The 70,591-nt window shown below is 53.6% G+C and overlaps 1 protein-coding gene across 3 annotated transcripts; it reads left to right on the top strand.

Moving 5' to 3' along the window:
- Positions 1-41,779: 41,779 nt before the first annotated feature.
- Positions 41,780-69,392, top strand: WNT4 (Wnt family member 4). 3 transcript variants are annotated; one of them, XM_088790451.1, is made up of 5 exons: positions 41,780-42,148; positions 56,555-56,790; positions 65,416-65,505; positions 65,594-65,736; positions 66,415-69,392. In XM_088790451.1, exons 1-5 carry the CDS (start codon positions 42,072-42,074, stop codon positions 66,880-66,882), a joined length of 1,014 nt encoding a protein of 337 aa, XP_088646577.1. In that variant the 5' UTR covers positions 41,780-42,071; the 3' UTR covers positions 66,883-69,392. The 3 variants fall into 3 exon arrangements, with proteins under 3 accessions (XP_088646577.1, XP_088646576.1, XP_088646578.1); XM_088790450.1 differs by having other exon boundaries at positions 41,798-42,148; positions 65,374-65,505; XM_088790452.1 differs by lacking the exon at positions 41,780-42,148 and adding an exon at positions 47,262-48,195 and having other exon boundaries at positions 65,374-65,505.
- The last annotated feature ends 1,199 nt before the right edge of the window (positions 69,393-70,591 follow it).

Genomic DNA, 70,591 nt, shown 5'->3' with positions numbered 1-70,591 from the left:
TGAGCACCCAGGCCCCTATGCCCTTGGCGTAGCTGGGGCCACCGGTCCAGCTGGGCCCGGCAGTGGAGGAAGCTGTGGTCTGATCTCATGTGCTTTTGGTGTTCCAATTACTCTCTCCAAGTACCCAGCTCTGCACCCTTGTGGGGCTCCAATTACTCTCTAACCAAGCTCAGCACCCTGGGGTCCAACTATCATATCCACCAGACAGCAAACCTCGACAGCACCCGCTCTGTGCCAAGCACTCGGGAAAGGCCAAGGTGCCACACGCGAGAAAATCCTCTGGCCTCCACATCTCCCCTGGCTTCTTCCCCAAAACAATAGAAGCTAGAAAATATATAAAAGTGCCAGGCCCAGCGCTTAGCCCTTTGTGAATACTCGTCTGTTTGTTGTGAGGAATACCTCACTGGACAAGTGCAAAGAACTGACTGCATCGCCCAGAGAAACAGGAGAATTCAGTGTGCCCAAGCACTGTTTTGTCAGTGGCTTCTCACCATCCTGGCCTTGTGCTCTGATGGGACAGACTCTGAAATGGGGTCCAGGCATTTGGGGCTAATTCCATGTGAGACTTTGGGCCTCCATGTCCTCGATAGTAGGAAAAGAGGTTTGGATTAGGCGTTTGTGAGCTCTTAACAGCCACTCAACCTCTATTCAAGGCACATTCACTGGTGGCTTACTCTGTGCCAGGCCCTGGGCTCAAGGATCCTGTGATGCAGGAAGGAAATCCTCTAGAATTGTGTGCTATGGGGACACAGAGCAGTCACTTGATCAATCCTGGAGGACTTCCTGGAGGAGGTGATAACTGGGCTGAGTCTCACAGGGTGAGGAGGAGTTAGGCAGGTAAAAGATTAAAGATTCCAACTGAGCAATCACAGTTGGACTAGTGTAATTTAGATAAAGCACCATGGCAACTCCATGGAGGGACTAAAAGGGATACCTGGAGTTCAGAGAACAGTTAAGGGCAGGTAGTGAGATCCAGGTGGCCTGTGGACATCCCGGGTGGAACTCATTACAGAATGCTCTGGACAGGGGGCTGGGGACTCCTCAGGCTGTGGCTGGGGGCTGAGGCCATGGGAGCACACAAGATTGTCAAGAACGCATGTGCAGAGAGGAGTAGCCAGGGGAGGAGTGAGGTGGGAGAACATCAGCATCCCCCAGCCAAGAGCAGGAGAGAAGGTGCAGCCAGGCACAGCCCAGGGTGTCCCCTGCTCAGGAGGACCAGGACCTAGAGGATCTGTTCCCCATGCAGCCCCCCACCCCACTCAGCAGAGCGGACACGAGTCTGGGTTTTAAAAAATCCTTTCAGTGAAGAGATTAAGGAACCCAGGAGAGGTGGGGGAAGTAAAGCCCAGAAGGAGGGTGCATGGCCAGGAGAAGGGAGCAACCTCCAGCTTCATCACTGCCCAGAGGTCAAGGCCATTGGGTTTTGCCCCAGGAAGGTCTTTGGTCAGCTTGGTGGGTCTGGGGGGTGGGGAAACAGACAGCAGGGGGTTCAGAGTGACGACATGGGAACAGCAAGTACAGAAAAGTCTCTCTAGACCTTTTGATGGGAAATAGATGAGGAAGAGGGTGAAGGGGGGAGTTTCAGGGGGGGTGAAAAAGGGGGCGGGGAGAAGGAGAACAGTAGCTGGAGGGGACGTGGAGCCAAGGGAGGGTTTAAATTCCACATTGGTTACTTGCTGAGTGACCTCGGATGCGTCAAGTCACCTCTCTGAGCCTCAGTTTCCTCACCTGTAAAATGGGGGGAAGTAGCTCCAGCTTAAAAGTTACTGCGAGCACTGAATGAGCTAACCATGCAAAGCATCTAGCACAGTGCCCCGCATGGCCACAGGTCCCCGGAGACTATGTCTTTGTCATCCTCTCACCTGAGCCCCACCCCAGCTCAGGAGGGGCAGGACATCCTTATTATCAAATCATTTTTATACGTGAAGAAACTGAGTCTCAGAGAGACAGTGGCTACTCAGTCTCTGCCTCCTCAGTCCTGCCCCCCCTCCCCTGCCCCCAAACACACAGAACACACGCCAGTTCTTCACTGGTGTGGAAAAGTAAATATCTGGCATCGGGTCTGGCACAAGAAACATCTGTTGATTGAATGAATGGGAGTGACTGAGATAGAAACCAGAGGAGGCTGCCCTGGCCTGGTGGCAACAGTGCTACAGCAGAAAAAGAGGGACCCCAGAAGGTAGCCCATCAGAGCCAGGCATTTGGGCCTTGGGGGCCCATCAGAGTTAGGCATAGGAACCATCTAGTCCAAGGAGTCTCACTTTGGGGTGTCCCTCAGGCTCACCTGGAGAGCCTGTTAAAACTCGGGTTCTTGGATCCCACCCCAGACCTATCAAATCAAAATATCAGAGGGAAGAGTCCAGGATATGCACTTTAAATCTGGTGCCCAGGTGATGCTTGCTGTTGCAGATGGCCTGAGGGCCACGCTTTGAGACGGGTAGGCCATCCCCTTATTTTATAGCAGAGAGGACCCAGGTCCAAGGAAGGTAAGACCTGAGAATGAGATCACATGGCAAAGCTGTACAGGGGCTAACTGATAACCTGGCTAGTCAGGCTTCAGGCCCTGTCACTCCTGGAGCCTGCAGGTACCCTAAGGGTGGAAAGCAGGGTCAAGGACAACAGAGGGGAGGAAAGAAGGTTCAAGATAATAGGTCCCATCTAAGGCAAGGAAGGTTAGAGAAGTAAAGCCGGTTGCCCGAGACCACACAGCTGCTCTGTCAGGACAGGAACACAGATCTGTCTGATGCTCGGTCGGTCAACTCCCTAACCAGCTGGGCACACCGCCTCCCAGGGAAGCAAGAAGAGGAAGGAGAGGTGAGAAGCAGGCAGCAGCAGAGGGTCTTGCAGATGCCCCAGGAGAGGGAGCAGTGGCCCTCTGTGCCCGCCCAGGTGGCTAAGCCAGGCTGGCTGCTGTGGGTGGGGAGCGCCTGCCCGTCCTGGTGCCCTGCGGTTGCCATGCCGACCCCCAGGCTGTGTTTGCGGATGTTGTATTTGATTTCACACGTTTGGAACTCCAATTACGTCATTTCGCAACACAGGGTTGCCATGACAGCCGGCCCCATGTTCCCTGGGTGGCTCACACCTTGGGGGAGGGGGAGGGGCCCGCTGGCACCCCCACCGAACCTCAACCCAGAAGCCCCTTGAGTGGGAAGGCCAGAAATGTGGGTTTGGGAAGCCTCTTAGAAATCAGTTAACATCTATATTTCATGATGGGGAAACCGAGGTCTGGAGGGTCAGCGTGCACCCCCTGACCCCCAGCCAGCCAGCATACTCCCCACTCTCCTTTGGATGGAGTCTTTGCACACCTGGCTGCCCAGGGACTGAGGGCCTGACAGCTGGCACCCAGCAACCAGCCTGGCCATCTGCCCTGACCCAGCTCTCTGGGGCTTCAAAGCCCCTGGTCAATATGCTACGTTTACAGACTCATGCACACATGGGCAAGCGAGGAGGTGGGACACAGTGGCTCAGAACACCAGCTTGGGTGTCAGACCTGCGTTCAAATATTGGCTTCCCACTAACTAAGCATGAGCTCTGGACAAGTGGGACCACCTTGCTGAGCTTCCATTACTACATCTGAAAATGATCATAGAGACACTTACCCCTTCAGGGTAAGGAAGGCTGGGAAGGCTAACTGCATTAGTACATACAGAGCTCCTATTACGGAGTAGATGCAATCAATAGTGTTAGGTGGAATTTCTTTTTTCTTTTTCTGCTTTTTTCTTTTTGGTCATTGCCCAGTAATTGTAGCTAAGTTCTAGACTCAGCTCTGCCACCAATCTGCTCTGTGATTGTGGGCAACTGACTTTCCCTCTCTGGTCCTCTAAACTAGTAATTCACTGATCTTTCCCCAGTGCTCACTTCCTCACCATTAAACTCCATCCCCTAGCCCGAAATTCCAGTTACTTAGCCTCTTATCTGCTGGCTTCCGTCTATTGGCTAAAATCAAATAGAAAGGCTGCTGGACTTGCTTTAAAACCTTAGAGGTCCCAGCTCCCTCTCTCACTATGTACCTAAGAGAAGACAACAAATTCATCCCTGGCCGGAGGCTCCGTCTTTCTTTTCTGTAAATTGGGACTAGTGTTCTTCCCCCACCTCTATGCCACAGGATCCTTGAGAAGATGCAACACCTCTCAAAAGGGCACAGGACTTTTTCATCAGCAAGGCACTGTCACAGCCATCCTTGCAAAGGATGACCTCAAAAATCTGAGAGAGAGATAACTATATAAATTCCGAGTTTTTTGTTTGTTTGTTTGGTTTTTTTGGGTGGGAAGGTGAGGAAAATGAGAGCCAAAAAGGTGACAGGAATTGCCCTAGCTCTTTAAAAACAAAAATCTCAAAATATGTGAGTTGTTACTGCAGAGGAAGGTCATGCCCTTGGGGCAGCTGGCACAGCCCTGGGCTTCCCAGGACGACCAGGGACATTCGCCCACTGCCCCAGTGCCGCCCAACTCTTCACCCAGCCTCCATAGGCCTGGATGCTTCCCCAGACCCAGAGCCAGGACCAACACAAGCTATTTCCCTACGTTGCCACCTCCAACTTGCGTGTACTCAAGCTTGCTGGAAAAATCAAACACTGCCACATGTAAGGGAGACATGCTCTGGGCGTGTGCCCATTCAGCCCAGTCCAACCCACCGAGTCTTTCTGGGGCCCAGCCTTGGGCCAGAAGCAAAGCACAAGCTTGGGTTTGACTGGCCTGGGTTCAAACCCTCACTCCCCCAGTGCTATACTGCATGCCCCCAGCCCCTTGACCTCTGAGCGGCAACCTCATCTACAGAATTGAAATGATAATGCACATTTCAGAGTTATCAGGAGGATGAAAGGACATGGCAAGTGTGAGGGGGGTGGACACAAAGTCGCTCACTAACTGTCCACTCCTGACTTTTTTCCAGGCAGCCAGCCCCATAGTGGAGGCTGGGGAACAGGAGAACTGAGGCCATGGTGTCTGCAACCAAGGAGCTTTTTTACCAGGTCACGGAGGAGGAAGGACTAATCCTCCTGAGCGGACTGAAGACAAGACAGGGTCCAATCAAATGCTGAAATAGTGCGTCCAAATTAGTTTCAAAAGACAGTGAGCTCAGAGAAGGTAGATGTCACTGCGGACTGGAGAAGTCAGGAAGGACTTCCTGGAGGAAGAGGAGGGAAGTTGAAGGATTGCCTGAAGACAGAAATGCAACTAAATAATCACAGTGCAACATGAAGTGCCTAGTAATAGACGTAGATGGCAAAGGAGTGGTATGGAGGCCAGAAGAGACATGTAGTGTCGGCGTCACACAGGAAGAGACTCTAGAGCAGCATTTTAAAGGATGGATGGGTTGTGGGAAGGAGAGAGGACAGAGATGTCATTGTGACGGGGTATGAAACAGCCCAGAGCACTTAAGGAATTACTGAACCAAAAAGAGGGAGGTGTGGGCTGGAAAGATAGATGGGACAGAGCAGGGAGGGCCTTAAAAGCCAGGCTTAGAATGTCACATAGGCAACTAGGAGCCTCGGCGGGTTCTGTGGGAAGAATTGACATGAACACATTTGAGGTTTATAAAAAACACTCTGATGAAGAGGGGGTTGGACTGTGGATGCTGAGAGCAAAACTGAAGGCAGAGACGTAAGAGAGAAGGTTCTGCAGTGGTCACACTGAGCATCAAAAGCAATGAAGGAAACAAGGAATGGATTTGAGATAATGTAGGAAGTCAAACTGTAGATCTTTTTTTTAAAATTGTGGTAAAATATATATAACAGGAAATTTACATTTTAACCATTTTAAGTGTACAGTTTTGCGGCATTAAGTACATTCATATTGTTGTACAACCATCACCACCATCCATCTCCAGAATTTTTCCATTTCCCACAACTGAAACTCTGTCCCCACGAAAGGCTAACTTCCTGTTCCCCTTCCCCAGCCCCTGGCAACCACCATTCTACTTGCCGTCTCTAGGATTCTGATTACTCCAGCTACAGCAGGTCCTTGAATAACATCCTTCTGTTCTACGTCATTCATTATATGGTTGATGAAAAAAAAAAAAATCGATTCCCAGCCAGGGCCACTGTCTGTGCGGAGTTTGCATGTTCTCCCCCTCTCTGCGTGGGTTTCCTCCGGGGACTCCGGTTTCCTCCCACATCCCAAAGATGTGCACGTGAGGTGAATTGTGTGTCTAAGTTGTCCCCGTCTGTGTGCTGTGTGTGAGCAGCCCAGCAATGACAGGGCGTCCTGTCCAGGGCTGGTTCCCACTATGTGCCCTGAGCTGCCAGATGGGCTCTGGCCACCCACAACCCTGACCTGGAGCAAGGCAGTTGGAAAAGAATGAACTTATTTGTTCTTATTGATCTGTCTGAAACATATTTTCACATTTATTTCAATGTTTAATACTAGAAGTGTTTGGGGTCTTCATTTAGAAGTTGGGTGATGGTTCTGTGACCAGAAATATGCTATCCAAACTTAACTCTTGTTTGTCTCCATTAGCCTATGGTAAATTGGTTTTGTTATACTCGATTTGCTTAACGTCATAGTTCCTGAGAAACTATCGATGATGTTCAGTGAGGACTTCACCCTAACCCTACTTCATTTAAGTGGAATCATAGAGTTCCACTTGTCTTTTGTGACTGGCTTACTACACTTAGCATAATGTCTTTAAGTCTCATCCACGTTGTAGCAGGTGTCAGAACTTCCTGCCTTCTTAAGGCTGAATAATCTTCCATTGCATGTACGTACCACATTTTGTTCACCCACTACACATCTGTCAATGGATGTTGGGGTGGCTTTGGCTATTGGGAAGAATGCTGCTGTGAACGTGGCTGTACAAATACCTTTGAGACTCTGCTTTCAATTCTCTGGGGTGTATAATTAGAAGGGGAAATTCTGGATCGTATGGTAATTCTGTGCTTAACTTGCTGAGGAATCACCATACTTTTTTCCACAGTGGCTGCACCATTTCACATCCCCACCAGCAGGGCACGAGGGTCCCAGTTTCTCCACATCCCTGCCAACACTTGTTATTTCTGGGTTTTGATAACCATCATCATCCTCCTAATGAGTGTGAAATGGTAAATTGCTAGATCTTAATGACTGGTTGCATATGAAGAGTTGAGGGGGGTCAAGAGGTGAGGAAAAAGAGGAGAATGACTCCTGGGTTTGCAATTTGGCCAATTAAGTGGATGAGGATTCACCGGCTGAGCTGGGAAACCTGGGGGTGGTTTTTCATGAGGCAAAACCATTGAGCCATTGAGATTGAGGGTTTTGTGGGACCTCCCGGTTCAATATTAGAGTCTGTGGATCTGGGAGAGTCTCTGCTGCAGATTGGAAGTCACCAGCATATGATATGAAGCCACAAGCAAGACCAGAATTTAGGAAGTACGGGATACAGCAAAAAAGAGGAAGCCCAGCACAGAAGCCTGGGGGTCCCTATAGTTTAGGAACATGAAAATGAAGACAAATGGAGACAGAGGAGCAGCCTGAGAGCTAGGAGGAAAGCCAGGAGACCATTCTGAAATGCATAGTCTAGAATTGGATTCTGCTGTAAGCAACAGAAAACCAAAGTCCGTGGCTTAACCAAATAGAGTGTCTGTTTCTCCTATATGAAAGAAGGAGAGAGGGAGGTAGCCCATATCATCAGAGACTTGGGTTTTTCATTCTCTTGCTCTGCTCTTCTTAACCCTGATTTCCATATTCCACTTCATGGTCACAAGATTGCTGCCGCAGCTCTAGCCATCACGTGCATGTTCCAACAGCAAGAAGAAAAAAGAAGCAAAAACAGAACTGCCTCCTAGCTGAGATTCCTTAGACTCTTTTAAAGAGCTTTATCTGGAAGCTCTTTCCTCCCCTTCCCCATAGCTTTCACTTAAACCTCACTGGCCACCCCCACGTGCAAGGAAAGTTGGGAAATGTGGCCTGAGCAGGGAACCCTGCTTTCCTGAAGACCTGGGTTCTCTTAATAACAAACCAGGGAGAATGGCTATAGGGGAGGCCACTAGAAAGTTAGAACACGGAAGGTACAATAACTTTCCAGGAGGAAGAAAGTTGTAGGAGGCATTAGCTAAGGCATAAAGGGTTAACCATTAAACTTGACCATCAGGTCGTTCAGGATGATGGGAAGGGGAGATGGCAGTGAAGTGGGGAAATAAAGGCATGTTAGCTGACCACACCTGGGAGGTCCCTGGCCAAGAAATGAGCTTGGTATCCTGAGAGAAGACATCAGTTCAAGGGAGGTTTGGGATCCTTTATTTGGAGATGTGAAGACAGACACATAGGCTGTGAGGGCTGAGCCAGAGAAGGGAGGCAAAGGGCTCAGAGGGAACCGGGATCATTGAAGGTGTGAGGCCCCAGGGAAGATGGGAGAGAACAGGGTCCAGGACAGAGCTGAGGGAGCATCCGGGCACCAGTCGGGAGGCCTCGACCTAGAGACCAGAGGACAGAAGGTGAAGGTGGTGTGGCAAGGGCAGATGGGTGGGGGTGGGAAACCAAGTGTGTTCCACCAAGGCCTGGGGATCTTGATGAGGTAACAGGCAAGGTTACCTTGTCTATGTGAGGAGGGGGGAAGCCGCTAGGGGCCCTGAGGAGGGTAGTAAAGGCCAGGCCAGGCGATGAGGGCCTGGAGAGGGGACCATTGCAACAAGAGAAGGATTTTGAGGGAGGTGCTGAGAGCCTGGCTGACACTGGAAACTGAGGGTCTGCGGACCCATGTCCCACTGAGCGACGATTTTCTTCCATGACACTCAAGTGACCAAGCAGCAGAGAGAAGGCGGGGGGATCAGGACTGGGGGCTTTGGGGGCAGACGGAGCCCAGGAGGAGAGAAAGGGAATGCTCAGGAAAACTACACGGGGCGAGGAGGGTCTCAGTGCAGATATGGAAGGTCCAGGAGAACACGAGGTAGTCACCACCAGGGAGGGCTAGGAGTTAGGATTTCAAAAGGGACAGTCCCAGGGGGTGACAAGGCCGAGGGTGGCTATGGTGGTGGGCCGTTGAAGGGCGTGGAGTCACTGGAGAAGTTCCAGGAATTGAATGACCAGGATGCTAGACACGTTGTCCACAGGTCATAAAAGTCACCGCGGGTGATGGTGGGAGCAAGTGGAGGCAAGGGTGTGAGCCAAGTCTTCAAGGAATGCAGAGAATGGCAGGGAAGTTGGTGGGGGACCGCGAGGAGGACCCCAGCCTGGTAGAACATGGCAGTGTTAGGAACGGGTGTTCCCAAGGGAAGCAGTGTCTTAGGAAGGTTGGGGAGTGGGTGTCAGGAAGAGGAGGTGGCAGAGCACCTGCGAGCTGTAAAGACCTCCAATACCTGTACATGTCACCAAAGCCCTGGGCAAGGATGGCATTTACAGTGAGGGGAAGGAAGGCCAGGAAGTGAGAGGATGGGAGAAAAATTAGTTTTTAGTGCAGACTTGGTTATCCCATTCTGCAGATGAGAAAACACAGGCCCAGAGAGAGGAGACTCACCCAGGGTCACCGAGAGTGACTGAACTTGAACTGAACCCAGGTCTTTGCGCCAGCCATTCAAGCCTGCACTGGTCCCTTCCCCTCTCTAGGCCTAGTTTCAGCTGGGCTGGTGGCTGGACCTTAGCTGTGACCCATGTAGATTTGGGGAACTACACAAAAGTTCTTGGTGTGAGAGATACCCGCCCCTGGCCCTGCCCTTGTAACTGAGTCACCTCTGAAATGACAGACTTTAAAAATTCCCCAACTCTGTGTGAAGTCCTCAAGAAGGGCTGAGTCACAGGAAAGGTGGAGACGTGGAGGGAGCTGGTGATTGACACAGGTGAAATCAGGCTGCCTCCAGGACCGTGACACAGGTGTCCTCTTTCACAAGAGGCTGCCTCACAGCCACCCTTAGTAACCTGCCTGTGTTGACCCGGCCACAACAAACCCTGGAGCGTGAATTGTCCTCAACACCAAACGCTCGTTCCCACCTCTGTCCTGTCTCCAACCCGCTCCAGTCCGGTCACTACAAGCCACTCTTTGTCTGCTTGTCCTTCTGCTGCTCTGAAGTCTTCCATGGCTCCCCACTGCTTGTAGACAACGTCAACTTCTTGCCTCGCATGCCAGGCCCGTTGTGACCTAAATCCATGACACTCTGCAGCAACATCCTCCCCGCCAATCTCAAGCTCCTCAGCTCCAGGCCTGGGTCACCCCATCCCCCCTCTCCACCCCCACCCGACGGGGAACGCCCTTTCCTCAATGCTGATCCACACAGTACAAATATAAAACCAGAACCCCAGTGTTTCCATGTCTTCTAGGTTCACTGTGCCCTTCATTTCAAAATAAAATCATTCATCACCCCCATGCCCCGTCCTGCGGGAAGCTCAATGCCCCTTTTGATATCTCTGCGACCTCCTATGGGGGCTTCCAGTTCCAAACTCTTTTCACTGCTCGTTCTGCTCTTGGCCTGAGCCAGGTCTCCATTGCATCCTGCTTTCTGCCTGCCCCTCTCTGCTCCTGTGTGAAGCCTCTACCCTGTCTGCCTCATCCCCAAAGCCCAAAAACACAAGGCTGTGTGTGCAATAGACCTCACTGAAAGACCTGGGGAAAGGAGAGAGATTTGGACCTAACCATCAGCAATATCAAAGGGAGCATTTCTCTTACTGTTCAAAAGGTTCCGGAGCCCTCTCTGCCAGCCGCTCCCTGGCTCAGGCTGTCCCCATGTTTCGATCCCTTCCCTACTGAGGAACCCCCTGCCCATCTCTATTCTGCTCGAAGTCCTGGGCCTTCCAAAGTCTCTCTCCAGCAGCCAAGAGATAACTCCCAAACTCCAGCTCCTCGTTACAGAGTCATGCTGTCATGCAGGGTGTCATGTGGGGTCTCTGCTCCCGCTCCCCACATAAGAATGCAGGACATGGTGAGGCCAAAAAGGAACACCCACGGAGCCATAGATGGGGAGTCATACCAGTATAGTCTCGCTGGCGGCTGGGTTGCAGACACAGGAAGCAGGATTCACACGATCTACAAACTGCCGTCCGCTTCTCTGCCAACCGACCTCACTTGCTAACTGTAATCCATGCTTGCTAGTTCAGCCCCCATCTGCTGCTAGCGTAGCCATGGCAGTTACATTAGTGGCAAATGGCTCACTGGTTACAGCTGATGGCCAAATAGCCACAGCTGATGGCCATCCGATCACAGTTGATGGCCATTTACTACCCGAGCCAGCACCTTTCCACGTGAGGCCGAGAGCCCTGGCTCTGTCCCCACTCTCCACTCCTCCAGGGTCTCGCCTCACAATCTACGCGACAAGTGTCTTCCGCGAGGGGCCCTGTGCGAGGAGCCTGGAGGTGAATGCAATAACCTGGACACAGCCAGTCTCCCCGGGCACAGTCAGGGCCTCTCAGGGCACTGCCACTCTCTCTGGGCACAGCCAGACTTCCTGGGCACAGCCAGGATTTCTCAGGGCACCACCAGTCCTTCTGGGCACAGCCAGACTTCCTGGGCTTCTTAGGGTACCACCAGTCTCCCTGGACACAGCCAGGGCCACTCAGGGCACTGCCACTCTTTCTGGGCACAGTCAGGGTTTCTCAGGGTACTGCCAGTCTTTCTGGGGACAGCTAGTCTTTCTGGGCACAGCCAGGGTTCTCAGGGCACCATGCTGGAATAATAATGGCTCACAGCCAAGGTGCTTACATATTCTCGATGGCGGCCGGTCGAGACACAGGAAGCAAACATCCGCCAGTTCCATTACATGGTGGTACATTCCCAAGCAAACAGTCAAGTGGTCCATCAAATCAGGGATGGAGCCCATTCCCCATAGTCCACAGTCATTCGCAAGGGCTGTGCACTGGCCCCACAACGTGTGCTCTCTCTGCGAGGGCTCCAAGTCCTCCCCAACCTGGGGCTGAGGGCCTCAGCAAGCACTTCCCAGCTCACAGGGCCGCAATGACCTTTGCTTTCTCTGGCCTATGTTGGTTAGGGAACCATCCACATCCTCCCACCCCTCCATGGGGGTCCAGGTCTCCGGCAGCTGCTCTTCCTGGTCTTCCTGAGACTGAGTGTTCATACGTACAAACTGCTCCACCGCCCTTTGGAGAGCTTTGGCCGGCACCGTACCCTGCTCGCTGCGCCATTTGTCGGGCGGGGCGGCCTGCGGGGTCTCTGGTCCCGCTCCTCGCATAAGGATGCAGGATGTGGTGAGGCCAAAAAGAAAGACCCACAGAGCCCTAGATAGGGGAGTCATACCACTATATTCTCGCTGGTGGCTGGGTTAGAGACACAGGAAATAGGATCCACACAATCTGCAACCTGCCGCCCGCTTCTCTGCCAACCAAGCCTCCCCACTTGCTAGCTGCAATCCATGCTTGCTAGCTCAGCCACCACCTGCTGCTAGCAGAGCCGTGGCAGTTACATTAGTGGCCAATGGCTCACTGGTTACAGCTGACGGCTATCCAATCACAGTTGATGGCCATTTGCTACCTGAGTCAGCACCTTTCCACGTGAGGCTGAGAGCCTGGAAACTGCACTCCTGGCTCTGCCCCCACACTCCACTCCTCAAGGCTCTCGCCTCACAATCTACGCGACAAGTATCTTCCGAGAGGGGCCCTGTGCGAGGAGCCTGGAGGTGAATGCAATATCCTGGACACAGCCAGGCTCTCTGGGCACAGCCAGGGTTTCTCAGGGCACCACCAGACCTTCTGGGCACAGCCAGGGTTTCTCAGGGCACCACCAGACCTTCTGGGCACAGCCAGACTTCCTGGGCACAGCCAGGGTTTCTCAGGGCACCACCAGACCTTCTGGGCACAGCCAGACTTCCTGGGCACAGCCAGGGTTTCTCAGGGCACCACCAGACCTTCTGGGCACAGCCAGTCTCTCTGGGCACAGCCAGGGCTCTCAAGGCACTGCCACTCTCTCTGGGCTCAGCCCGACTTCCTGGACTCAGCCAGGGATCTCAGTGTACTACCACTCTCTCTGGGCACAGCCCGACTTCCTGGGCACAGCCAGGGTTTCTCAGGGTACCACCAGTCTTTCTGGGCACAGCCAGACTTCCTGGACACAGCCAGGGCCTCTCACATATTCTCGACGGTGGCCATTCGAGACACAAAAGCAAACATCCGCCAGTTCCGCTACATGGTGGTACGTTCCCAAGCAAACAGTCAAGCGGTCCATCAAATCAGGGATGGAGCCCATTCCCCATAGTCCACAGTCATTCACGAGGGCTGTGCACTGGCCCCACAACGTGTGCTCTCTGCTGGGCGAGGGCACCAAGTCCTCCCAAACTGGGGCTGAGGGCCTCAGCAAGCACTTCCCAGCCCACAGGGCCACAATGACCTTTGCTTTCTCCAGCCTATGTTGGTTGGGGAACCGTCCACATCTTCCCACTCCTCCACTGGGGGTCCAGGTCTCCCTCCGGCAGCTGCTCCTCCTGGTCTTCCTGAGACAGTGTTCATATGCACAAACTGCTCCACCACCTTTCGGAGAGCTTTGGCCGGCACCGCACCCTGCTCGCTGCGCCATGTGTCATGCAGGGTGTCATGCGGGGTCTCTGGTCCTGCTCCCCGCATAAGAACGCAGGATATGGTGAGGTCAAACAGGAACTCCCATGGAGCCATAGATAGGAGAGTCATACCACTATAGTCTCACTGGCGGCTGGGTTGGAGACACAGGAAGCAGGAGCCACACATCCGCAACCTGCCGTCAGCTTCTCTCTGCCAACCCACCAACCCCACTTGCTAGCTGCAATCCGCCATGCTAACTGCAATCCGCGCTTGCTAGCTCAGCTGCCATCCGCTGCTAGTATAGCCACGGCAGTTATATTAGTGGCCAACGGCTCACTGGTTACAGCTGATGGCCAACTAGCCACAGCTGATGGCCATTTACTACCCGAGTGAGCACCTTTCCACGTGAGGCCGAGAGCCTGGAAACTGCACTCCTGGCTCTGTCCCCACTCATGCCCTTCACTTTGCGATGACCTTCTCCTTCCAATGAGTCCCAATGAGGATGGGGGGAGAACCTGCCCTTTCAAACCCAAAAGGGCCTTGCAAGGGGTTTTCCGAAGCAAACATACAGCCTCCTTCATTTACAGTCCCATCCCAAACAAGGAGCAGCTGCCTTCAGTCCTTTATTTAAACAGCCACGTTTTTCTTTTCACAGAATGGAATTTTAGAATCAGAAGTGAGACCCTCAAGTCCAAGGTCATCATTTAACAGACGAGAGATCGACTGAGACCCAGAGGTCAGGACCCCACCTGTGAAAGCCCAGCAATTTAGTGCCAAGCCTGGGGCAGAACTCTCTGACTCCAGGTCTGGGTTTCTCCACTCTCCACACCACCCGCTTTTCCACATCTAGTGCATAGATGGGAGGCGTAAGGATGGAACTGACATTAACCGAGCACCTGCTATGTGCCAGACTCCGTGTGAAGCACTTTCTGTGAATTATGTCATTTAATCCTCACGTCTGCTCTTGAAATAGGAGTTGCTATTATCCCCATTTTACAGATGAGCAAACTCAGACCCATCAGGGAAGCCCGTGGTCAGTTGCCCAAGTCCCATCAGCTCAGAACTGGAATTACAACCTAGGCCAATTCTTTAAGGAATTTACCCAGCTTGGTCTGCAGGGAGGCTCTTATTCTTCATAACAATAAAAGGAAGCACTGACGGACTCTTTGCTTGTGCCAGGCACCAGTACGAGCCTTTTACATGATTCACTCTTGTTTGATCTTCACAATAATCCAAGGAAGCATGCAGGATTATTCCTATTTTACAGGCAGGGAAACCGAGCTCAGAGAGGTGAGGTGATCTGCCTAAACTCTCACAGCTGATTCATGGCAGAAGTAGATTCAAACCTAGATCCATATGGCTCCAAGCCAACGTTCTCTCCACTCCCTTTCCCCCAAGGCTTCCCTCACCCCTTTCAGCTGCGGAAGGACAGGTACGGGCACCAAGGCCTGTGCCTGTCTGTCTCCTCTACCTCCTGCCACGATTTCCCCCCGACTCTTGGATTCACTTCCGAGCACCTGGACTGTGACTCCGGTAATGGGGTCAGCCCAGAAGGGCCAGTCCCTCCTTCCCCTCCCCTGCGCCCTGCCATCCCCACTCCCAGGTCTCAACAATAAAGGATTAGGTTTGGGGCTGGGAGGCCCCACTGGGCAAAGTTGTGGCTGCCCAGCCCAGGCAGCTCTTCCCTGGCATTCACTCAGGGACTGAACTAGCTGACTCCTGTGGTCCCATCCAGGGCCAAGAGGGGGCATTCCCCTCCTCCAGGCACCTTCACCACAACCCTCCCCTGGCTCTCAGCTCCATCCAGCTGCAGCTGAAGAGACATTGGGCTCCTCCATCCCAGGAGTTAGGGGTGGACATTTGTAGATTTCAGGGATGCCTTCCCTAGAGCTCTCTGATTGCCAGCAACAGAATCCAATTATGCTTGAGGGCCATTTATTGGGAGGCTATGGAGAACTCCCAGAGAGGAGGGCAGGCTGGAGAACCAAGTCCAGACTCAAGTCCAGGAGAAGGAGGGCTTGGGCCTGTCCAGAGCCCACTGGCTCTGACTCAAAGAATCCCTGTGGCTGAAGGAACACAATGACCGCCTGACTTAGGCAGGTCACATGATCCACTTCTAAGCGGGAGGAGCCTCAAGCAAAACAGTGGACTACGAGTGGGCAGGGGAGACTCCCCAGGGGTCCTGGGTGCTGGACAGTCAAAACCCAACCAACTGCTTCTACAATGGGCCTCAGACATTGTTTCTTCCATGCGTGCAGACTAGAGACTTTTCTGGCTTGGTACTGTGCCTCTTCCATCATCTAAGGATTCCCCCAGAGCAGGGAGGGCAAGGCTTCCACATACAGAGGGAGGGAGGAAGCAAGGAAGGAAGAAAGGTGTGCTTTTTAACCCAGCACTGGGCTCTTTCACACAGGTTATCCCTGCAAGTAAGGAAAGGTGATCCTAGGAGAGCAAATGGCCCGTGCAAAGGTATGAATGTGTGACACAGTGAGACTGCTGAGAGGCTCAATTCTGTAAGCAAGGGAAGCAAGGCAGAAGAGGAGGCTGAAGGGGTGTGGACCAGTCAGGGCCTGACTGAGAAGGGCCTGGAACACCAAGCCAAAAAGCTGACCTCTTGCTAATGACTGGGCAGCCACTTCCCACCTCCCAGCTTCCAGCCACCTACTATCCAGGCCACCCCACATGGGACCCTCCTGAGAAGCGCTCCTGCCTGGGCCCCGAGGGCTCTTACAGGGGACTCTCCAGCCCCCAAGTTCAGCCCCTCCACTTGGTGAGGCCTTCACCTGGATGCAGCCTATGCCCATCCCAGCAGAGCCAAACAGACAAGTAAAGAGAGCCAAGCAACAAAAACACAGGCCCATTTATTCTGTTCTTTAGAATAAATGAGCAAACTAATCAGAAACAGTCTCAGAGATATAGAGGAAAAACTGAGGGTTGCTAGATGGGAGGGAGGGTGGGGTAGGGGGGAAGGTGAGGGGACTAGAAAGCACAACTGGTAACCACAAGATGGCCACGGGGATACGAAAGTCAGTTTGGGGAATATAATCAATAATGTTGTAAAGATTTTGTAGGGTATCCGATGGACACGTGTCCCATTAGGGAGACCACCTCAGGGATGATGTAGATGCCTGATCACTGCACTGTACACCTGAAGCTGAAGCTGAATAATAATGAATGTCAGCTACAATTTAGTAGTATATAGTCACAGGATGTGGAGTACAGCATAGGGAATAGGGTCAGTGTGATTGTAATAGCTGTATATGACGTCAGAGGGGTAGTAGATTGGGGGTGGGGGGTTACCACTTTGGGAGGGGTGTAAATGTCTAACTAGTACATTGTCTTGTACACCTGCAACTAATATAAACAAACAAACAAACACAGGCTCAGATGCCACCTGGTCAGCCTGTCTGCCGAGGGCAGGAAGGGGCGTTCTCAGCAGATGAAAGACAACAATGTTGATTTTTAAACTACTTTTATGAAGCTAAAAATAAGCTGGGAAACAAAAATAATCACTGCTTTTGTAGCTATATGAAAAATATGTAACTGTTCTTATTTTTAGTTCAATTAAAATGATTCTTGTCCTAGTAGTCACTGATTCATTATATGATTTGATCGATGTGTTATCAACTGCCAAGTCTCTCTGTAATTGATCTGTACAAACGTCCACCTATCTCTGTAGACTTGTCACCTCTTGGTAGGGTTTGTTCGAAATGCCTGTGACACGTAAAGGTGCTACTGAGCCTGATACAGCCCTCACCTATTAGGGCAAGGCAGTAAGGTCTAGGTGTCCAGGGTCAGTGGGATTTGGGTGGGTTTTAAGGAGGGGGCCTTACGGCATATCTAGAGAAGATAAACGTCCAGAGAACAACCTGGACTCAAATCACAGTCCCATTTACAAGCCGTGAAACCTTGGCCACGTCACTTCGCTTCTCTAAGCCTCAACTTCCTCATCTATAGAATGGAGATAATACTAACTCCTCCGAATTGTGAAAATGACGAAATTGGATGCAAAGGCACCTAGCACAGAGAGGCATACACAGGAGGCAGATAAAACAGGACCACTTTCCTCTCCTTCATCAGTCCCACCCATTGATTGAATCCTTGTTTTTTTTGTGGGTTTTTTTTTGGCCTTACCCAGAAGGACCCTAGCCCCATCCTCAAAGCCTGCAGAAAGCTAACATTCCCTCACAGGTGACTGCAGAAGCAGCGCTAACTGGGTGGGTGCCAGCAGCCTCAGACAGAGATGCCTCTCAGGACCCAGCCTGGTGCCCACAGCATACAGTGTGATGGCTGCCGCCAGGTGATGACCGGCCTTGAGTCATGGCAACACATAAAGTTTGCAACATTCCCTAGCAACGGCCCTAGCACCAGGTGAGCACATTTATCTGTAGCGTCTTTGCCCAGCCAATGCCGTCTTGACAGAGACCCAAGTCTGAACCCGCTAGGCCTCGTAGGAAGCAGAGCCACTGGGCTCCCCTCCCTGGGCAGGGCCACATGGGGCTTTAGTGATGCTGGAGGCCATTACAGATGGCCAAGGGCTCCTTCTTCCATTCATTCAAAGAGTGTGATGGCAGCAGTTGTGTAGCTCACCCATCCTCTGCCTGTTCCTTCCTTCTTTCTCATCGGGGCCAGGACTCTGCCCCAGGCCCTCTTCTGCTGTTACCCACCTGCCAGAGGTCACAAACTGCGGGGCATGGGCCAGATCTAGGCTGCAGATGGGTTCTGTGGAGAAAAGCATGGGCTCCGGAGCCAGAATGCCTGGGTATGGATTTGATCTGACACTTTCTAGATGTGGGTCCTTGGATGAATTAAATAGCCTTGCCGTGCCTCTGTTTCCTCATCTGCAAAATAGGAATAAATTCCTCAGCATAGTCGTGAGGATAACAAGCTTAGTGCCCATAGTAAGTACTCTCCAATTTTGCCTTTTTTTTTTTTTAACTGAGCCAAAATTTTTAGAAGTTTTCACAGAAAAAAAAAAAATCCAGATCTCTGGCTTTCCTTGAAAAATTAAGATTTGGGAAGATATATTCCTACAAGGGACCAACCGGCATTCCTTTTGGACCAGTGGTTCTCAGCCTCAGCTGTACCTTAGAATCAAATTAGAATTACCTGGGCAGCTATTAAAATATGTTGCTGCCTGGGCCTCACCCTGGACCAATTAAGTCGGATTCCTCAGGGGTGTGGTCCAAGACTTCTATGTTGTAAAAGTCCCCCTTGGTGATTCTAGTGGGGACCCAGAGTCGAAGGCCTCTGCCTTAGAGAGACCGTGGACTTTCCAGCTGGACATGGTGACATTGGCTCCTCGTCATGTTATTGTGGTTTATTTTAATTAGAGGACAATTTTTAGATCCCTGCCCTTTCAAAAGTAGGAAATAGAAACCAGCTCCAGAAGGCCACAGGGTCTGTCTAATAACTGACTAACTTAGCTCATTCATGTACCCACCTGGCCCTCCAAAGCAGCAGTGGGTGACCCTGGTCTCTCCCCTCTTCTTGGCCAGTCTCAGCCACATGTCACCTCAAGACCGTCCGTTTCCACGTCCTCATCTCTAATCAAACCTCCTCTCTTCCTAAATACATCAAGAACTCTTGCTTATCAGTGCCTTCACCTCCAATTTCTTTCCTGCCTTCTTCCCCAGCAAATGTCTCCTCATCCTCCACGGCCCTGCTCAAGGGCAACTTCTTCCAGAAGCCCTTCTCCACCTACCAGGCAGAGGTGGTATTTTTCCTCCTCTGTGACCCGGGAGCATGTGTACATCTCCCAATCCTCACACCAAGACACAGTATTCATTCTTTAGGGGTCTGCTCCCCATGAGACTGAGAGCTTCTCAAGAGTGGGGTCATATCTAGAACCCCAAGACCTAGTTTAGTTTCTCGATCTCACAGCCTCTGCATCGACACAGCTTCCCTCCCCTTTGCACAGCCTCCCTCCATATCTGCATCGGGCTTCTGTCCCCACTGCCACCTGCCTTGGCCTCTCCTCATCTCTGAGCTCAGGCATGGGATCTGACCAGGCCACTTCAACTCTGAGTCACAGTGAAAGTCTGGCCCTGGTTTGGCTGCCCTTGTCCAGTCATCTATAGCTGGTGGGTCATTAAGTGCAAACATGGCCTCCTTGAGTGAAGATGAAAGATCTTCCCCTTCCAGGGGGTTGTGACCACTGCAGGCACAGTGATTGCCATGCAGAATATACTTCCCCTGCTTGGCTCAGGGTCCCCATTGGATGACAGCCTCAATGAGCCCACCCCCCTGTGCTCTCTTCCCTCTCCCGTTCTGTAGCTCCTCCCAGTTACCGCTCACACCTCCAGGCTCCCACTCCATCCAGTGGCAGCTCACGTGCACCGTTCCTGCCTCCTCCTCCTCATCTGGGAAACAAACCTGTCCAGGGTGACTTCTGAGGAGGCCTGGGGTAGACCTGCCGGGTAAACTACAGGATGCTCAATTAAATTTGAAGTTCGGATACACAATGGATAATTACTTAGTATAAGTACGTCCCAAATATTGAATGAGATATACTTATACTCAAATACTACTCATTGTTTATCTCAACTTCAGCTTTCACTAGATGTCCTGTATTTTTATTTGCTATCTGGCAACTCTCAAATGAGTGCCCTCAGGGAGGTGGGTCCCAGTGGAATTCACTCCCCACAAGGAACACAGGTCCCTTGATAGGTCTTGGTTGAATTATACTGCATGTGCCTTTCCCGATGCAGGTCTTTCTGGGGTGATGACAGCGGGATGGAGTATCCGAATTCCAGCATCACTTCTCCCATGTTCTATGAGGGCCTGTGAGTGGCTTAAGAAAAAGGGGATTCTTTGGCATCTGTCGCAGAGGAGTCCAGGGGTGGGATGGCTCTGTGAGGCCTGAGCAGAGGCCCAAACCCTCCTTATCAGAACCCATCTCCTCTCTCTCCAACTCAGCTCCCCTCCTCTGCACTGGCTCCCTTCACAGACAAGTTTTCCCTCAGGGTATGTCACCTTCCGCCGCTCCAGACCTTTAGGCCTCTTAAGGTTTAAATCCTCTATGCCTCCGTCGGTGGCTCCTTCCCAGCAACTCCAGCAAAATTCTCATTTCTTCTCATTGGCTCTGACTGGGTCATTTCCCCATCCCTGACCAATCACTGTGACCAGGGAAATCCAATGCTCTGATTGGCCAGATCTGAGTCACCTGCCACCTCTGGAGCTATGACAAGGTGGGAGAAGAGGCTGTCATTGATTGAGAGCCCGTCAACCACAGGCTGGGTGATTTTCCACTAGTTTCTGTCTATGTACTCAATGGGTCCATTCTTGGGAAGGTAGACTGGGTAATTGTGAAGGGTCCTCAAAGCGCATTGGGAGGAACCAGTCCCCAGATCTCTATTAGGATACAGTCCTGGAGGGAAAGTGTGTTCTGGGAGGAAAGAAGGACAGATGACCACAATACCCTCTGCTCATCACACCCCCACAGCTGTGATTCTTAACATTTTCAAGAGCAGCAGTCCATCTCCATGGGAACATATTCCCAGATTTTACATTTAGTGTTGGTTAGATGATAAACTATCTAATGATTTTTTAAAATATGAAATTGAGAATTCCTTAAAAAGGATTTACATTCCATTCATCACTTCAGCATCATTATATATGTATGTGTGTAGCCTCCAGACAATGGTTGGTGCCTGACAATACCCTGTGACTTTGAGGACCCTTCACAATTACCCAGTCTACCTTCCCAAGAATGGACCCACTGAGTGCATAGCCAGAACCTAGTGGAAAATCACCCAGCCTGTGGTTGAGCAGCTCTCAATCAATGACAGCCCTTTCTTCCACCTTGTCATAGCCTCTTCAGCAAGTTTATCCCTGAGGACTCTTCAGTTGCAAGCCACAGAAATGACCCTTGCTAGCTTCAGCTGCTGGGAGCTCACAGGATCCCTAAGGGGCTGGAGCACCAGGCTGGGGAACCAAGATCACTGCAGAGGTTAGATAGCAGAAGGTACAACATTGGATTCACAACCAGAATAAGATCGTAAGGATCCCAACTCAGGGATGGATGGATCAGCCTCTTCGGCTCCAGATTCAATTCCAGTAAAGGAGCTTCTGTTTGCCCACCTTTAGCTGAGGAAGGTGGGACCCCTGAGGTAATTTGAGGGAAGGAAATCAGAGTGCTGGCCTGCAGGGGAGCAGATGCTGGCAGCCAGGAACAACGAACATTTCCTGCAGAGATGATACACCCTTCAGGTGGTTTACATCGAGATACACCCTCCTCAATCAGGAGTGTGGTGGTCAGTTATGTAGCTGTTAGAGTCGCCACCACTTTTTTTTCTTTTTGGTTATTCTGGAAGCATTCACTTGGATTTTTCCCTTCTCTGGTTTTCTTTATGTTTCCATAATCTTTCGGCTCCTGGGTGGTCTGGTTTCCGACAGGCAGCAGCGTCAGCTGGTTCTCACAGAGTCCATGTGCTCATGGAGGAAATGTGGCCTGAGCCGATGTCACCCCACCCATGGAAAGGAAGTGACAGCTACACAAGGTGGAGAAATGTATGGGTTGTATCCGTAAGAATGATTTTTTGGTTACTAGGAACAGAAAACCTAATTCAAACAGCTATAAATAATAAAGTCAATGTATTGGCTCACGTGTTTTTTTTTTTTTAAATCCTTCAGGAAAGGCTTGATCCAGCAACTGAACAGTACCCGCAAGGACCCAGTTTCTTTCTCTCATTCAACTGGCCTTTTTCAAGACTGACCTGCCCTTATAGTCCCAAGACACCTGCCAGCAGGTCCTAAAACAAAGATCACCTCACTCGTGCTCAGTAAGGTATCAGGGAAGCATCTCTGTCCCAGAATTCCCAATAAAAGTCCTGAGGTTCACTCTGCCGTGACAAGTCTGGGTCACATACCCAACCCTGACCAATCACTGAGTCAGGGAGTTGAAATGCATTTACTGACGTAGCCCCGTTCCTGCCTGGCACAAGAAGTAGAGTCAGTCCCTGGAATTACATGGCTTCCCAAACCAAAACCAAGGCATTCTGGGAGGGCAGGGGGATACTGGGAAAGCCACTCACACAGGCCCACTGCGTTAGGCAGTCACATACTTGGGAGTTCATTGATTAATCATCATAGATACAGCTCCCATCACAAACTGCATTAAGCATTTCACATGCATGCGTTAATATGATTTAACAAATCATCACAGAACCCTGGGAGGTGGCCTTCTAATTTTATTTTGCAGAGAAGGATGCAGGTTAAGTGAAGCATTCTTCTTACTCACCTCTACCCCACCCTGCCTGTCAGTCATGTGCAAGGCACTGCTGGGGACACCAAGAAATGGGATTGATTCAACAGGCCTTAAATGAGCTCCCACTATGTGTCAGCCTCCTATCGGGCTCTGAGTATTCAGAGGTCACTAAGGTATAATTTCTACCTTCTGTGAAGCTCCTGGCCTAGAAAGAGAGATAGGCACCTACCTAGAGAGACAATACAATGGCAAGTACTTATTGCTGTGTTGGGCACTTCACATACAATATCTCGTTGAATTCTTAAATGAGCTCTGGGGAAAATGGTCTTATCTCTTCGGGATTCCTGAGACAGTGAGTTTAAGTCACTCCAGGTCACTCAGCTCTTTGGGCTACTCTACCTGGTCTCACCTTCTGGGAGCTGAGGGGTCATTCATGAAGGTCAGATCAGCAAGAAGACAGCGATGGAAGGTACAGGTCCACTAAGAATTCAAGGTCTGGAGGACAGAAGGTGCACTGTGGATTGGGGTGGGCTGAGAAGGCTTCCTGAGGAAGAACACATTTTGCTAAGCCATGGAGAATAAGGGTACAAATTTAAGGTGCCAGGGATCTGTCTTTGCAAGATTCCCACCTCTGGGAATTCTCATCCCAGAATATCAACCCGGGAAACCTGCGTGACTCTTTCGGTATTACTCAAGACCCCAGGTTGGCATAAGAGGATTTTAATCGCTACAATTTACAGGTCCCTTCTCAGTGTCAAAGCTTCATCTCAGCCTTGCTATCACCCTGCAAGCTAGGAACTGTAGACCTCATTTTACAAGCAATGACACTGAAGTCTTAGGGGCAGACCTCAGAGGTCCCGGCCAGGATTCAATCTGCAGGCCTGATTCCAGAGTCCTAGCCTGTTCAGAGACACTGAAATTCCCCAGGCTATTGGGCTCAGCCATTCACATTCTGTGTGACCTTGGGCAAGTCATCTCCTGTTTCTGAGCCTCAATTAAATGAGAGTCAGTAATTCCTATTCCACAGGTTGCTGTGTAAGCCAGAAACCTACAAGCTGTCTGTCAAGTGTTTATCTCTTCCTCCCACCCCCATCCAGTCAGGTACCAAATTCTATTAATTTTACCTCCAAAATGTATTTCAGATTCATCCATCTCCCTCTGTCCCCTATGTCACTTCCCTCATTCAAACCACCACCCTCTCCTGCCTGGACTAATACTGTAGCCAACCAGCTGATTTCTAGGTGCCTACTAGCCCCTTCAATCCATTCTCTGTAGTGCAGCCAGAAAGATCTTTACAGAACATATGTTTGAGAGTGCCACACCCCAGTTACAACATTCCAATGGCGTCCTATTGTTCTCAAGGAAACTCCAAAATTCCTTCTGTCACCTCCACAGAGGCCCATGTGGGCTGCCCCTGCTATCCTACCCCCTCATCTCTTGCCCTCTGCCTAGGGCTCTCTGCACCCACCCCCCTCATGGCTACTCTGTTCCCTCTGCCATCCATAACACTTTTTCCCATCCTAGGCCAGTTAAATCCTGCTTATGCATCAAATCCCTATGCAAAGCCCACTTCTTCAGGGAAGCCTTCCTTGATTTCTCAGACCAGATCAGATTCCCCCATTTATTGATCTCACCTTGTACATCTTTGTAGCACCGATGATCACAATTGCAATTACGTAAGTATTGGTTGAATTGATCCTTGGATATCGGTCTTAGTCGTGGACACATGCTTTTTGCCTCTTCCTCAGAATGATAACGCAGACACGCACACACACATGCACACGCACACACTCACACACCTAATGGTCCCAGAATTGGGTCCAAATTAAGATTGGATATCTGGATCTGGATAGAGGAGGGGGAGCTGTGGGGACATTGGTTGGGGCAGGCATCTTCAGTGCCCCATGGCGAACACCCAGATGAGAATGGAGTCCCCGGACGGAGAACGTAGAACTAAGAGAGACAGAGAGCAGCGGAGCCTGAAAATGTTCTTTTGTGCTGGACCCGCTGTGTCTAAAAGTCTTGCCCATTACATCATGCCCTCCACCCCATGTTTTCTTTTGTTTTGCTTTGCTTAAGCTGTTTTCACCTTGCAAACTACAGATAAGAGGAGGCCGATACAACCTTTCTGGACCAAAGCTCCACACAGATGCCTATGAAATTGTCCTCTTTGGACATACCCCCAGGCCTAGCCCACAGCCTGCTCCATTACTACCTGTTGGATGAACAAATGCAATGGAAGGTAGACAGCTCAGTATGGGATCAGAAAGGAGTCATGATTATTAAGAAACGTGATGCCCTCTTTCTTTCCTGTCACACTGCCAGCTTGACCAGAGCAGAAGCCTCCCTGATGTCCCGACTCCAGGACCCCCTCCCTAGGGAAGAGACGATCCCAGTTCCCCGGCTGGGGCCAGCTTCTGTGACAGCGGGCTCCTCCCGGGCCCTCCTCCAGCTCATGCCCTCCACCTCACACTCAGAAACTGAGGCCTCTGGTTCCCCTCCTTCACTTCCCAGAATGTTCCAGAGCTGACCCATCACCCCAGGTGCACACCCAAGTAGCCAAGGAGACTGTTTACCCTCTGCCCTTAGAAACCATCTCTGGTTTGTGGCAATGGGCACCCCACACAGCTGCCCTCTGCCCACAGCCTGGCCAAACAAGCAAAGGTGTTTCCTGCTAGGGGTTGGCAATGCCAGGCTGGGTTTCCTACTCCTTCATGCTACACCGCCCTCCCCCCACTGCTCCCGGTTCACCCCAGCTCCCCACAACCCCAGCATGCCACGTACTCACCTTCTGCTCTGTCTCGGGACCAAGGGCATCAGGAGTCAGAACTCACCTCTTCCTGCTCCTCTGGCCCCACTGCCCAAGTCTTCAGCAAACACCAGGCAGACGGTGGAAGAAGAGCCCTTGGGCTCCGGAGTCAGAGACCTGGGTCCAACTCCCATCTCCACTTGCAGCTCTGTGACCTCAAGCAAGGCACACTTCATCTCTCCGAGCCTCAGCCTCTTCATGTGGAACATGGGATAATAACTCTAACCACCCCAACAGGCTGTTATGACAATGAAATTAGCATGGTGCCTGGCACGTAATTAAATACGGACGGACATGACGGGCACTGGCCAGGGGCTCAGCTTTCCTGAGGGGACACTGGCCTGAGGGAGCTCTGCCTTACCCAGTGGTGCCCTGCTTTGAGGGGCTACCTGCTCTTAGTCACCTGGATGGAAGGGAGCCAGGGAGGGTTGATGCTGCTTTTGCATAGCCAGTACTCTGCATGAATTTGACTGCTGGTTATTTGGGGGAGGCAGAGATGTCCGACGATGCCTTTGGGGTCTGAAGAGCTCTCATGTTGTAACCTTGACACTGCTGACACTCTGATGGCCCCCATCCTCCTATGTGACTGGGACCTGTCCTTGACCTCTTCAGGACCCTTTGGAGCTATACCCACCCTTTTCCCCCATCACCCCATCACCACTATCGACAGGCTTCTGTCAGCATTTGCACCCCCCCAATGCCCCAGAGTTCTCCTAAAAACGGGTCCCCCCAGTCTGTGAGCTGTGGCTCTGGAGTCAGCGATCAAGGCTGTTCTCCTGGCTGTGTGGCCTTGGATGAGTCGCCTCACCTCTTGGAGCATCAGAGGACTGGGAAAACATTACCTAACCTCTGGACACCATGAGGATTAAACATGGAAACTTGAGGAAGCTCTGGCCACGCCAGCAGGCCCTAAATAAATGATGACCATACATGGCAAGGAAATGACACATTTACATTCTTCCCACCCCCTCCCTTGCTTGCTTTCTAAGGAGGGTGCAGGCTTAGAGCAGAGAGACTGGGGAAGAAGTGAGGAGAGGGTGAGCCAGGCCCAGACCCCAAGCGGCCCTGGGAATATGACTGGGACCAAGGCTAAGTTTTGCAGCTTCCCAGCAAGAGGGCATATGAAGACCCCAGCCATGCCCTGGGCTCAGTGTGTGGATACCCCAGCCCACACACGCCCAAACTCTCTCCCTGCCCCTCAAACATCTGCTCTGTGGCTACCTCAGCCTATCAGCTCATATCTACAGTGCAGTCCACCCTTGAGAGAATGGGCACAGGGAAGAGGCCCACGCAGACCCTGGAAGTGGGTTCAGGCCTGTGGGGCAGAGCGTCCCTCCGTCTGCAGGGGGTGGAGGAGGAGGTATGATATGGGCTGTGGGTGGGCACAGCCCTTTGGCCCCTCATCCTGTGAGATGGAGTGCAAGCAAACGAGGACCAGGGCAGGATCCAGGGTCAAGGTCAGAGCCTCCATTGCCTAGGTCCCAGGGCAGTTTGGAACTGGCTGAATCCTTGCCCTCGGAGCACTTATAGTCAAGCAGAGAGCATAGACATTCAACATAGAATTACAAGACAGTGAAATCCATGATACAAACACTTGTGTGGGGGAGAGCCTGGCTCCACCTAGGAAGGGGTTCTCCTTCTGGGCCCCCAACTGAGGCCCCTTCTACTGCACAGCCCCTTCCCAAGACCTCTAAGACAGGGTGTTCAGGGAGCCGCACCCACGGCCTAGCAGCTCTTCCATGTCCCTGGGCCAGTGTTTCCCAAGGGGTGGCCCCCAGACCAGCAGCAGATTCCTGCCCACCCCGGACCCACTGAATCAGATCCTCTGGGGTAAAGCCCCAAGTCAGCATAGTTAACAAGTGCCCTCGGACTCTGAGGCGCCTTGAACTTTGAACCACTCTTAGAGGGAACACTCCCCATTTGGGCTTTTCTTCAGCAACTTTTTATTGAGCACCTACTGTATGCCTGACACTGTCCTAGGCTGTGGATACATCTCTGAACAGACACAGTTCTGACCTCAGAGTTCACATCCTACAGGGGGGGCAGTAAGACAAGTAAATCCATGATAAGATGATTCAGACAGTGGGAAATACTGAGAGGAGAATAAAACAGGGCAGAGTGGTCAGGGAAGGCCTCTTGGAGGAGGTGACATTGAAGCTGAGACTTAAAGGACTCAAAGCCAGGTCTCCTGCATCCCCACCTTAACGAGTGCAGCAGTGCCTCCCTTTGTCCAGTCAGCCTCCCAGTTCTGAGGGGCCAGGAAAAGCAAAGGTGATGGTGGAAAGAAGGCCATGCTTCCTCCCTCTAGAGAAAAATCTTCACAAACTAAGCATGAAGGGAAGTGGTGATATAATGCCCACCACATATAAATAGGCCCGTCCTCTCCAGAGTCACCCTGGAAACCTGCGGTCAATTTGGACTTTGCTTAAGGCTGAGCTCCCTGCCACCAGGAGCCCAAAACGGCTGAACAAACTTCGAGCTTCACATGGGGCCGGCCCTCGATGAGTTCAAGGCCGGAGCATTTCTCCAAAGTCAAAACCGCAACAGGAAGGCAGAGAAACAGTTCTTCTGAGGAGGCCTGGCCTGGCGCAAGGGCTCTGGTCAGCCTTCCCAAAGACCGTCATGGAGTAGGAAGGAGGGAAGCCAGGAATGTCCTCTCGCTCCACAATCTCTCCATTGCCTGGATGCCACTGTACCTGAAATTTCACTGTGAGAATTGGGGACTTGGATTAAGCATCATCCTGCATCCTCACTCCTGGAAAAAGGAATGCATTTAGTCCCTAACACAGGGAGTGAAGGAGGAGGGGCTTTGTGTGGTTTAGTTGTGCTGACTGTGTGTCCCAAATTTTCCTTGACAGTTCTGAATTCAGATCATCTGTTCCCATTTCCCACGGAACCAAGTAGGGTCTTATTGGGAAATAGGATCATTCTCGTGGTTGTTCAGAGGAAGTGGCCCTGGGCAGGGAATCTGGAGCCCAGGTTCTTGGTTCTGGCTCTGCCACTTGGCAAGTCTCCCTTTCTGTCCCTGGGCCTTTCTTTACAGGGGGGACTGTGGCCTAAATTGAGGGCAGGGCTGATTCTCTCCCTGACAAGAGGGAGGGGGGTGAGCTCCAGAATTAAGGCATTGGTGGACCTGGTAAGGAGCTGGAGGGGAGGAAAGGGCCCTGGGAAGGAGGATGAGGTGTTGGTAAGCAACCTGCCGACTCCCCAGTGCCACTGTCACCTGCTGCCTGCCAGCCCACTCCCTGCCTCCTTCCTTGGGTCCCCAGGAAGCCTGACCCGGTCGCCCCAGAGCAGACCTGAGCCTACACTCCAGCAGAATGACTGCCAAAGCCAAGCTCCAGGGCAAAGCCAGCCTCCTGTGGGATTGAGAAGAGGCTTTGCCAAAGCTGCTCGGGCCGTCACACGACTTTAGCTGGCAGTGGAGAAAGTGAGCCGCACAGAAGCCTGAGCACTGTTTATGCACGAAAGAGCACAGGAGTTGGGGCGGACAGGGACCTGGGCTGGAATCTCCACTCTGTCTTTCATTCACTGTATGACCTTGACCAGTCCCTGGGCTTCTCTGAGCCTCAGTTGCACCATCTGTAGAATGGGGCTAAGGGTCCCTCTTAGAGCTCATGTGAGGCTCCCAAGAAATCATGGACCTGCTCTGTGCACCTCAGTGCCTGCCAGGAGTTTTAGAAAAGAATAATTCCCTTCCCCGAATAAATGTAAATTGAATTGTGCCCTTGATCCTGGTCCCAACATTTAACCCAGGGCCTAAGGCTCCTCTACAAGAGGAACTAGACTTACCCAGTTCAAAAATGCAGTCACCACCATCCCCCCACTCCTGCCACCAAATCTCTGCACATTTGTTATTGAATGAGGTCCTATCCAGTGCATGGCATGACCACCACTGATAGTACCTACAATTTATTGCACACCTACTATGTGCCAGACACGTCACACTTTTACTATCCCATTACATTCTCACAACAACCCTTTAAGTTGAGGAAACCCTCATTTTATAGATGTGAAAACTGAGGTTCATAGATGTGAAGTGCCTGTTCGGGGACTACTCAGAGGTGAAAAGAATTCAAGCCCAGGATTCACCACTAGACTACCCTGCCTCCTGAGGCTGAGGGAAGCCTCTGCTCTCTCAGTATTTCAGTGATGGCTTCTGCCGAGACCCCCAGAGGAAAGAGCAGAGGCCTGAGGGGTGCCCCTAGCCAACCAGCATTTGACAATTTCACTAAAACTCGGTTTCCCCTACCTACGGCTGCTCCTCCTTTTTTTCAAAATAAGACCTGAGTTTCAAGGTAGGTCCCATGGCTGCTCTGAACTCTGGAGGAGCCAAGAGTGGTGTTGGGATGCTGGGAGCACATTTCTAGGGTGATCACATTTGCCAACCCCAAAATAGACACTTGGGCCTGCCAAGGACAAGGGTCCCCAGCTATGTGAATTTGGGGCTGTTTGGGGCAACCAGGGTCCTGGCACCACTGCTGGCAAGTTGCCAGGATGTCTCCTCTCTCTCTCTCTCTCTCTCTCTCTCTCTCTCTCTCTCTCTTTCTCTCTCTCTCGTTCTGGAAAAATGCAGTTGTGCCACCAGGCTGTGACTCAGTCAACATATTTTTGGGCCAGCCATGGTGATCAGGGCTCTGTGGGCCTCTCTAGCGCTCCCGACGATACCCTGGCTGGGGCTGGGAGTTGATCAGGGAAGGCTTCCCGGAGGAGGGAATGTTGGGCAGACTCTATGGACAGAGAGGATTCAGGCAGGCAGAGAGAAGGGTGTGTCTTCTCAAAGAGGCATCCTGGCACAACAGAAGAGGTTGGTCTGCATGGTCAGGCTGACCTGGGTTTGTATCCTTGGATGGACAGATGGATGGATAGACGGATGGATGGATGGATATATGAAAAAATAAAAGGAAGGAAGGAAAAATCAATCAGTCAATCCCACAGCTGCAGTCCCTCTTGCTGTCCCATTGGCCCCGCCCCCAGAACCTATCAGTCACGATACACTGGGTTACATCACAGCAACAAACTACTCCAAAACCTCAATGGCTCTGAAGAGCAAAGGTTTAGTTCCTGTTCACACTACATGCTTGTGGTTTGGCGGGGGCCCTGCTCCATGCTGTCCTCACTCAGGACCCAAGCCACCACCACCCTGCTAGTTGCTGTTTGCTGTCACACTTCATTGGCCAAAGCCAGTCACATGGCCACCCCTAACTTCAAGGGAGTAGGCAGGGCATTCCTACCACAGATCTGGAACAGGGAGAACCTGGATATTTGTGAATAGCCCTAACTCTGCCACACAGGTTGTGCCCACTCCAGCTGCCTGGGGCCTCTGCCCCCAGATGCAGTGGGAGGGGGATTGGGTCGGGAGGGAAACAGAGAATAAAGGCCCTGGCCCCGTCTCTTCAATCCAGGGATCCCAGAGGCCAGAGGAGCCATGTTGACTCCTCTGCTGCCCGGCCCCAGGTGCGTGCTGTGGGTGGAGACTTCAACATGAGCCATGAGCCCAGGTCTCCCTGGGGGCTGGAGCATAAACTCTGTCCCGGTCCTGTCTCAGACAGATCCTGGCTCCCAACTGGGCCCTCCTCAGCCCAAGGGCAGGCCACGGGGTACCCTGGAGGAGAAATATGGAACATCCAAGGTGAAATGTTCCTTGGACATTATCATTTATAAAGAGAAACGGAGGCTCAGAGAGGATGAGCAATTCCCATGGCCCAGCTTGTAAAGGACAGAGCTAAGTCTCCAGAAACTCTGTCCAGAGCCCCTTCAACCTTCAAACTACAGGCAGCACCTTTGTAATGGGACATAAGGGGATAAGAGTACAATGCCTACCTTTCCCCTGGCCCGAGCTTCACTGCTGAGCTTGATTTGCAAGCACAGGCCTCAGAAGGCCTCTGGGGGCCCTTACAGCCTCTCCCACTAGCCAGGGGCCCCTTCCCATCCACAGAGGAAGCACTGGATTTGAAATCAGGCATGTTCCAGGCCCTGCCCCACCACGGCCCAGGTGAGTGTCCATGGGCAAATCATGTCACCTCACTGAACCTGTTTCCTAATCTATAAAATGGGGACCACTACAGCTGCCCTGCCTAATTCGCTGGGCTCTGGAAGGGTATGGGGATGTGTCTTCCATCGCAACATGGCCTACACATGTGTACAAAGAGGTGATCCCCCCCCCCCCCCCCGCCCACCAACCCCATCAGCCCTAGATCCCCAGAGGCCAGCACCAGTCCTGCACAGAGTAATGTTAGGGCGATGTTTTGATGAACTGAATGGATTTGTTCTTGATTCATCTCAGCAGGTACCTGCCAACTCCAGGGCCAGCACTGTGGGTGTCTGGATGACAAGATCCCTCAGTCGTAGGAGGAACCCAAATGTATCCAGTAAAAATGCCAGAGAAAGGGAGGTCCCAGGCCATGCTAGATGTTAGATGCCCGTCTGTGTCCCTCCTGCACTGATATGTAGCCTCTTTCCCCACCAGAACGTAAGTTCCACGAACACCGGGCCCCGCTAAATCCCCAACGCCTGGCACATGGCTGACCTTCACTGAATATTTATTGACTGGATGAAGGCTCGTCTCATCCCAGGTGCGTTCCATCAGGCAGTTCCTTCTCTCTGAGCCTCGGGTTCTTTATAAGATGGGGAGGTTGAGAAAATAATCTGAAATCACAATGAATTTAGATAACTTCATTTGAAAAGTCCTTGGATCGTCACAGGCCAGCAGTGGGCATGGCTGTTATCATCGCCACTATCATTATTACTAAAGTGCGATACTATTATAGAGACAAGGGGGATCCCTTGGGGATCCCTCGGGGATCTAGACGTCTCCCCCGATTTTGCACAAGGAAACTGAGCCTCAGAGAAACGAGAACTCACCCAGCTCACACTGAACCCAAGAAGTCTGCCTGTGGGAGACAGCATTTCCAGGGTGTCCACGGTATGCTCATCACTGTGCCACGAGTGACACTTGTCTTATTTTTTATCACCCCCACCTTACAGGTGAGGAAACTGAGGCTCCCAGGGGTCATGAAACCTCCCTGAGCTCCACAGCCAGTTAGTAGTAAAGGAGTACCTCCCAGCCCTGCCTGGGGCTTCAGCCTCAGACCTCAGGGCCCTCTCCACTCCCCAGGGGAAGTCAGGATCTGAGCAGTGCCCTGGTCACCCTGGGCTGCTCCCAGAAGTGCCCTGTGTCTGCACCTTGATCTCCACACCCACGATGCCAGGAAACCCCAGCAGGGCCTGCTGAGCTGCAGGGTATTTATAGCGGACATGCAGAAACGCTGCCACCCCCATCTGTTTACCCAACAACTCTCTCCTAGCTGGACACTTTCAACCCCGCCAGCCACAGACAGACCCTCACCGCCGCCTCATCTATTTTTTCCTCCCCACTTAATTTTGCATCATCCCAGCTTCCAAAATAAACTTCTCCAAACCAGCCAGGCTCATTCTGGCCCAGAATCCCTAACGGAGAGCCCCCTGCAGCCCCAGCCCCCACATCGGCCCATACGGCAGAGCCACCAAACCCAACCCGGCCCCTCGGCTGCCTTTGGCCTTGATTTAGAAGCAGCTGCTCCTGCCCCCGGCGGGTTTCTGACACTCCAGTGCCGGGGTGTCTGCATCTGTGGGGATGCCGGCTACGCATCTGTGTGCCTGGTTCCCGGCTGGAGGCCAAGGGTGTTGCCCTCTGCACACACACCCCAACGGCCCCACGCACGCACGCACGCACGCACACAGCATCCCACAAACTTCAGTCTCTTCCAGGGCATTCCTCACACATGGGGGGGGGGGATCCTCCTCTCTTCTTTTGCCCTGGACCCTGCTAACCTCTTCCGGCTTCATTTGAGGACCCATCTCTGCCCACCCACCACTCTCAACTTCTTTCCTTCCTCATATACACCCTGCCTCCAGGCCTTTGCACAGGCTGTTCTCTAAGCCTAGAATACTTACTTTTCCTCTCAAACCATTTGCCAAGCTAACCTTATTAACCCTTCAGGCCTGAACCTAGATGTCACCTCTGCCAGGAAGTCTCCCCTGACTCTCCAGGCAGTCTCTCCAGCATCTTCCACCCCAAAGGCCAAGGCAAGCCACTCCCAGGGCAGAATGGAGTCCCCACAATTCTCAGTGGATTCCTCAGCCAAGCCCTGACCCCTGCACGCACAACTCACCCGGCTCTCCCATACCCGGGAGAGAGTACTGCTTCACCTCAGGATCTGAGAGAATCGTTTAGTCCATCCCCCTGTGGCAGAAACCAGAGACATCTCAATCATTCCAGAATTACAATTCCAACTTTGTGTTTGCTTCCTTGAGTCGTGGGTTTTTCAGGCTAACAATTCAAAAGACCATTTACATCTTTTGAGCTTTTTGGAAAGAGTAAGGATAGGAAAGAAATGAAGGTTTGTCAGGTATATCTGTTCCCATTTAAAGGAAAGATATTCATAGGCCCACTTTTTTGATAAAGAAACTGAGGCTTAGAGAACTGCACTTCATTTATTCATCCAGCATTATGTGCCGGGCACACAGTGGCACCAGGAACACAGCAATGAGCAAGACCCCCACCCTCTTGGAGGTCATAGTCCACGATTAGGGACACATTACACAGGTAATTTTACAAATGACTATTTAACAACCATTTTAATTAGGTTGGTAGTACTTCAAAGGAAAAGTCCAGGGGGCTGGGAGGGAATACGTAATCAGGAGCCCAAGGAAGCCTTCTGGGACATGATATGTAGGCTGAGACCTGATGGGAAGTATCTCAGTCAAGGCAGGTTCAGGGGCATTCCAGCATGAAAACAGCAAAGGCCTGGAAGGGAGATGAAGAGGAGATGGAGGGGAGACGGAGGGGAGACGGAGGGGAGACGGAGGGGAGACGGAGGGGAGATGGAGGGGAGATGGAAGAGAAATGGAGGAAAGAGAAGGGAGATGGCGGGGCAATGGAGGGGAGATAGAGGGGAGATGGAAGGGAGATGGAGAGACACAATAGATGATTTGCTAAAAGCCACACAGCTAGTGAGGAACAGGCCTGGACTAGCTCACCCCAAAGCCTTTGCTTGTGCCTTTCCAACAGGAGGGCTGGATGCTGCTAATGGAAAACACCCGTGTGAGCTGTTTCTGTTACTGCCTCTTGTCCAGAAAGGTGGATTTCAGATGTAAGCATGACAAACAAATTAACACCACTCATTCAATGGGGAATGTTTTAAAAAATTAAGTCCTCTACTAAAACGTCTTAGCAATCCATTTGTTTAAAGGTTCTAATAAAAACAAGTCAAGAAAATAAACATTCAAGAGCAAAATGGCGCTTTATGCAGTAATCCTTAGCTTTCGATTAAATTCCCTCTTCCCATGAGCTTAACAGAATGCCTCCTCTAACTTACCTTGAATATTTCTTTACAAGTCAGACCTTTTTTCTGAGACTGCAGCATTACAGGTGTCTGAGGCCTTCTAGGTAATGTGAATTACTTTTGAGAAAAAGTCAAGTTCACCCTGACCACCCTCGAGTTCCCTTCAGGCCAATGAGCTGCTTTAGACTTCTGCCATGCGCAAGGGATGGGTCTCACAGGGCCTTCAGCACCTGAAGAATTTGTTACCTAGATTGGGACCTCAGAGCAGCTTCAACACAGGCTCGGATTCAAACTTCTGGCTCAAGGCGTAGCATTAACCAAGCTGTCACGCTCCCCGAAGGCACCAGCATCACCTCTAGCTCAAGCCATTTTCAAGATTCAAGCACACTGCTCAGCCACAAAAAGTGTTTTCACCACAGCTCCCTGTTTCTGGAAGAAAGAGCAAGCTCCCAGCTGACGCAGTGAGGTGGGGTCGGGGCCCAATGCGGCAGACAAGAGGAGGAAGGGGGAGAGGAATCAGTTTGCAGGATTCGATCCAGATGGGAAGAGAGGGCAAAGACAGGGGCCCTGGCAGGGACCAGAACCAAGACATGAGGTTGGGTGGGTGGACAAGACCCTAGACCTGCCAGCAGGGGCACCAGGGGATTCCAGGACAGTCAACAAAGGTGAATGCCCTCTGCCTGACCTGTGAGGAGCCCCATCCTTCAGGTGGGTGGAAAAAGTCAGCACAACTCCTCCTGGGGGCACGATGAGGTTAGAACCACTTCTGGGTGAAATAAGTGATTACCATTTCAGTTTCAGGACTTAGAGTCCTCGAATCACAGGATGTTTGGGGTTGCTTTCCTCCTCCGCGCGAGAAGAGACTTGAGAGAGGAAAAGTTAGATTCCAGGGTTCCAGGTAGAGAGAATGGACTGCAACTAAAGCAGGAAAGACTACAGCTAGACATAAGGTAGGACTATCTGACTATCCAAGTGACAGCATCCTGGAATGAACTCCCGAAGGCAGTCCTTCATCCCTGAGACCGGAATGTAGAAAGACCTGCCCAGACTGGTGAGGCCCAATCAGAGGGGCCCTGCTTTCCTGAGTCTGACGACCCCTCCTTTACAGCAAAAGAGTCAGAGTGGGTGTACTTGTAGTATACATGTTGGCGGGAAAATAACAAAACTCACCATAAATTTTTAAATGCTTTTCAATTACTTTGCATCTCATTCATCACAAATCCTCTACAAGCATTGAAAAATTAACCTAGCACCATCTATGAATTCTTCTGGCCCCCTCCAAAACATACCTAAAAAACGAGAACAAAAAAGTTGAGCTGAGTCTATTTAGACTTTAAAGACAGGAAATATAGGGACAGAGGAACACATTAACTGACAGCACAAATAGCTGACACACAACGGGAACCCTCTACAGATCAACCGACCTGATATCTGCAGTGATCAAGGGCATAAAAGAGCCACAGGTGACGGGCGGAGTAGGGCATGCCCTCGATTAAGAAAAATTAAGAGACACAACCAAACGAAATGAGGTGGACCTCATTTCAGTCCTGATTAGACAAACCCTCTGGAAACAGACCTTTTTGAAACTACTGGGGACATTTGATTAGAATGTTAGCATTAATTTCATTAGGTGAGATAATAGCATGGTGGTTATGTAAAAAAATGTCTGTGTGTTTCAGACAGTGGTGTAAACGTTTAACAACCGGCTCTCTGTGGTGGGGCTTAGAAGGGAGCCCTGGTGTGTTGCATTTGCTGAGTTTGTGGTATAAATACTCCCACCATGGTTGATTTCAGACTACCAACATGATATCATTGGCCTCTGAATTAACACATTGCGTACGGATCACGAGAATCTTCACGAGGGATTTAAACCCCACCGTACGCAACGTGTTAAGAAGAAATGAGCACAATCAGTTCTTAGCAGTCGTAACCAGCTGATTTCAGAAATCTGCACTGAAGTACGTATGGAGGACATCATGAGATATCTGGAATGTTTTTCAAAATGATTTAGTAACGAAAAAGAGAAACAAACGAAAAAGAGTAGATGAAGCAGATGGGACAAAATATTGATAATTGCTGAATCTAGGTGATATGCACATGGGGGTTTATCATACTATTACTTTCTTCGATTGTGTATATCTGAACATATTCATAATAAAGAAATTTACAACTACAATCAGCTTATATGTAGGCAGGAGGGTTTTATTCCAAGAATTTTAGGTGTGCACGTTGATTCCGGGACCCCTACCCTAGCTCGACCGCCTCCTGCGGATCTGAAGTTAAGGATGGGATACAGGCATTGATATCACATGCCTAAGTCTGTCTATTAACCCATTGACGGGTTGTAACCAGGGTTTCTTCATGGACCCTGCACTAGGCTGAGAGTGGAAAGAGAGCCCAAAAAGAGAAAAGTGACAGGGGTCCTGATTAGAAGCCCTGGCTGTACCACCTGCTAATACTGTGAGCTTGGGCAACTTACCACAGATCTCTGAGTTTCTATTTCCTCATTGGCAAAATAAGGGTATTAACCATTTATGGTGAGGGTTAAATGCAATATGTAGGCACAGCTTCTAATAGGGTCCCTGACACACAGTAAGATGCTCAGGAAATACTTGCTTCCTTCCTTCCCAGAGGGCTTTGTCAGGGTGGCAGGCCATGAATGAGCTGTTAAAAATGTGTGGGGGTCACTCCTCTTCACCTGAGAATGTAGGCGCCCTGGTGCCAAAACTTTTTCCATTTTTCAAGAGGAGCTGGGAATCTAGCTTCTTATGTGAATCTCCTAATCTTGAAATGTTGTCAATAAATTCATATATTTAAAACCACTGGGTGGGCCAAGCAAAACACACCTGCAGACCATCAGAGTGTGACTTCTGGTTTAATCCATAGACCAAGGGGAAGCGCTAACATCCGTAGAAGCTGGGGTGGTGCTTAGAAGGCTTTACACACATTATCGCATTGATTTCTCACAATATCGCTTATCATCCCCATTGCACAGATGAGGAAACTGAGGCTCAGAGAGGCAAAAAGATCTGACAGGGCTGGGAACAAACAGAGGTCTTCCCAAGAACTTGGCATTCCGCTTTACACCCTCTCTAGATTCCTAGAAGGGCCTTTAGAGAGCAAATGCCAGGCCCAGAGAGGGCAGGGAGCTGCCCGGGGCCACACAAATATGCATGGCTGGCTGAGACTTATCAGATTCCTACTCCTGTCTTGTCAGGGCCCCAAGGTGGACAGCCCTGGAGGAGAGGACTGTGTAGATCTGTCCAGACAAGCCTGAGACCATGGTAGCAGGAGAGGAACCCTGTACATTTATTTCCTTGAACAATGCACGTATAGGCTTAAACATGTTCTAGACCCCAAGACTGGGCCCTCATTTTCTCCACCTCCAAAATCTGGGATGTTGGACTAGGAATCCCAGTCACCAGCTTCCCAGACACTCCGTTACTGGGTGCTTCTAAGGTTGCTCTGGACCCATTCCCAGAGAGCTGGTGGTAATTTCGACCCACTGAATGGGATTCTTTCTGATTAAAACCCTGTCCAGGTTTCCCTTCCTTGGTGAATTTTCAAAGTTTACTAAGAAGAAAGGAGAACTCACTCCAAAAGTGGGCCACTTAGAAAGTTAAGGAATTGTTTCCCTCAACCAAGGAATAGGACATAACTAAGATATGTTCAGATTCATTGTGTGTGCGGCGCTCAGCGTTCTGGGCACAGACAGGGGGTACAGAGAGGAGAGGCCCCACCTCGGGCCTTGAGGATTTCCAGTAACTTCCAGGAGGAGCCTAGAGAAACCCCATGACCTTCCCCTTGTGGACTCCGTTAATCTTTACATGTGGAAAACTCTCTTTGAAGCGTGTAGTGGGTGATGGAGCACCCAGACCTCCTCCGTCCCAACCCTGGCTGTGCGGCTTACTAGCTGTGTGACTGTGGACAATCCCTCCGTGCCTCAGTTTCTGCAGATAACAGCAGTGGTGCCTGTGTCGTAGGGTTGTTGATCTATCCTAAAGCACGTTAGAGCAGCACCGGGCCTTCAGCATCTGTAAACGGGAACTGAAACAGAACCTGCCTCCTAGGGCTGTGGCCTGGATTAAATGAGTTAGTGTAAGCACAGCCTCTGGAACCGTGGCTGGCGTAGCAGAAGCACTAGATACCTGTTGGCTGTTATGATTTATGATTACATATGACAGAGCTATTGACAACTGGACTTTTTAATTCATTTGTGTGTATATCTTCACAATTGCACTGTTCTTGAAAGTTAGAAGAGCATTTCCTCAAAGAGACTTTCACATTAAGACTTTCCACTGACTCAGACCAAAGGACTCCTCCTCGTCCTTATCACGATCAGGGCGGGTCTTTCTGGCCGTGGGCCTCACTTCCCTCCCTCCTTCCCTCCCTCCCTGGCTCCGTTCCTTCCAGCTCACAGGACTCACACCCACTGCTTCATGTGTTTCTCCCAGCAGCCCATGGAGTAGGTGAGTCAGGTAATGTCCCCACCTGATGGATATGACACTGGCGAGCCAGCAGCTCCCCAAAGGTCAGGGGACACGTGCTGTGGGACAGGGGCTCAAGCCTGGACACCTGAGCCCCATGCACAGGGCAGCAAGGAGGCTGAGGACGTGGCTGTGGAGTGCCGGGTCCACCACTTGCCTTTGGCAAGTCACTCACTTCTCTAACCTTCATTGCCTCATCTTTAAAAGGTGGAAAATAATAGTACCTACTTCCAGGATTTGTTGTGAGGTCTGAATGAGTGACAGCATGTAAAGTGCTTAGAGCACCACCTGGCAGATGAGGGCTCAATATTGTAGCAGAAGAAAACATCCTCCTTTGCCTGGCACACTCCTACTTCATGCCTGATAGCCCAGCAAATCCTCCAGTTAGAGTCTCCAATCATTCTCAAAAATGTCCTGCTTTGGAAGAAAATTATATGGCTACCCTAAAATAATCACCTGTTGCTGTTTAAATTATTATTTATTATTATTCTTTTCTACCATACCACCCTGAGATTCCAGGAAGCGAATACATTGGCTCAAAATAGTTCAGTAATTCAGTACTCCACTTAGGTGAGAGTGGCCCCTGCCCTGGGTCGCTACATTCTGGTCTTCCTCCAGCTAAACTCTCATCACAGCGAGAGGAGACCATGGGGCCAAGGGGACGTGCCCATGGGGTGGGGCTGGGGGGGCTGGAGGGGGGAGCATGTGCCCTCTCTGCTACATCACACTCTGGGTACCCAGGATCTGGTGATTCCCTGCCCAGAGGACCCTAAGACCACTTCTGGATTCAAGTTGGTCTCTTCTGAGATCCATTCCCTGAGGACAGACCACACCACTGGGTGCCCAGCCCTGGGCAGCTCTCCAGGGGGAGGAGCAGTGTAGCCTAAGTTTGCGTGCGCAGGCTGAGACGTTCACTTGTGTGTGCACAAGGCCCCTTGCAGGGCGGGCCAGAGGCAGAGGTGGGAACGGAGGGGGCCTCCTCTCCCTGTGCTACCATGCACCAAGGCAGGGTCCAAGGAGTCTGAGAATTCTACATTCAAAGCTGGCTTTCCAGGTTGTTATGAAAGTGTGCTTGTCAAGGGAGGAGAATAGAACATATTTTATTTCACATTTTGTTAGCTTGATTTATAACTTGCAAATATTTAGACATATGGTATGTGAGCCTGCATCTGTACTCTTGCTGGGCCCCACAAATCCCTGCCACCTTCTGCCCACTCTCAACACCAAATGTTTACTGAGCCCCTCCTCTGTGCTGAGTCCAGGGCACTCCGGGAGTGAGGGCACCATCCCAGCACCCGGACATGACCATTTACAGGGGATCAAACCTCATGCTCCTAAAACAGTGAAGAGCACCGGGTCCGGAGTGAGTGCATAGGGCTTCTCTAAGGCTCTGTCCCCAAACCCTTGTGAGGTGGGGCACCTCCCTGCCCCTCTCTGGGCCTTAGTTTCTCCATTTAGACAAGAAATCCCTTCAGCTCTGAGTAGGTGTGGGACGCAGGCTGAGGCAGGGTGAGGAGAGACACAAAATCAGATCAGAGACCTGGTGAGGGCGTCACGTGGGGATGGGCAAATAACTTACCAATGACTTCGGTGTGGAATTGAGCTCGCTGCACCAGGGAGGCACAGGCTGCAGCCCATCCCATTTCATTCATTCATTCCACAAACATTGCAGCCACCTACTGTGTGCCAGGCACTGAGAGATTGAGCCTAAATCTGCCAGATGTAAGAGGGCAAATAAACAAGCACCCCGAAAACCAAACCGCAAAATAAGACTTGGTGAGTGTGCTAAAAAGAGTCCTTCCCTAAGCTCCTTCCATCCTCACAACCCCTGGGGCTTATGTCCATTTTTCGGATTAGAAAACGGAGGCCCAGAGAGGTAAGGGACTTGATCAAGAAGATCCTGCTGTTTAGGACGCGCACAGATCCTGGCTAGCCAGAAGCGAGGTTTCAGATTCCCGCAGTCTTGGGCCACTGTCCCAAGCTACCCGAAGCTGGGGAGGCCCCGTCCAGCTCCCGGAAGGCTGAGGGAGGTGAGCGCCAGGGAGGGGCTGGGCCAGAGGACGCGCTGGCCGGGAGGCAGGGAGGGGCCTGGCGGGGGACAGCCGGGTGGCCCCGAAATCCCGGGTGCGCAGCCCCGAGCGCCTAGAGCGCAAGCGGTTGGGTGCGCGCGAGTGGCAGAGGCGCTCGGGTCGGTCCGCCACGGTCCGGCCCGGGTCGAGCTCCGAGGCGCCGGCGGGGGGCGAGGCGGGGCAGCAAGGGCGGTGGTGCAGTGCCCACAGCGGCGGGCTGGGGGAGCTGTGCCCGCTTGTCCCCAAGGCCCGGGCGGGGACCCGGCAGCTGGGTCGCTGCGCCTCTAGCCCGGCCGGGCTAGGCGGCGCGCAGCCGGGCGTGCGTGGAGCGGGCTCGGGCCCCCAGTCCTCCCGGGCGCCCGGCCGGGGAGGCCCCCGGAGAAGCCCAGTCCCGCGGGCCAGCGCGTCTGCTACCGCCGCCGCTCCGGCCCGCCCCCGGGGGGTGTCCCGGGCCGCTGGGCCCGCCCAGGTAACCCCATCCTCGGCCCGCCCCCGACCCGCCCCCCCGGCCGCCCGCCCGCCTCCGCCGCCGCCGCTGCCGCCGCATCCCGGCTCTGGGGCGGCGCTGACAGTCTGGTCCGCGCCGGGCAGCGGGCGCAGCAGCGGGCAGGGCTGCTGGCAGGCACGGAGGCAGAGCCCCGCCGCGCGCGCCCCGGCCCGCGCCCGGCGCCGCGCCCCAGCCCGCCAGTGGGACGCCCACCTGCCGCCCCGACGGGAGGCCCCTCGCCGCCGCAGCCGCTGCCCGGGGCCGGGCGCCCGCGGCGGCACCATGAGTCCCCGCTCGTGCCTGCGTTCGCTGCGCCTCCTCGTCTTCGCCGTCTTCTCGGCCGCCGCGAGCAACTGGCTGTAAGTCAGGCCGGGACGGAGCTGAGTCGGGCGGGGGCCGAGCGGGGTGGGGCGGGGCAGGCCCCGGGGGCAGCGACCGGTGCCAGGCGGCGCGGGGCAGCGGGCGCGGGGGCGCCCGGCAGGTGTCTCCGCTGCGGGACGCGAGGCTCGCTCGCGCTCTCCGCTGCCTTGCCTGGGCCTCCTTCTGGACACCCCTCCTGTCCGGGTCCGGTTCCCAGCCCAGAGGCGGCAGGGGTGGCGGCGGCGTCCGCACCCACAGGCGGCGTGGGGCTCTCGAGAGCGCAAGGGGTGCGAGCGCGCGGCGGCCGCCAGGGGTGGGGTGCCGGACGCGGGGCGCAGCTCAGGCCGGGCTGACAGGTCACCGAGGAAGCCCGTTACAGGGACTCTGGGTCATAGTAGCAGGTTAATCCCGAGAAGTTCAGGCGTGAGCTCCCCGCGCCGAGGTGTGCGGAGCTGCGCCGCTCTGCGGGCTGGGCTGGAGGCGTGCAGGGACCTGTTTCTGCTGGGGGAGGCGGGAGCCAGGGATGGAAGGAGGGAAGGGACCAGGACGCGCGGGGGCCTCCAACAGCCCGTGGCTGGCGTTCGGCCTTGGTTCTCCCTGGGGCAGGAAGAAACTCTGTCTAGCCCTTAAAGAGGACAACAGCCCCCCCACTTCTGTGTGTCTCGCCTAAGGAGGGAGGGGTGGTGACCGCTGGTGACCTGTCTGTCTGTTTCTCCTTGAGGAGGGCCCGACTCAAGGTACTCCCTCTGAAGGGACAGAAGGTTCGCTAGGGGGTGTATGGGGGGGATTCTAAAAGGATGAGCTTGGCTGAGTGAGTCAACAAGGAAGCAAGAGGACCCTGCACTCCTCCATCCCCCCCCCCCCCAGTGACCACTCTCCAGGCCCCAGACTTAACCCTGGCCCAGAGAGCTGCCCCCGACCCGCTGTGGGCAGCCAGTGGGGAGCCAAGCTCCAATATTGATCTGAAAAGCATGAGGTGGGAAGGGGGATAGCCAACAGTGTAGCTGGGGTTTCCATGGAGACAGCGGGAGAGGAAAAAATTCTCTCTGCATCAAGACCAAAGAACAAATATCTCCCATGAAATTGCCCCGAGTGTCCAATGGCTGTTGCTATGAGGTCATTGCAGCCAGTCGGGGCCCTGCAAGATTGAAGGAGAGTGTTCTTTGGGGTCCCAGCCACCCAGGGCTTGGGGGACAGAGGTGATGTGGAATTCTCCCAGCTGTTCTGAGCGAGGACTCCCAGGCCTCCCGAAGTGGCTGCGGAGCTTTTGTTTTTCTTGGAGCCTTAATTTGATTAACACTTCAGGGGCAGTGGCACAGTGTACAGAAACCAGGGCACCACCACCTCCTCCCACTGCCCGCCTGCAGACCAGCCCCCTGAGTGGGGCGTGGGGTGCAAAGCTGAGGAAGGCCACTGATTTGGACTTGGAGGAATCAGGTCCCTGAAGCTGACTCTTGAAAGCACTGGTTCAGAGCCAGGGTCTCTGAGCTTGAGCTTCAGGAAGAGCAAGGACTGGGTCTGAACTGCCCAGCACCAAGGGCAAAGAGAGAAGTGGCAATTCAAGTGTCTGACCCAGGCCTTCAGGGAAGAGAACGACATCCGCAGTGGAAAGTCCTTCAAGAGCATCTCGTGTTTTGGATCAGTTTATAGATGAGGAAACTGAGCCCCCAGGAGGGGGGAGCTACTTGCCCAAACTCAGAGCTAAGAACTAAACCCAGATACTCTGACTGCCAGGCAGTGACATACCCCTTTCCCTGGAGCCATCCCAAAGTTGAGCCAGTGTGGCCCAGGTGGTGTCACCACCCACCCTCAGCCTCGTCCAAACCCAAAATCCCAGCCAGGGAGGCAGCCCCAGCTTTGGGTCACACAAACCATGGGGAATTCCAACAGCTCAGTTCTCCTGCTGGCGCCGTGGGGGGTGGGGTGAGGAGGGCGGCCTAGAGGAGAAGCAAGGTTGGCAAACCTGTTCTCTGCAACGGTGATGGTTCAGGTTGCCACGGAGCAGTCTCTGGATGACCCCACTCACTCCTGCTCCACCCCGGGCTTTGAGCCAAGGGTCTCTACGTAGCCCAAGGCAGAAGGCACAGGGTTCACAGGACCCTCCCCATCTAGAGAGGCCACGATGGAGAAGAGATCTCTGGGCACATCCAAGACTGTGTCATTTGTCTCATATTTATCATCCTCCATCCCCAGGCTAGGGACTGAGCCAGCTGTGGGGGACATCAGTGTCACAGCCTGGCCTTCAAGGAGCTTGGGGTCTAGAGAGAAAGACCAGATAAAAGCAAAACCACAAATGGGTGGGGCAATGTACATGCTGTTGCTGTCAGATGAAAGAGTGAAGTGTGAGCTAGAGCAGTCACGGAGGGGGGATTTGGCCTGGATGGTGTAAAATCATGACAATAAGAATAATAATGATAGTAGATCCCACTATACTATCTAAACCCTGACAACATCTGAATCCCATTTCACAGATGAGACGATTGGGGATCACAGAGGCCACTGCCCAAAGTCACCTAGCTAGTAAATGGCGGAAGGATCTGACCCAAAAGCTGCCTGTAGAAGGAAAAGCTTCGGGCAGGCAGGCATGGTGGCTGGCACCGTGCGTTTTCAAGTGTGAGCCACGCTGGAGGTCTGGCCCCACGAGGATGGCTGGCAGCGCTCTCAGAGGGTCAAGGCCTGGCTGTCCACTCCCCTTCTAGTACCTGGTGTCAGGCTTCAGTCCAGGGGTGGCTGGCTGGCCTGTTGCAAGAGCTGGTGCTGTCTGTTGTCTCAGAAGGGCGGGTGGCCTGGCAGGCAGGCCAGGTGTCCTGCTGCGTGCAGCTGTTGGACAGGACGGAGCCTGGAGCTGGGAGAGCTCCACAGCCTGAGGCCTGGGCAAGCCCAGAGAAGCTGGAAGCTGTTGATTAGACTTGTGTCTGGCACCCAGAGCGAGTTGACAGCTTGTGGCAGCTCCCACCACTGAGGGAGGGAGGGATGGATGGATGAAAACAGTCCTTCGGTAGACGGCCTGGACTCTGCCACAGACTTGGGCTCTGAAATGTCTCTGAATGTCCCCCTACCTCACCCCACGCCGCACTGGGGCTGTGCTGGGAGTCAGGAGACAGGGTTCCAGTCCCGGCTCTGCCCCACATGTTGGGTGGCCTTGGTTGCACCTGTTCCATCCTCTGGGCCACAGTCCCCAGCAGATTGCTCTGAACCCCAAATGGAAGTCCTGGGAAGAGTCAGGGAATAGATAACCTAAGGTTTCATGACTGTCGATTTCCTGGAGGAAGGCACTGGTGCACTGAGCTGGGGACTCTGCAGAGGCCCACTAGGCAAGGGCGGCGAGCCCATGCTCCACGCAAAGGTCGTCCAGAAGAGTGGCTCAGAACTAGATGTCCGGGATGGCAGGTAGCCTACAGTGCCATCCCAGTTCTGCCACTGACCAGACGAGTGATCCTGCACAGGACAGTCAACCTCTCTGAGCCCCATCTGGAAAATGGTCCCCGTCCTTGGGAGGTTGTGATGGAAGAGAAAGGCCATGCGTGCAGCATCTGAGCACAGCACCAGGCACATGGAAGGAAATGGCAGCCATGGCTGCTGCTGGAAGCTGAGGGCTGCTATCAGTGAGATGGGGGAGTCATATCCCTGTTGATAGGGATGATGGAAAGAACAGGCCTTTGGGTTGCTGCTCTCAAGCCCTATTTACCCCAAACAATTCTGTCCGGATCCTATGAACTTACATAGGCCACACAGGTAGGATCCTAGGCTGCCACCTCCCTGTTCTTCTACCAGGGCCCCTCCGAGAGCCTCATAGAGCCAGGGAGGCCCAGCCTAGATCACAGGCAAATCCTGCTGGCCTGAGGAGCTGGTGCTGGGAGAGCCCTTCCGTGCCACTGGGGAAGGCATCACGTTCCTCACTGGATCTGACTTCCACGGGTATGCGTCTCCCAGCCAAGCTCGTGCACGCCTGCTCGCCCAGCAGGGTATGTAACTCCCTTGGCAGAGTGAGGCCTGGAAATCTGGGCACAATGTGCTGGGCCAGGAGTACACAGAGCCAGCCCAGATATCAGTGCCAGCTGCACAGGTAAAGGTGTGTCCTGTCTCCCACAGGAAGTATCCCCCTTGTCCCCAGCTAAAAAGGATCCCTTCTAAATAGTAAAAGCCCATCCCCTTGGAGCTTTTCCCTTGGCTCTGGGCATTGAATCACAACCCTAACATACCCACAGCTCTTCACAGTTTACACCAGGATTTCTCAAATCACCACATTGAAATTTTGGGCCTGTCCTGGGCATTGTAGGATATTTAGCAGTATCCCTGGCCTCTACTCACTAGATGCCAGGACCACTCCCTCCAGGGGACAACCAAATATGTCTCTAGACATTGCCAAATGTCTGCAGGGGGCCAAAATCCCCCCTGGTTGAGAATCATTGATTTACAAGCACGTTCACACCCATTATGCTGTTAAAACCTCATAACCTCTTCCCCTCCCACGTTCAGAGGAGGGAGTATAGATTCTTTTCAGCCCCACTTCCTAGGCCCAGAGGTGCAGTGACTTTCCCAAGGACATTCTGCAAATCAGAAACAGGACTTGAACTTGACCTGTTCTCAGATGTCCAGACCTCATGGTTTTCATCCCTGCCTATACAACTGTTTTGCATTATGTATGCATATATGTAGATAACTGTAGTCCAGTGGTGTGGTTTCTTCTTCTACAAGGTTATAAACACCTGGGGACTGAGGCTGGGGCATAAACACCTCTCAGCATCCTCAGAGTACGTGGCACATGTCTGACATGCAGTAGGTGCTCAGTCAGTATTTGATGGATGAAGGAAAGAAGGGCTTATTGACTCCAGAGGGTTTGAAGTTATGATCAAATGGTGCCCCATCTTCAGAGACCTCAAGTAGGAGGGATGTCTCCCTCCACTGCCCTGAGTCTCAGATGATGCTAAGATATGCTAACGGGGGTGTCAGGAAGTTTGGCTGTTCCCCAGTAGATCTGCTGCTCTGGCCTCCGCTCCCAGGCTAGGGCACACCCCTCAGAGCCAGTCTAAGTGCTTTTTCCCCCCTCACCCTCTATTACAGGGCCCCGGGACCTGGCTCTGCCCGAGGGGTTTGCTCAGTCACGACCCAGCTGTCTGCTATGGCTTGACTTTCTTCCCTCAACCCTGGATTAGCAATTGAGCAACTCAGCAAGCATCTGACAAGACAGTGCTCCCCCAAACCTGTTGAAACTCGCCCAACTCGGGCCCTGTGGGTGCATTTGGAAAGCTGAGCGTTTGCACCAAGCCTCTCTTCTTGTTCCTCCCTCTGGGAAGAAGGGCTTGGCCTGAGCCAACCGGTCACAGAGTTGGCCAGGGAACCACTGACGGGGGGACAGCTGCCCACCATTGGCCCCTCCAGTCACCCCAACTCCAAATAAGCCTGCGAGAGCCGACGCTGGTTTGCTCGGCAAACAGCTGGAAGGCGAAGCTGCGACCCCATAGTTGCTGTCCAGACTTCCACAGGAGTTGCCAGGTTTTATCGCTGAGTCCTGAACTGCTTCTTCTGTGATTCAGCCAAACCCAGGGAAGGATCGGTCCCTGCCATGACCCCACCAGCTCCTCTTCCCCATCCAAACCCCTCTCCGCCTCCCCCATCTCCTGGCAAACTTGAAACCAAACTTTGTTTTAAAAGTTCCCTGGCCACGTCAGAACCCCTGCCGTGGAGGGGACCCAGTCTGAGAAGAGAGGGGGAGGGAGGCAGATGGAAGGAGGGAGTGATGCGTTGGGGAGGGAAGGAACCTCCCCACAGCTCACAGTTCAGGAGGGAACTTTGGAGAGGCCCATGAGAAGCAGCAGGAAATTGCTGATGAGACTAGCGGGGCCTCTTTCCTTGCTATGACTCTGAAGGGTCCTTTCAGACCCTATTTTTCACTCTGTTCACACGCAAGTCCTATCATGCAGGATTGGGTCCCAGGAGCTCTTCCCCAAAGGCTGGAGACAGCAAGATATTCCTCACCAGTCAGTGGAGGATGCCCAGCTGTCCTGGCACCCGAGGCCTAGAGGACTGAATCACAGCCATCAGAGTGAGTGGGGCTCTGACATTATCAGCTCAAGCCTCTCCCGGGACACTGAGCCTCCAAGTGCCTGCTAAGCCCATTCAGTCAGGTCAAACACTTATCAAGACCTACTCCATCAGGCCCTGTGCTAGGTACTTGGGGTCACACAGCATAGTATGGTACAGCTGGATCTCACTCCCAGGTCTCCTGTCTGCCCAGCACTTCCCCTGCGTTGGCTGAAAGCAGACCTTCAGCCCCTCACACCCAGCCCGTCATTCTCTGCTTGAGATGATGAGCAACTGGAGCAAGGAAGGAACCAATGTTTTCCCATGTGCCCTGCTGGGGTGGGGATGTGGGGTGAGCTATAGGTTCTCCCAGGATTGGGCCTTTAGAAGGGCCCCACCGAGGCCAAGGAACTCACTAGGAACCTAGCGCTACTAGCCTCACCCCAGGAAGCCAGCTCCTGGGCCCGACAGCACAGCCGGGGTTTCACCCATGCCTTCTCGTTCCCCACCTCCAGGGCTGCCTCAGTGGAACTAGGGAGGACAGTTCAATGGTTCGATGGCTATAAAAGCAAGAAAGTCCCTCTGGGGACAAGAGTTGGGTAGGTCTTTTCGAGGGAGAAGCTCTCTGCTGGCAAATTCTGGGACAAGGCAAGGTCAGGAGGTGCCCTAAGTTTGACACCCATTCATCCCACAACCACACGTGCCCCAAGAGAGAAGGAAAAGTCCTACCTTTTGACACAGCTCTGGGGCCACCCAGGCTCAGATCTGGGCGGTCACTTCCTGCCCCTGAGTCAGCCACCAGCTCCCCCAGGGAACAAATACTACAATATGGGAAATGGGGAGGGTCCCAAACAGGAAGTGGGGGGCATGGTGCCCTCCAGAATGAAATGTAGGGAGCTAGGAAACCAGGGTAGTGAAAGTAATGGAAACTGGGAAGCCAAGAAACAGGAAATGGGGGTGCTGAATCTTCTGAGGATGGTGAGTAAAGGGAGCTAGGCATCCCAGGATACAGGAAGAAGGGATGCAGGAGTGGGGACTTGGGCTCCAGAGGACGCCATCATTTCCCCCCAACTGAGGAAATGCACTTGGGGCAAAGAGAACTAGACTTGGGCACTGAGAGGGTTATGAGGAAATTGGGAAGGTGGAACAAAGTCAGCACCCATACCCCACAACCACTGTGAGTGTCTCCAAGCTAGGCCACTCCTCACTGGCTGCCCTTGCAGGGGTTTCAGGCCAGTGGCAGCAACTCCTTCCATGGCCCCAGAAGCTGCAGAAACCACAGGCCCAGACACTGTCCAGGCGTCCCTCCCCAGAACGCCTCACTCCTAAAAGCAGCCCAGACCCCTTTGCTGGAGTTCAGAAAAGACACAGGGCTCTGGAAAGTCTCATCAGTGGAAAAATGAAGCCACCTCCCACACATCACTGTCCTCTGGTGCCAAACTATTATGCCCTCAGTACCCTGGGCCCTATTTGAAGCCTGGTCAACCAGCCCAGGCTTAGGAGCCAGAATGACCTGTTTTCAAATCCTGACCACCCCTGACTGGCTACATCGCCTTGAACATATGTCTCTGTGCCTCAGTTTCCTCATCTGTAAAATCGAGGGGGTGATACCCATTTCCACCTGGCCCACCCTACGGGGTTGCAATAAGGATTAATGAAAGCAAGTGACTATTGTTTAAAGAGCACAAGTGACAGGGGACCTAAGGTCCCTCTCTTCCAGTCATCTAGGCCCACACATGGTTTCCAAGTCCCCTTGGCACACCTGAGCTTGTCCTGTGTGCCCACTGTCCCTGCTCCCCTCACGCCAGTGTCCCCAGCTCCCCAGCTCCTAACAGTAGCATCCCCTGAATCCCATCTCTCATACTGCGGGTCCTTGGAGGATCCATCTGCTGGGCCAGAAGCAGCAGGAAACATGTTCTCTAACTCTCCGTACTCCGTCTGGAGATTCTGTCAAAAGTCTGCAGTTGGGATCGAGGCTGAAGCAACCCACTGTTCCCTGTGGGAGTGTGTCCTTCCCTAGGTTTGCTCGGATGAAGCAAAAGGGCTGGGAACCCGGGTCTAAGAGAGCTGACGGAGCCAAGCAAGGAAGACAAATGAGTCGAACCAGTCTGGGGTCCAGCAGGGGGTCCCGCTCAAAGGGCTATGAAGAGGCTTTGCGATGGCGGTGATAATGATTACAGTGATGGCAAACAGCTTAGCAATGATGATAATATAAGAATGTTGCCACCAGGGGAAGCGCGCCTACTATGTGAACCTTTAATTCATTTAAGCCTCCTGAAGTAAGAACTATATTCTACCCATTCTGTAGATGAACACACTGAGGCTCAGTGATGTTGACTAATTTGCCTGCAGCTAACACAGAGATGGGATTCTGCCCCAGTCTGTCCATCTCCCTTGCACAGTGAGCCACACTGCCTAGCATGTCTTGGAGACATGCGGGAAGAGGACAGCAGGATACTAAAACCAGGGATACAGAAACGTGCAAAGGTCTGAACAACCGGGGTCTGATCTTGGGGAGCCAGGCGCTCCCCACCCCTCATGAGGACACAGTTGTGGATGGGCTCTGTGTGACGCTTGCGTTCCCCAGCCCCATGGCTCCCAAGGCGCTCACTGTTCAGCAGGCACTCCTTCCGGTTCCTCCTCCCAGCCGCTTGGCCTTCCTCCTCCCCGGTGTCACAGGCAGGACCGCTCCTGAGGAGGCTCTAAATGTGGCCCAAGCAGGCAGGGAGGCCAGAGGGAGGGGGCAGAGAGGACTGGGCCAGCGTCCCAGCCCCCACCTGGACACCCGCGGGGCCAGGACCCATGACACTGATCTGCTTGGCCTCCCAAACGCTCCAGCTATTTCCCGTCCCCTCTTCTCTGGACTCACAGAGGAAGAGCCTGGGAGGAGTCAGAGAGGTGCGGATTTTCCTCTAGGAATTTGTATATTTTTTTAAAAAAACAAGCAAACCTGGAAAAGCTTGGGACAAGCCCAGCTAATTTTAGTTTCTAATGAAAACAGCAGGTGGCCGAGAGGATCTGATCTCCCGGGCAGGGCCAGGGCCCTCCGGCCTTGCAGGCTGCAGGCACGGCCGGGCATGGGGAGGGCCTTCTGGGAGGAGCCTAAAGGACCTGCAGCCCCCATTTGAGAAGATGGGGCACGAGCTGGCTGGCAGCAGCAGCCGGGGTGGCCTGGGCTGTTGGGGGTAACCTGATCAATGGCACGGCTGTGGCTACAGTCCTGGTGGCCGAGGCAGCAGGTGGCAAATTGCTAAGCCTGTACTCAGCAGTGGCAGGAAAAGGGCTAAATTAGGGCAATGCAACCAGAACAGGAGAAGAAGCAGGGATGGTCGAGGCCTTCCAGAGGCAGTCCAGCCCAGCGGCAGCCAACACTGAACATGCCCAGGCTCTCTGTCTCCCCCAGAAATGGCTTGTGCAGTCGATATTTGAGCCCGGCCCAGCTCCAAGACCAGCGAGTGGCACGCATGTCTCTGGGGGAAAGGTTGAGCCACCCTAGGGTGCTGAGAGGGGGTTCATAAGGTCCCCAGGGCCAGTTGGTCCTAGCCCATAAGGCTCTCCAAGCCCTCGGCAGAATGAAAGGCAAAGGCAGCCCCCATTTCCCTCCCTCACCGCCCCCTACCACCGCTCTTCCTTACCCTGAGTACTCTGCCAGGAGGTGAGCAGAGGGGGCCTAGTCAGGCCATAGCCCTCTGTTCACGATGCAAGTTTTTATTAAACGCTTTCTACATGCCACACCCTGTGCTAGGCACTGAGGAGGCCCCAGGCTGGACGTGACACTGAGGGTGGCATCAGCCCCCTTGCAGCTGTCAAACAGGGCAGATCCACAACCAAGGTACAGGGGAAAGAGAGTTCCTAGTCAGAGCTGAGTTTGCATTCCAGCTTTCCCACTCGCTAGCTGTGTGACGTTGGATGAATCACTCCACCTCTCTAGGACTCAGTTTGCTTATCTGTAAAATGAGACCAAACACCCTAAGGATACCGTAACAAGCAAGCAATGCGGGGGCAACAGCCTGTGATACCTGGGACCCTAACGCTCTCCACTTCATTTCCAGCTCCATTTCCAGCTTTGGCACCTAGCCCTTCCCAGGCAAGACCCTGGGCTCTGGTAGAACTAGGGTGGGGGTGGGGCTGTGTCTCCTGTGGCATGGAAGGGGACAGCTGCTGGGCCAGATGAAGGCAGGGGTTGGGAGTGGTGGGCATTGGTGCCAGCCGTGGGGGCAGGGCCACTCCTCAGCGGAAGAGGTTTCTCAGCTTCTTCCTGGAAGCTGTCCCAGTGACTCACGGCCATGGCAGCCCATCAGCTCACCCCTAAATCCCTACTACTGTTATTTCAGCTCATGTCCCCTCGTTGAGCTCTGAGCCTAGGGGAGAGGGGTTGGGAGGCCCTTTCAGTCCATCTCATTCCTCGTCCAATGGCAAGAGCTCCACCTATCAGCCTGGCATGGGGTCAGGAGGCCTTCGAGGCTTGGGTCCCCACCCCCATCCCACTCTTGAGAAGGAGCACTACCGACTGAGAGTGGGAAAGGCCACAGAGACCCACTGGTTTATTGTACCCATGAGGAGACAGGGGCGGGGACTTGCCCAGGGTCACACAGTGGGTTGGTAGCTCAGCCAGGACTCCCCAGCCTACTTCCCCTCCCCAGGGATTCCCTGCCCTTCAACACCTACCTTCACCAGAAGCCAGGACCCAGCACAGCCCTGTATGGACACTTGGCTGGACACAGAGGGGGCACAGGCTGAGATGGGGACAGGCCAGCTCTGTGCCCCATGTCACAGAGGACATAGGGGCCTCCACCCTTCTCCAAGAGGCCAACCTTGGGGCTAAGCAGGAAAGGATCCAAGAACTTGAGGCCCAACTTCTTGTCCCCTCACCGGTGGCCTCCCAGACGTGGTCCTGGCCCACAGCCAGTAGCTGGGCTCTTGGCGCCCCCTGCAGGCCAAGAACACCAGGTGGCCTAGCTCCATAGGGGACCCCGTCTCTCAGCTGGCAGAGGCAGGGAGCACCCAGTTAGGACTGAGGAACCAAGTGGCCCCCTCACGTCCCGGATGCACCCGCCCCTGGCCCCGCAGCCACCTCATTGCCCTGTCTCCCTCTGAGAGGCACAGGCTTCTGCCTGGACATTACCAGTCTCTGAGCGTCCCCTAGGCAGAACCTGGTAAAGAAGACAGAGAGGCCTCCAGGAGGCAAGGAAAGCAGGGAGAGTGAAGGGAGGTTGGACTGCTTCCGCCCGAGACCACCCAGCTCCCACTTGCCGGTGCTGTCAGGGAAGGGAGAGAGCCCCACACCTCCGGCTCACCCACGATACGCACAGCTCTGAGCTAGATGCAACAGCCACATCAAATCACATTAATTTCTCACGGCAGTCCTGCGGGATAGGAACCATTATCTCCATTTCCAGAGAAAGAAAACCAGACTCAAGCCCCACAGCCAGGGGGCTGAAGCTGCCGTGAGGAAAGGGGGTCCCAGAATCAGATCTCCCTCGGGTTTAGAAGGAAAACACCACCAGTGGTTACCCAAGAGCTTCCTCTAAAGTGCCCTCCAGGCCAGTGCCCGCCTGGCTTCACAGCTGCTCCTGGGAACGTGTTAAAAGCCCAGATGCCCACCTGGAGTGGGGCGCAGGCACCTGTGCTTTCAAGAAACTCACACGTCTCGATGCACAGCCAGATTTGAGAACCATCACTCTGGTCCAACCCACATGCCTGACAAATAGAATCCAGCTGCTGCGTGCACACCTCCGTGGATGGAGAGCTCAGCGACCAGCAGGCAGCCACCTAACTGCATCTTGCCTGTCATCCTTAGGTTGAACGAACCCAGCTCTCAGCAGCTTCTACCCAATTCTAGCCCTTGAGCCGCATAGAAGACCATTGTCTCTACCAAAGGCTTTGAAGTCAGGCGAAACTAGGTTCAAGCCCTGGCTCCGCCTCTTTAGCTGTGAGATCTTGCACATAAGGCAGGTTAATCTCTCTGTGCCTCGGTTTCCTCCTCTATAAAATGAGGGTTCACTGGCTGGCCGAGAGGATACATGCAATAACGTAAGTAAAGTACTTAGCCCAGTCTTCCCTAAGTTCTATAAGAGTTCGCTATTTTTATTATCATCACCATAAAATTTTCCCATATTTTAATAGGGCTTTCTGTGTACTTTTCTATTTGGTCACCATCCATTTGTTCACTCCTTCAAACAAATGTTGAGTTCTTGCCCCATTGGCTCAGGCTCGTGTCAGACCATCTTTCACACACAACATCCCTTTTGCCTCTGATAACAGTTCTTGACGTAGCCAGAGCCAGAGGTATCTTCCCCACATTATAGATGAGAAAACTGAGTCCCAGAGACTGTGACCTTTCCCTGTGATCCTTCTTAAGGCAGGAAATCTGTGGGGCTTCCCTTATAGGATGCAACAGTATCTTTGCCTCCACCCCCCAAAAAGCCCCCCGCCCACCAGGTTTGCTGGTGAAGCTCCTTGTTGGGGGATGGGGGTCGTGGTTCACTGTACAGACGGGGGCAGCAGGACACTGGCTGTCTTGTTCAGAGCCCCTGATCTGAGCGAGATCTGAGGGTACGGACAGGGTTTGAGTTTCCTCCTGGGAGAAAGTCTCTGTGCTCACCTGTAAAATGAGGGGTCTGGACCAGACCACCTGTCAGGGAACATTCCTTAAGTCTGTGGTTCTCTGTGCTCTGCTGGTCCCCCAAGAACCTGGAAGGCAGCCCCAGGCAGCCCTGCCCAGGGAGGTGAGCAGATGCATCTCCTCCTTAGCAGGTGGGAAAGGGAGGCAGGGAAAGGAGAAGAGGCCTTCCAGAATCACCATTCAGCTCTCCTCCCACCATTTGGCTGCCACCTGTGCCCCTACTATGTGTCAGGGACATGGCAGTGCAGGGGGCTGGGGCAGACAGGCCGAGGCAGCGGTTACAGCACAATCATGGGGACATCCAGACCTGGGTTCCAATCCAGGTCCTCACTTACAAGCCGGGTAACCTTGAGCCGGTCATTTCACCTCTCTGAAATATACCTGGCACTTAGTAGGTGCTCAGTTAATGCCTGCCTCCTTCCCTTGAGAGAGGGACTTCTTTACAGGATCTCTTTCCCTAGGAATCATTTTGTATCTTGCTCTTGGCCCCCTTGCCTCCTCCCAGGTCACAAACTGTCTGTCGTTAGATGAAACAGAGCCTTCCTGAGCCCCTCAAGCCGCTGTGGAGGAGGACAGACAGCAGAAAGGGCCTTGGGGTTCAAAGGGGTTTGAGGCTTGGCTCTGGTACTTGCTATCTGTGTCACCTTGGGCATGTCACTCTCTTAGCCTTCACTTTGGAACCCATAAAATTGGCATAATAATCATTACCTCATAGATTTTGGGTGAGGATGCCCCAGGATGAAGCGTCTACCAGTGTGCATAGCACATACTGTGTTTCCCCAAAAATAAGACCAGGTCTTTTATTAATTTTTGCTCCAAAAGATGCATTAGGGCATATTTTCAGGGGATGTCTTATTTTTTCATGTACAACAATCTACATTTATTCTAATACAATCATGTCATCTTCTTCTGGAACATCGTCATAGCATACTATATGCGTCCGTCTGGCTGACGATCTTAACTGGGGCTTATTTTCAGGGTAGGTCTTATTTTGGGGGAAACACGGTAGTACGTGTTCGATGAACAGTGGTGCTGTCCCCTGTCCTCCACTGAAATGGACTCATGAAAGCCCCTTCTCCCCACATGTGCCTGGTCCCAGAGCTGCATGACCCTCAGAGGTGGAGCCGGTATTATTGGCCCACCTTCAGGCTATGAAAACTCAAGGCGCTGAGGAGAGAGCAGGGCACACAGGCCGCTGCCCGCGTGCTGACCACCCCCAGCGCTCACTGCCCTCATTGCCCAGCCTCCACACACTGCGGCACTGACGCTAGTCTCCATCTGGTGGCCCTGGGACGTGGCTGGCAGTGAGGATCCTGGGTTCGCAGCCAGAAGGCAGGCTTAGGTCACTGGGTCCCTACCTGGGGTTGGGGAAAGAGAAACACCAGGCAGACAGTGACTCCCAGCTAGAAGGCATCTCAACATGAAGGGGTCAGAGCCCAGGGGCTGGGGCTGGGGTAACGTCAGGGCACAGACACTGGTGCAGGGGTCACCCAGGGCAGGGAGGGATCCCAGGGGGGCTCTGCCTGCTTTGGTTGCTTCGGCAGAAGCCTTCTCGTCTACGACAGCACTTCTCCCCTCCGGCCCCTAGAGCTGGGCAAGAGGGCCTGTCACCGGATCCAGACAGAAGCTGACAGCCAGGACCCACACTGGGACAAGTCGGTTCCCAGAGACCTGGCTGGCCATGGCCTGGTCCTGGGACTGCGAGGTGGAGACAAGGGCCACTGCATCTCATTCCACCCCCACCATCCTCTCCCAGGTACCTGGCCAAGCTGTCGTCGGTGGGGAGCATCTCGGAGGAGGAGACGTGCGAGAAGCTCAAGGGCCTGATCCAGAGGCAGGTGCAGATGTGCAAGCGGAACCTGGAGGTGATGGACTCCGTGCGCCGCGGCGCCCAGCTGGCCATCGAGGAGTGCCAGTACCAGTTCCGGAACCGGCGCTGGAACTGTTCCACACTCGACTCCCTGCCTGTCTTCGGCAAAGTGGTGACGCAAGGTGAGGGAGGGACTCATAGAGGTGCTAGGGGGGCCTGTGGTGCCAGGGTGTGGGCCCTCGGCCTGTGGACCCCAGAAGAGACCACTGTGTCCTTGGGTGGGGAATCCATGCTCGTGAGTGACCGGACTATTGGGTCGTTTATCAAAAACGGCACCCGATCCAGCGAGGGCATAAGGCTGCAGGTGGAGATGCTGGGAGAGGGGTGGGATCCAGGTGGGCAGGAGTTCGGGGTGGGAGGGCCGTCAGAGGAGGCTGCTGTCCTCTGTGCTGTGCAGTGTCTGCAGTCCTGGAGCTACCAGCCCGTGTTAGAGAGGAGGAAAGCGAGGCTCAGACAGGGGAAAGGATGGAGATGCCCAGGCTCCTCAGAGGGTAAACACAGTCCGAGTTCAGACCTGGGCGCCAGACCCCCGCCCTGTACTGTTTTACCTCAGCACCCCGCCTCGTACGTGAGCCCATCTCATTAGTGTGTACCAGTGATGAATCAGATGGACACCTTCACCATGTCCCGTGCTGAGACCCAGGGATGAGCAGCGCCAGCTCCTGTCCTCCTGGGCTCTCCGTCAAGTCCACCACCACAGCTCAGGAGGGCAGTGCTTTGCACACCGATATTGCTAAGTAGGGACCAGACACTCTTCAAAGGGTTTTAATTCATCTGGCTCTTTGGGATAGGCTTCCATGTTACAAAAGAAGAAACCAAGGCACACAGAGGTTAGGCCACTGCCCAAAGTCACAGAACTAGAGAGGGGCACGGCCAGGACTCGAGCCCAGGCAATCCAGCTCCAAGGTCTTGCTCTGACCCATGATGAGAAAACGCTGCAATGGAGGGGATGGGGAGTCTTGGGAGCACAAGGCTAGACCCCTCCCCTGGCCACGGCTGGGGCTCAGAGAAAGCTTTCTCAAGAACATAAACCCTCAGCTGAGACCAGAAACATGAGAAGGCATTAAGCCAAAGTAAGGTGGGCCAGGGCATAGAGAATGTTCCATGCAACTCAGAAGACTCCTTGAGGGGTCAGCAGGTCAAGCCACTGCCCTCGAGGAAGTGCTCTAAACCAGCTGCCTCTTTTTCTACTTCCTGGGCATGAAACTGACACTCCCAAGCCACCAACAGTCGACGGAGCTCTTTGACTTGCTCGGGCAGCAGGAAGGCATTGCCTGGGCCAACCTTTGTCTTGGCACCTGTGGTCCTGGACCATGGGGGCTGCTGAGCTTGTGGCAAACCATTTGGATATTGTTGGAAACCAACTGTGATAGAAATTTGGAAGCCATTCTCCTGGGAGCTGGCAGAGGCCAACCAGGCACAGTCTAGCTTGGCATTACTGAACGTTGCTGCTCCAGATAAGAAGCAGAGACCCAGCGAGGGGCCTGCGTGTGGAGGATCTCCCAAGATAATGGTGCCACTGCCGGGGGCCAGGCTGCCTGTTGGATGAGGCCCAGGGACTAGGCTCAAACAATAGACCCTGAGCACGCGGGACGCTGTTCACACACAGTAGGTGATTTAGATGGACGGGTGGGTAGAGCAGTAGGTTTCATGTGCCAGGCCCTCTCACACACCCCTGCCTTTGCACATGCTGCGTCCTCTACCCCAAATACCCAACCGTCTTTCTCCACCACTCAGCAGGCCTTCCCAGCTCCCACAAGAAGGTGGTTTGCTTTTTCTTCTGGGCTCCAAAGCTCTTTGTTCATGCTGGGGTTCACCCCCCCCCCTTTTTTTGGTAACTTTTTTGTTTTGAAACAATTTCAAACTTACAGAAAAGTTGCAAACATAGTTCAAGGGATTGTCATATACTCTTTACCTAGATTCACGTTTTAACCCATTTGCCTTATCAATTTCTCTCCCAATCCACACATGCACACTTTTATCTAAACGGTTGGTGTTCACGGCTTTCATTACACCTGTTAGACGGAACTGCGATGCCTGTCTCCCCCACCCCACCCTGCTATCCCTCAACCTTATCCTCTTCCAAGGGAAGGATCACATCGCATTTACCTGTTTCCCAGCACGGGCAGAGCCTGGCATGGAGGAGACAGTGCATGGATGTCTTCCAATGACAGAAAGCAAGTCGGGGCAAGGACCAGAAGGGGAAAAGAAAGGCAGGTATGGGTCAGTGCTGGCCTGAAGCTAGTGAGACCCCATCGAGAAGGGCCTCCCTTACCTGTGCATGTGGCAGGAAGTAAGAAGGAGGGCCCAGCCTTGGCTCAGGGAGTTTGGGAAGACACTGAAAACCTTACCAGGCTTGGCTGGAAACTACCGTCGGAGTGGCTTGGTCAAGCGTCTGGTCCCCTGGGAGCTGAGTCAAGGTTCCCTCCCCCACTAGGCAGTCGTGTTTGGAGGCATCTGAGATCTTCCCATCCATTCATCCCTTCACTTCTGGATTTTTTGTTTTCTTCCCTAGTAAAATTCCTCTGGGAAAAGTCTTAATTTGTCTCCACTGAACAAGAAGAGAAGAGACTTGTCCATTCCGGAGCCAAAGTACTGCTCTCAGAAGGCACAGGGGTTCACGAGGCAGCTGGAGGGAGAGCAGGGGCAAGCATGACCTTGATTGAGCGAGTGACGGCACTCCTCCAAGCCGTGGTCTCCTCACCTGTCAGTGAGACGGGCGGATGTGCTTTCCTCATAGGGTTATCATGAAGATTCAGTGATGTAATTCGGGGCAGCACTCAGTGTAAACCCTGAAGAGCTGTCCGTCATCACCAGCTGCTGTCTCTTGGGGCGGTGGCAGCAGCAGCAGTAGCCAGTCTGGGCAGGCCTCGCTCGCAGCCCCTAGCTTTGGGGTTTGGGGGGCTTGGCCAATACCCGCATTCATAAGCTGCCTGTCTGGGGTCATGACCTCAGACACAGAAGAGGCCAAAGCTTGCAGATCTCCCCCAGAGTGGGGAGCCCTTGGTTATTGAGGGCCTCTTGTGGTCTGTCCCCTCAGACCACCCTGATGACAATTCTGCAAGTGTGTAGTATTGGTCCCATGTCACAGCTGAGAAAGGGGCTGAGCAGACAGAGGGTGGTAACACACACAGCTCCAGGACCTGCCAACTCTTGGCTGTAAGATTTTAGGCAAGGTTCTTTCCTCTCCTAGCCCCGTGTCCTGCTCCCTATAAAGTGGGGACAATCCCAGGACCAACCTCCTGGGACCCCCATCAGGATTCAGAGGCGATGCCTCTGAAGGGCCTGACTGATGCCCACAGAGACCCCCGATGAGGAGGGCAGCTCTCTTACTTCCAGCATTTCCCGAGGTCTCCCGGCCTCTAACTCTGTACTCCCACCCCCGCCAAGAAGTGGAGGCCACCTGTTTCTGAGGCATCGAGGCGGGACCCCGAGGACACACGGGGAAAGAATGGTCACCAATGAGGACAGTGTGTAAGTTAGGGCCAAACTGTGCTCTAGGCTGAAAATCTACCAGAAATTCAGTAAAATTGGTGTGGGGCAGCAAAGAATGGGGGCAGGTGGCAGTTCTTAGCTGAGCAAGTGTTACGGGCCCGACGTGGGATGGCCTCTGCCTTTTAGTCCCTGCTTGATCCCAGTGCCTAGAGTAGCACCTGCACCCACTAGGTAACTGACAAATATTTGTGGCATGAATGAACAGGGTTCGAGGATGGGAGGGAGAGGCCATAGAGTCTGGCAAAGGTCAAAGGTTGCCATGAGCAGGCTGTGCTGGGGCCTGAGAGGGGGCTGGCCTGAGCAGGACCAGAGAGGTGGGAAAGGCAGTACAGACTCCGCTCCGCCCTGGTTCCCTCCATCCATAGACAGCAGCGGGCCTCTCCCTGCCTCTTTGCATCTCACTCTGTGACCCTGATCAAGTTCCTGTCCTGAGAAAGGGACTCCATGAGCCCTGAGGCTCCTTCAGGCTCTGTCTGCCATGGTTGGGAGGGGATGTGGTGCCCTGGCTGCTGTAGCACAGGGAGGCTTCGAAACTGGGCCCATCTCTGCACTCCCTGCACGTCTCACATCATCTAGGACACCTTACGGACTGTACCATCAGGCTGCATTTCCAAAGTAAATGACCCACCAAAACCTGTGTTCTCATCTTTGTCCTCAGTATTGGCACCACGTTGGACCCAATGAGGGTGAGAACGTCCCTTCCTTCTGAGGGACCTCTTAGGCCAGCCTTTTGGCGCCATCAGATAATATATGGGGGGGCGTTGCCCCGAGACACTCTGCCACTGGGAGTTCCTTGAGGACCAACTCCCTGGGTAGCCCTAGTGTGTTAGCATCGGGCCTAGCTCACAGCAGGTGATCAGTGAATGTTTGGTGAGACAGCAAAAGGGAGAAAGAGTCTCTGCCCAAAGGATGCTTTTAGTCCAAGCGGTAACAACATGGTCAACTGATTGGCCCTCGGAGTGTATAGGCCCGACCGGTGTTTGTTAGCAAATGAATAAAATGGCATTAATCACCCAGCAATAATTCTCACCAGAGCAATATGTTTCGATTGCCTACTGTGTGCCAGGGACTACACTAAGCACGTTCTATGCTTGACCTCGTTAGATTTCCAGAACCAGCAAATGGGGACCAGCCCCATTCTATGGGCAAGAAAGCTGAAATCACACGTCCAGGAAGTGGCAGATCTCAGGCCTGCCTGGTGAGCGTCTGTGCTCTTTCTCAACACCCACCCGTCTCCAAGTAGCTGTGAGGGGCCCACTCTGTGCCCAGCCCTGTGCTGGGTGCTGGAGATGCCAGAAGAGAAGTATGAGGGACAGCCTGGCCCCAGGTACTTCCAGTCTGACAGCAGAGGCCAGACAAACACACAAGACACTTAGAAAATAAAACAGTCTACGGCCCGATTTCTGACTGCGAGGGGCAGGCAGGCCAGTGAAAGCAAATCCGTAATGGCGGGGGTGCAGAGCGAATGCGGGAGAAGTGAGAGGGTCTGGCCAGCTTGGTAGCTGGATTTCCCCCCATGTTTGAGTTGGGAAAATGAGGCTCATAGAGGAAGGTCATGCCACTAGTAAGAGTCTTAACACGGCTTTGTCCAGCTCTGAAGCCTTTTCTCTTCCCCCTGTCCTATCCTACATCATCTCTTAAATCCAAAGAGGCTTCCTGGAGGTAGTTTCAAGAGAAGGTGAGCTTTTGCAAATAAGAGGGCAAAGGAAACTGGAAAAGCAGGCTGGGGGCAGGGATGGGGAGAGGATGGCAAATAATGTCTTTCTCAGAGAAGACCGCCTGCCGTGCCTCACCTCCCTAGGACTCCCGCTGAGTCTGCTTTGGAAACATGAGAGTTATGCTGGGAATGGCACTTCCACCAGGACACCCGCCTGGTGCCCCGGGGATCACCATGCCCATGGCTTCCTTTCCAGACCAACTCAGCCTCAGCTGGTCCTCCTCCAAACACTCCTTCCTGCTCGAAGTTCCTTCCTTCCAACGTCTGGGAGACACTTCGCACGTGATGTGCTCAGAAGAGCATGGGCCTTGAGTCACACAGGCCTTGTTCCAGTTCCCTCATAGCTACTGACTGGCTGGGGGACCCCAGACAAGCCACCGAGCCTCACTTTTTCCTCCATAGAGCAGAGCCGGTTGCTGAGGTTGCCATGAGCCTCAGGCAGCCTACACATGGGCCGCGGCACTCTCAGAAAGGGGAGCTATTGCTGGATCCATATGACAACGCTGAACTCCCAGCCCCAGGCAGCCTTAGCACCTGGAAAAGATAGCATTGAGGCGGGACCCAGAGGACACACAGGAGTGAGACCAATGGAGCTGGGGAAGGAGGTGCTCTGGGAAGGAGAAAAAGCAGGAAGAGTAGGGTGTGGGATGGGCAGATTGCTTTATGGCAAAGGCAGAAGGTTGCAGGGCGGCTGCTGGCACCTTAGAGAGAGTCCGTCTTACTCTCGGCTGGTTCTGCTGTCCCAGGAGGACAAAGCCAGGACTGTCTTCCTCCTGCAGCTGGAGCAGGCAAACCCCTGACCAGGGAGCCGTTATCTACCATGTCACTGGGGAACTCTCTTCTGCTACACTCCCAGGCGCACAATCCTTTTTCTGTCTCAGCAGTCTCTGCCAGGTACCCCACTAGTGAGCAAGGCTCCAGCCTGAGTACCCAGGCAGAGGGGAGGAGCCTGCAGGGCCCACAGCACTGGAGGCAAAGGGCTGGGACCCAGGGCCAGTTAGAAAGGGTGGAGGAGCCGCTGCCATAGGCTTTAGGGGCATGGTGGCTTGGCCATATTCTCCTGGCCTTCTGGGGCCTCCTATACTGAGCACAGAGGCCAACTACTCACCACCCCCAAGGAAAAAACCCACAAAAGGAAATGGGCTTCTCCTACAGCACATGAGATTTAGGAGCGACCTAGGGAAGTCCTTCTTGGCTTCACACACGTGGTGGGAAGGGATGGTCTGCATGGATGTTCCTGGGGCTCTGGGCTCCGTGAGGCAGGACAACGTCAAAGATGAAAGCTCCGGAGCCAGCCTGTCTGAGTTCAAATTTTGGCTCTCCCACTTCCCGGCTGGGTATTGTTGGACAAGTCACTTCACCACTCAGTGCCTCAGTTTCCTCATCTGTAAAATGAGTTAAAAGTCTCTACTTCACAGGGTTGTTGTGAAGATTATATAAATTATGTAAAGTGCTTAGACAGTGCCCAGCACGGAGTAAGTGCTCTATAAGCTTTAGCTCTTTTTATTATTATATTCCTTCCAGAACCTCTTTCTTCAGGCCCAGTCCCAAGATGAGAAAACCCAAGCCTCCTTATTCCTGAGGCCAGGGCAAGGGGGACCTGGAGTCTGGCAGATGGATGTTGGTTTGGGGAATGAGGCAGGGGTCTCCCTGAGCAACCTCACTGGACACCCTCCACCCCAGGGCCATGAGCACCCAAGGGCGAGGTGAGGCCAGAGCGTGGGGTGGGCAGGGCTGCCTGAGAGCCTGGAGAAGCAGGGAAGAAAGGACCACACCAGGCCAAGAGCTGGGGCCCGTGGCCCTATCTCCTGCTCTCCCTTCCCCCTTGGTCTTTGGGGCAAAGAATTGTGCTGGTTCAGGCCTGGAAATACCAGAAATACCAGAAACTAAAGTCGTCTCTCTTTGGGCGGCCACAGCGCAAAACCAACCAACATGATCCTGCTATTAACCTCGATTAACTTGGAGAAGATTCCATCTCAGGCTGTCAAGGCCCCCGTGGCCCGAGCCAAGCCCCCTGATGCAGGCCCAAAATGGCCAGGCCAGGGCAGATGATGGGCAGCGGACGGTGGGCAGTGGGCAGTCTCCCCAGGCTCAGGGGCCGAACCAAGAACAGAGCGTCCTGAGCCATCAGGGGCCTGAACTGCCCCCACCCCAGGGCTCAGCGTTTTCTGCTGCCCGTCCACAGACACGGGCACAGAGGAGGTGATTGTTTCTGTCTGACCACGGAGACTGCTCCCCAGGGCAGCCGAGAGCACAGGCCTGGGTGTCACAGAGGTAATTGCCAACCACGGGGCCAAAACCTGCCCCCTCCACTCCTGCGGACACCGACACTCCAGCAAGAGACAGAAGGACAGTCACGGGCACACAGAGGCCCTCACAGGGCCCAGGAGAGGAGCAGGGCTTGTCTGGTCACACTCCCAGCCAGCCATGCACACACACACACACACACACACACACACACACACACACACTTCCCTCCCCCCACCCACACCCCCAGAAAGACGCTCCACAGAAGTTACACCCCCTGAGGCACAGTTCCTAGGAGGATAAAAACACCCATTCAGGAAGGGGACGAGGGTAGGCACCAAAATAGCACCGAGCAGTCGTGGAGAAAAGGAAAGAACATGCAGAGACCGACCCACAGACCTGTGTTGGAGCCCTGGTTCTATCAATTCCTCACTGCCTGACTGGGGCCAAATCACTTCCCCTCCCCAAGCCTGCACTGCGCCATCTGTGAAATGGGCACAGATAAAGGCTCCCCGTGGCAGAGGGCATGCCCTCATCAGCAGTGGTCGTGGTAAACAGTAGGGGCCATTGTGATTACAATTTACTCTAAAAAGGGATTAGGAAATAAGCTGGTCTCAGAAATGAGCCCAGCCTCAGCAGGAAGGGCTGGGGCAGGATCCTAAGGTGGGGGGACCCCTCAGAGCCCAGGGGGACTGGCTGGGGAATAAACACACACAAAATACTGGTTTGTAGAGGAAGCCAGACGGGCTGGCCATCCAGCCCTGCTACTTCACAGCTCTGTAGTCTTGGGAAGTCAGTTCACCTCTTTGAGCCTGTCGAGTCTCCCGAAAATGGTGTGACCATCACTAACCCTCCAGAGGGGTGGTGAGAACAGTACCCAACAGTAGCTAAGAGCGCTGAAGCTGGACTGCGTGCCTGCTCAACCACGTACTCTATGACGGCGGACAAGTAAAGTAACCTCTCTGTAAAATGGGGTAACAGTACAGTACAGACCTTACGGGTGCTGTTAGGATGAAATGCCCAACACATGTGCAGACATAGAGCAGTGGCTGATGTGTAGTTAGTGTATTTAGCACCCGTGCGGTGACAGCACCAGCACAGTGTCACCCCTGGCCCACAGGAGTTAGCTTGCCCTGCTCTCTCCCTGGTCCTCCATCATTCAGGTCTCACACAGCCCACCCCTCTGAAAAGGCGGGTCTGGGGAGGAGCGTGGGACCCAGCCCTGCCCTCCCTCTGCCTCCCACAGGGACTCGGGAGGCGGCCTTCGTGTACGCCATCTCTTCAGCAGGTGTGGCCTTTGCGGTGACACGAGCATGCAGCAGTGGGGAGCTAGAAAAGTGTGGCTGTGACCGGACAGTACACGGGGTCAGCCCACAGGGTAAGTGCAGGAGGTGGGGAGGTGTGAGTGGGAGGGCAGGGGCCTAGCCCTCACTCACCCGTGGTCCCCTCTGCTCCCTGCGCCCCAGGCTTCCAGTGGTCAGGATGCTCGGACAATATCGCCTACGGAGTGGCCTTCTCACAGTCGTTCGTGGACGTGCGGGAGAGAAGCAAGGGGGCCTCGTCCAGCCGGGCTCTCATGAACCTCCACAACAACGAGGCCGGCAGGAAGGTAGTGTGGCACTGCTTCTGCCACCATCACCACCGGGGCAGGGGCGGGCTCGGCACGGTCCCCAAAACACTCTCTCATCCACAAGCTACTCGGAAAACATCGTCCAGGCTCTCACCAGCACCAGACACCTGGCAGCCAGTGGGGTACGGGGCAGCCGGATGGAGAAGCAGATGAGAGCGGTGTCACATAAGTGTGAGAGGCCCCTGCTCAGCACACACGACCCCCGACACAACCTCACCCCCATGGATTGATGTACATGTGTCTGCATCCCTTTGTCTCACGTACACCCCCAAGAAGAAGCAGAGCCAACATTTGAACCCTTCTCGGTGTCACCACCAGGATCATTTCCTTAATTAGGAAACCGTCTGCCTTCTCATACCTATTCTTCAAGGTTCCTGTGCACATTCAATGCAGCCGTGTTCTTTCCCATCTTGTCACGTGTCATTCACTGTTTCATATGACACCGCCCTTTAAAATGTCTCTCCTCCATCAATTGCAAGTTCCCCAACACAGCTTAGCAGCCTACCACAATATACAGTAGGTGCTTAATACGGAGGAAGCATGGTGGTATATCTTTCTCCCCTTCTGTGGTTACCCCCCACCCATGCCCTCGCTGCCTGGCCCCCAGCGGCCCCTCCCCAACCTCCCCTGACATCTGTTGTTCTCTGTCCCCTGCAGGCCATCCTGACACACATGCGGGTGGAATGCAAGTGCCACGGGGTGTCAGGCTCCTGCGAGGTCAAGACATGCTGGCGAGCAGTGCCACCCTTCCGTCAGGTGGGTCACGCACTGAAGGAAAAGTTTGACGGCGCCACCGAGGTGGAGCCACGCCATGTGGGCTCCTCCAGGGCGCTGGTGCCACGCAACGCGCAGTTCAAGCCCCACACAGATGAGGACCTGGTGTACTTGGAGCCCAGCCCAGACTTCTGCGAGCAGGACACACGCAGCGGCGTGCTGGGCACAAGGGGCCGCACGTGCAACAAGACGTCCAAGGCCATCGACGGCTGCGAGCTGCTGTGCTGCGGCCGCGGCTTCCACACAGCACAGGTGGAGCTGGCCGAGCGCTGCAGCTGCAAATTCCACTGGTGCTGCTTTGTCAAGTGCCGGCAGTGCCAGCGGCTGGTGGAGCTGCACACGTGCCGGTGACGGCCGCCCGCCTGCGCCCAGCAACCACCCCGTGGCCCGGGGAAGGCCGATAATTTAAACAGTCCCTCACCACCTCCCCCAAAAGATACTGGTTATATTTTTTGTTTTGGTTTGGTTTTTGGGTCCTCATGTTATTTATTACTGAAACCAGGCAGGTGACCCCAAGGGCACCAACTGGGGTCTCACTGAAGCCTGGGCCTTCGTGGCTGCCACTGACCAAAGGGACTTTGCTCATGCTTCTGGCTGTCCACACGTGGCTGCTGCTGACCACTCCGTTGTTATCTGTATCCGTTTTTCTACTTTGGAGACTTCAAGTGGGTAACAGGAGTGTTACAGCACCCTGCCTACTGACCCTGCCAGCCAGAGAAGGGGGGGGAATCGCTGCCATTTTGATGGGAGTTGCACCCACACACACACGAACCCCTGGCAGCTTCAGCCCGGTAGCCTTGTCTTCTCAACCCCCCTGGAAAGGGAATGGGCAGATACCAGGTCAAGGGCAAAGGGTGTATTTCAGCCCTCCATGAGCAGCTGGAGGTTCAATTTCTGTGGGACCTTCCAGGCAGGGAGAGCAGGTGAGGTGAAGGCAAGAGAAGGCTAGAGGTCCACCCCAGAGCCCAGCCTGCCTGGCCGCCCCCTCATAGAGGGAAACCCCCCACTCCCTGGTCCCTCCCGGGCAGGAATATAGGCTATCATCCTGGATCAGAGGTCGCAGCTGGGCCTTTGCCCTGACGCCCCCGTGTGAGTCTCCCCACCATGCTGCTCCTCCGTGAAACGAAGAATGGAAATCACTCACACACACACTGAGGAAAGGGCTGTGTGAAAAAGCCCTCTCCCAACCGTTACTTCACTCAACCAAATTTACTGAGCAAATACTACGTTTTAGGCCCTGTTTGGGGCCATCTCACTGGGTGACAGACAAGACAGGGATGCTTTTGTGCCCATTTTACAGCAGAGGGGACCATGCCAGCCAGGTCCCAGAGCAAGCTAGATACAGAGGCCCAACCAGAGCCCTCCAGCCAAGGCTCCTGTACCCAAAGGCCCAGAAACTGCAGGTCTCCTTGGGTCTGAGTCTGGGAAGGGGGCTCTGGCTCAAGGGAGTGGGGCCGTGAGGCAGCTGGAGGCACAGATGGCAGGCTGAGCTGGAGCCCATGTGGTTCCCGAGGGCAGAGCAGGCTCTGAGGGACAAGGTGGACGGCTGGAGGCACCCTGGCCCCGGGGTACCGTGGGTACTGACGTTGGCACCACCATGGAGGGCCTGGCCATGCCTACCAGCCAAACTGTCAGGAGTCCAGCCGGAATGTCTGTGAGCAAGACAAGCACACAGCAAGACCTGGCCTGACCCAACTGCTTCTAGGGTGGGCTCCCAACCCTGGAGGAACTTGCTGTCAGCCCAGGCTCCAGGTTGCCTCCGCACTGGGGCTCTAGGCTCCGAGTCTGAGGTCTTGAGCTCTGGGATCCCCATCGGAGATTCTCAGACCCCAAGCTCTTGGCTCCAGGGCTCAGTGTCTGAATTCGAAATCCCAGACTCAGAATGCAGGCGCCGGCCTGGAGAAGCTCCCCTCCACGCCCTGTGGTGCCTCCTGGTGTCGGCTCCCTCAGGAAGAGAAGGTCAACACCCTTGGCCCCCAGCCAAGCTCTCTGCTCAATGTCCACCCAAGGAGGCCAAAACCAAGTGAGATGCTGGAGCCACATTCGAATGTGGGGATAATCTTGGGGCAGGGAGACTCTGATGTGGATGAAAGCTGAGCCGACTAAGTGTCCCCGCAGCTGCCCAGCTGGGCTCACTGCTCCTCTGGCGGGCTCTGTTCAGCTGTCTGCTCAGCGCCAGCGGAAGTCCTATCCCTCACTGGCACAGGCTAGACTCAGACAAAGGAAGCAGCGGACACCCCTCTCCCTCCAGAGACAGGGCTGAGCCACTCTCTCCCACCCCTAAGTCCTGTCCCCAGAGCCAGGGGAACAGTAGATCCAGGCTGAAGGGTGGCGTTAAGGACACTGCCCTCAGGAAGAGGTGAGAGGGTCTTGTGCTCATTCGTGGGCTTCACCTTTCTGCCTGCCGGGGGCCCCTCAAAGCCGATCCTCCTGGGTTCTCAAGGGTATAACCTCGGTGAAGCAGACTAGACTCAGAAGCTCTGCCCAGCCCTACCACCACCGCCACCAGCACAAAGGCAAAAGGGACCCACAGCTGCGGGGAAATGGGGCTTCCTTGAATATGTCGTTCTCCAAACTGTCCCGAAGAAAGAGAAAGACCCAGTCCAGGCCCGACTTAGCCCACCCACTCCGGAAGAGGGCGGGGGGGGGTCCAAGTCCTAGCCCAAAGCTTCTCCCACTAGGCTCGCCACAGGCAAAGGTGATGTCTGTCCTCCGAGGCCTTGGGCTGGAGAAGCCCCAGCTCTGGATGCTGCTGCCCCCTCTGCTGCCTCACCCCATCCTCCAGTTTTTATACTAGGCTCCTTGCCGTTGTGACATCCCCACGAAATAGTCTGATGCACAATAAAATGATTATTTCTTTATCTTGCAATTGTGGCTGTTTTGTAGAAGAGGGAGGAGAGAGACTTGGGAAAGGATATGAGAAAAGCAGAAAAACAATAGCAAACTCTAGATATGGGGACTTGCTTTGCTCTCTTTCCTTCTGAACGACTGGCCTGATGGCCAGGAGGAAAGGACCCACCTGCACGCTATCTGGAATTCACCCTCAACACACAGAGGTCACACCTGCACTTCACTGAGCCGTGATTGGCCTGAGCCAAGGTCTTAGAAACCCTTCTTGAGTGTTGAGGTGGAGAGGAGGGACAAATACAATAACAGAGAAGGGTCTGGTGAAGTAGGTGACAACTGAGGAGGTAGGAGACAAATGGAAAAGAACTTAGTACCCAAGGACACAGGGATTCAAGACCTGTGGCTAGAAGTAAACTCCAGGATTGAAGTCCCGTCAGAATGAGGTGTCTGGATGGAAAACTCCATATAACTCAAGTCACATCTGATGGGGAGACCCAAGGTGGCGTCTCTGGAACCTGTCTAGTGCAGTCAAGTCCTCATCCTCACCCGGGGGCATGGTCTGTCTCCCCTCCCGCCACCCCCACTGCAGCAGATCCACAGCCGCTTGGAAACAGACTGCTATGCACTAGGCTTTCCAAACGTGTACGGGATATAAAAAGCTGACGCAAAGTGCTTTCGGGACAGCAGGAGTCCACACAGATTTGAAGAACTGGGGAGGGGCGTGACAGGGAGGGGATGGGGTCTAGACTATGGGCGGATAGAAAAGGACCCCTCGTCCTCAAATCAGGGTCAAAGGCAGAAGAGAGGCCAGTAACAGTCCAAGGTGGCAGAGCGAAGAGGTGAAGGTGTCCATTTCCAACCTTTTTCTAGAACTGCTATAAGGACACAGGCTTTGCAGACACACCTGGGTTGGAATCCCTTCACTATGTGGAACTTTGGACAACTCACTGTCCCTCTCTGGGACTCGTTTTCTTCATAAGACGGTGCTGCTCCTCTCGCCCCAACTTCAAATGGGGCTAAATACTAACAGAACCTACTTCTTGGGGGATATTAAATAAAACAATAAATGTAAAGCTCAAGAGATGGCAGCTATTATTATAAATATTATTATTCCCTTTTGAGGAGTGTTGGAGGCAGTTAAAGTCGTTCGAAGATTGACTGAGGGGCCCAGAAAGGGGGATAGAACAAGGAGGAAAGCAGAGACAGTGGGGGG

The sequence above is a fragment of the Rhinolophus sinicus genome, chromosome 14 (assembly GCF_057876585.1).
Source record: "Rhinolophus sinicus isolate RSI-liver-muscle chromosome 14, RSI-T2T, whole genome shotgun sequence".
Lineage (NCBI taxonomy): Eukaryota > Metazoa > Chordata > Mammalia > Chiroptera > Rhinolophidae > Rhinolophus > Rhinolophus sinicus.
Note: the sequence above shows the minus strand (reverse complement) of the source record. Positions and strands in the feature narration are given on the sequence as shown.

What these genes read in the sequence shown, in the direction of transcription:
- WNT4 (XM_088790450.1), top strand. Translation starts at nt 42,072, where the DNA reads ATGAGTCCCCGCTCGTGCCTGCGTTCGCTGCGCCTCCTCGTCTTCGCC. An exon ending in ACACGGGGTCAGCCCACAGG is followed by an intron (nt 65,506 to 65,593) that starts GTAAGTGCAGGA and finishes CCTGCGCCCCAG; the next exon opens with GCTTCCAGTGGTCAGGATGC. An exon ending in ACAACGAGGCCGGCAGGAAG is followed by an intron (nt 65,737 to 66,414) that starts GTAGTGTGGCAC and finishes TGTCCCCTGCAG; the next exon opens with GCCATCCTGACACACATGCG.